The following is a 72,089-nucleotide window of genomic DNA, read 5'->3' on the forward strand; positions in this document are numbered from 1 at the left end:
AAAAATTAACACTGTAAAGCCTCCTCTTTTCCCCCAGAGTAGGCTCTAAAATATCGTTTTCTTCTCTCCTTATTTTTTACGTTTTTATTCGTTCTCACACAAAATGTATAGAATATTCGTTATTGTAATGTTTAGTATATATTTTAGTTTGCATAGTACTGGCTGTTGGCTGGTGAGGTGAAGACTTGTATTCTATTTAAAATATTTGTGTTAATGTAAGCTGCTGATATCTTCGACTGTTGATAGAGGGTACGACCGTTTTCGTGTCCACCTTGTGGCAACTTCGGTCTATCAGCCTCTTAACATGATGCCACCTTCGGTGCCTGTTTCCTCTTTTCAGCCCTTTGCGACGAACAGTGTGCCACGTCATGTAGCTATAATTTTTACTGACCACTACCATCGTTATATCAGTTCCAAGATCTGTAATTTTTATATGGTTTTTAATATGATGAGAGCATCTCGCTGCTAAATCTGTTTATCTCTCACTACATAGTGAGTATAGTCCCCTCATAAATTCGTTCGGTATAAAAACCATCTATTCTTGGTGTACCTGTGTGTTTATAATCTCTTTAGGTAATTGTTTTGAACTGTCTGATTAAGACACTCATGGATGGTGTTGAAACCAGGTCATGTTAAATTTCATTGTAACCGGTTGGCTGTATTACACAAATCATGTTCTTGTACGGTTGCTGGGTCACATCTATGTTGAAAATTGTAAGTTTTTGCAATTCTTTGCAAACCGCTTTACTAGCTACGAAAAAAATTAGGAAAAGGTAATTTGTGGTTCGCAGGTATAATCCACCACTTCCTATAAACTTCTTGTCTCAACAATGCGTGAGCGTAAAAAGGGGGACAGGTATGTAGATTTAATTGCGAACAAATCAAGGGTCTGATTTCGATTGAAGTAACGTTGAGGGCCTACAAATCGTGCGTGAAAGAACTGATTGCAAGAGGTCTATGCCACATAATTTATCTGCCGAAATGGGACGTACCTTATTTCGTTTTGGACTCACGGAACATATCAGGTGAGTATAAGGAAGAAAAGTAAGTACGGTGGTATACGCATGAAACCCATAAGAAAATGTTGTAAAAATGTTTCAAAACCTGTTTTGGCAATCGGTCGAAGTAAGAAGTACATTTTGTTGTGAAAATTAAGTTAATTTGAAAAAATAATTGGCTCACTGAGCCACGTTTAGTAATACCTTGAATCCCCTACATACAAAGTCCGTGCTTGAAAGATAAAATGAGATTTTTACTGCTTATACATCGGCATTCACCGGGTTATTATTCCTTTGCTCCTTTTCCGTATGTGAAATACATATGAATAATGGGCGCCACGACACGTTTCGATATGGTACGCAGAGATACAGAGATAGATTTAAAACATTTAAAACCGAGTGAGATTTGCGCTGCTTGTTTAAAAATACGTAGAATTGTACCATCAAAATTCGTAGAACTATGACATTCGGCCTTGACTGCTTTCAAATGTCAGTGGATGAATTTGAAGTCGCAGATATTCATAACGACTGGGGATGCGAGCGACAAGTGATTGACGCGTCGTTGAGCGGCAGTTAAATCTTTTTTTTTTTTTTCGAAAACATTCGTTCACATACACGTGGAATGTATCACCTGCCATTCAGTCTACCAATTCACTGTGTACTGTGCAAGATGACGGGTATCATGACTGCACTTTCTATTTTTAGATATGCAAAACAACGTAGATGTCTGTGACTAGTATTAATTTCATTGTAGATATATGTGACACAGAAAATCTATATTCCTGGCGCTAAATTTATACTTCAAGCGATTGTTCGAGAAACGTATAATGCAGCCCCTGCAATGTACCAACGAATAGCCATTTAACTGCATTTCGGTTTCCGCTTACATACCTATAGCCGCAGGGAAGCCATGGCAGGCCTTTCTCAGCAAGATACGTAAAATATAAAATTTGTATTTATTTACTTTTGGCAAAAGGATGTCGTCTCAATGACTCGAAAGACACTATAATAAAAAATTCCTTAAAGAAATCTAAACAAAACAACAAGACTGGGAGCTCCAAAGCTCGTAATTATAATATTACTAGAAACAGTATTTATAGCAACAGAAATAACAAATATACAATAGTTCCCTTCATTTTACAAAATTAATATAACGAGGAAGAACTGGGAAAGTTGCTGACCGTGGTCTGTAAGTAGAAACTATCCTTGATTTCGACCCCTTCGGTTCCCGAAAAGCAGTGAAAATATGTTTCAAGGTAGCTGGATCTGTTAAACAACACTGTTCCCTCTTCTCTTTACATAGCCATTTTCTTACTTTCGAAGGCTTTAAAAAGGCACCGCCAGTTTAAAAAAAAAAAGGTTCAAATGGCTCTGAGCACTATGGGACTTAACATCTGAGGTCATCAGTCCCCTATAACTTTTTTTTTTTTTTTTTTTGGTCATCAGTCTACTGACTGGCCCGCCACGAATTCCTTTCCTGTGCTAACCTCTTCATCTCAGAGTAGCACTTGCAACCTACGTCCTCAATTATTTGCTTGACGTATTCCAATCTATGTCTTCCTCTACAGTTTCTGCCCTCTACAACTCCCTCTAGTACCATGGAAGTCATTCCCTCATGTCTTAGCAGATGTCCTATTATTCTGTCCCTTCTCCTTATCAGTGTTTTCCACATATTCCTTTCCTCTCCGATTCTGCGTAGAACCTCCTCATTCCTTACCTTATCAGTCCACCTAATTTTCAACATTCGTCTATAGCACCACATCTCAAATGCTTCGATTCTCTTCTGTTCCGGTTTTCCCACAGTCCATGTTTCACTACCATACAGTGCTGTACTCCAGACGTACATCCTCAGAAATTTCCTCCTCAAATTGAGGCCGGTATTTGATATTAGTAAACTTCTCATGGCCAGAAATGCCTTTTTTACCATAGCGAGTCTGCTTTTGATGTCCTCCTTTCTCCGTCCGTCATTGGTTATTTTACTGCCTAGGTAGCAGAATTCCTTAACTTCATTGACTTCGTGACCATCAATCCTGATGTTAAGTTTCTCGCTGTTCTCATTTTTACTACTTCTCATTACCTTCGTCTTTTTCCGATTTACTCTCAAACCATACTGTGTACTCATTAGACTGTTCATTCCGTTCAGCAGATCATTTAATTCTTCTTCACTTTCACTCAGGATAGCAATGTCATCAGCGAATCGTATCATTGATGTCCTTTCACCTTGTATTTTAATTCCACTCCTGAACCTTTCTTTTATTTCCATCATTGCTTCCTCGATGTACAGATTGAAGAGTAGGGGCGAAAGGCTACAGCCTTGTCTTACATCCTTCTTAATACAAGCACTTCGTTCTTGATCGTCCACTCTTATTATTCCCTCTTGGTTGTTGTACATATTGTATATGACCCGTCTCTCCCTATAGCGCCGGCCGCCGTGGTCTAGTGGTTCTAGGCGCGCAGTCCGGAACCGCGGGACTGCTACGGTCGCAGGTTCGAATCCTGCCTCGGGCATGGATGTGTGTGATGTCCTTAGGTTAGTTAGGTTTAATTAGTTCTAAGTTCTAGGGGACTGATGACCACAGCAGTTAAGTCCCATATTGCTCAGAGCCATTTGAACCATCTCGAACAGCTGGCACCATTTTATATTGTCGAGCGCTTTTTCCAGGTCGACAAATCCTATGAACGTGTCTTGATTTTTCTTTAGCCTTGCTTCCATTATTAGCCGTAACGTCAGAATTGCCTCTCTCGTGCCTTTACTTTTCCTAAAGCCAAACTGATCGTCACCTAGCGCATTCTCAATTTTCTTTTACATTCTTCTGTATATTATTCTTGTAAGCAGCTTCGATGCATGAGCTGTTAAGCTGATTGTGCGATAATTCTCGCACTTGTCAGCTCTTGCCGTCTTCGGAACTGTGTGGATGATACTTTTTCGAAAGTCAGATGGTATGTCGTCAGACTCATATATTCTACACACCAACGTGAATAGTCGTTTTGTTGCCACTTCCCCTAATGATTTTAAAAATTCTGATGGAATGTTATCTATCCCTTCTACCTTATTTGACCATAACTCCTCCAAAGCTCTTTTAAATTCCGATTCTAATACTGGATCCCCTATCTCTTCTAAATCGACTCCTGTTTCTTCTTCTATCACATCAGACAAATCTTCACCCTCATAGAGGCTTTCAATGTATTCTTTCCACCTATCTGCTCTCTCCTCTGCATTTAACAGTGGAATTCCCGTTGCACTCTTAATGTTACCACCGTTGCTTTTAATGTCACCAAGGGTTGTTTTGACTTTCCTGTATGCTGAGTCTGTCCTTCCGACAATCATATCTTTTTCGATGTATTCACATTTTTCCTGCAGCCATTTCGTCTTAGCTTCCCTGCACTTCCTATTTATTTCATTCCTCAGCGACTTGTATTTCTGTATTCCTGATTTTCCATGAACATGTTTGTACTTCCTCCTTTCATTAATCAACTGCAGTATCCCTTCTGTTACCCATGGCTTCATCGCAGCTACCTTCTTTGTACCTATGTTTTCCTTCCCAACTTCTGTGATGGCCCTTTTTAGAGATGTCCATTCCTCTTCAACTGTGGTGCCTACTGCGCTATTCCTTATTGCTGTATCTATAGCGTTAGAGTATTTCAAACGTATCTCGTCATTCCTTAGAACTTCCGTTTCCCACTTCTTTGCGTATTGATTCTTCCTGACTAATGTCTTGAACTTTCTGCCTACTCTTCATCACTAATATATTGTGATCTGAGTCTATATCTGCTCCTGGGTACGCCTTACAATCCAGTATCTGATTTCGGAATCTCTGTCTGACCATGATGTAATCTAATTGAAATCTTCCCGTATCTCCCGGCCTTTTGCAAGTATACCTCCTCCTCTTGTGATTCTTGAACAGGGTATTCGCTATTACTAGCTGAAACTTGTTACAGAACTCAATTAGTCTTTCTCCTCTTTCATTCCTTGTACCAAGCCCATATTCTCCTGTAACCTTTTCTTCTACTCCTTCCCCTACAACTGAATTCCAGTCGCCCATGACTATTAGATTTTCGTCCCCCTTTACATACTGCATTACCCTTTCAATGTCCTCATACACTTTCTCTATCTGTTCATCTTCAGCTTGCGACGTCGGCATGTATACCTGAACTATCGTTGTCGGTGTTGGTCTGCTGTCGATTCTGATTAGAACAACCCGGTCACTGACCTGCTCACAGTAACACACCTTCTGCCCTAACTTCCTGTTCATAACGAATCCTACACCTGTTATACCATTTTCTGCTACAGTTGATATTACCCGATACTCATCTGACCAGAAATCCTTGTCTTCCTTCCACTTCACTTCACTGACCCCTACTATATCTAGATTGAGCCTTTGCATTTCCCTTTTCAAATTTTCTAGTTGCCCTACCGCGTTCAAGCTTCTGACAGTCCACGCCCCGACTCGTAGAACATTATCCTTTCGTTGATTATTCAATCTTTTTCTCATGGTAACCTCCCCCTTGGCAGTCCCCTGCCGGAGATCCGAATGGGGGACTGTTCCGGAATCTTTTGCCAATGGAGGGATCATCATGACACTTCAACTACAGGCCACATGCCCTGTGGATACACGTTACGTATCTCTAATGCAGTGGTTTCCATTGCCTTCTGCATCCTCATGTCGTTGATCATTGCTGATTCTTCCGCCTTTAAGGGCAATTTCCCACCCCTAGGACAAGAGAGTGCCCTGAACCTCTATCCGCTCCTCCGCTCTCTTTGACAAGGCCGTTGGCAGAATGAGGCTGACTTCTTATGCCGGAAAACTTCGGCCGCCAATGCTGATTATTTATCAAAATTTAGGCAGTGGCGGGGATCGAACCCGGGACTGAAGACGTTTTGATTATGAATCAAAGACGCTACCCCCCCTTCTTTTTACACCCTATAACAAAAAATCTGATCCACTTCAGGCGTTGGCTCCTAAGTAAAACCACCCCAGAGAGCTGCCTATATATCAGGGGAAATATGGGAAATCAAGGTTAGAGCTATCCTTTGCCACTTTTTTTATACATGATTACATTTAGGGAACGTGTACAAATGAGAATTCTAGTAACTAAGTGTTACAAGCAAGTGTTACAACAACAAAGGTGGCATAAAAGAGTAATGCAGAAATAAAAAAATAAATCTCTGGTGTAATTCCAACTAAAAGGTTCTTCAATAATGTAACTGGTTCCACTTGGAGCCTCGTCATCGTTATCTAATATCTCCAATTGCGCCTTTGAAGGGTATCTGCAACGGAGGCATTCAGCTTCGCTAGTGCCTCAAGGAAAACAGCATCCTTGCAGCAGCTTGTCTCTTCCTTCGCTCATGGCTGACAAGGCAGAACGTTCAGCCGTTTGTGTGATGCGGCACAGAACATTAACCGCAGCTCGGCACTCCCCAGCTGAGTGGGGGGTTAACGAAAACGCTGCGTAAATAATTTGCGAAGAGCGTACGGTATTTCAGTGTGCGTTCGAGGGCATTGTGAGCATTTTGCAGGAACCACCAGTAATCAAGCTGCTCTTTCTCTCCGTCGCTAAAGATGTAGGCGACGGTAAGTCCTTTGAACCATGTAAGCGCATGATATTTTGCAGCCGGAAAGTAAGTTCCATCGGGACAGGGTACGGTCTTAGGGTCAATCATATCAGGTGTGACCCGGAGGTAACAAGCCAATATCTTCTGTGTTAGTCGCCAAACTCCGGACGATGATGCGCAAGTAAAACGATGTTCATCAGTATCCAAAAGGTGACAATCTGGGCAATAAGGGGCGTCTGCCAGTTCAACAGTGTGAAGTCGCTGTAGTGTGGCATATTTTTTGTTGGCGATCTGATACCACTTCGAACGCACCGTGGAAGACAGAAAGTTGTGATGTATCGTTTTCCACACTCTTGGCCAGTGAACCGTAGGGTACTTGTTTTCCACCACGTTATGGGGAACAGCACGCAGAAGGTTGGTATAAAAATCTTTCGCCTTTGGTGGACGCGTGGCGGAGAGGTTCGAGCTGACATAGCTATAATCAAGAATGAAGGTCGACACATGGGAGAGCTGTAGTGCGACGTACGCAACCGACACCGGCGGGACGTTAGAGACTGGCATCAGAACCTGTAGTAAACGACCCGCGAGAGAGGTATATTGACTTTTCCATCGTTTCCTCATGTTGCTCTCGCCCTGACGTTGACAAATCCCAGCCCTCCTTTGTGCACTGGGAGGGTAAAAGTGTCGTATCGTACTTTAAAGGTATGACCTGCGGAAACGTAGTAACTGAAGGCCGCCTGAACCCGGCGACCTATCTGCAGTGGTAGTGGGAGGACTTGTGCCACGTGGTTGAGTTTTGATGCCACGTAGAGGTTCAGGTATTCAACACGTTGTAGCTGATTCAAGTCCCGGAGCAGGTTCTGTCGCACCATTGCGCGTATGATCTGTAATAACCGTCGGTAGTTTGCTGCAGCTGTGTTACGTACATATTTCTTGAACGTGATTCCCAAATATCGCAGATCAGAAACTGGTGGGAGGGGAGCGAGGGCTTCCGGTCCGAGTCCACGCCCAATATCCAACGCCGCCGACTTTTTGATGTTCAGAAGACTGCCTGCGGCCTGTCCGTATCGCTCAATCCAGGTTAGTACGCTTTGAACTTCGTCATTGGAACGAACCAGTAGTAGCAGGTCGTCAGCGTATGTCCAATAGCGAAAGGTGACGTCCCGCAGCGTAATGCCAGATAGGCGGTGGTTAAGGCCCCCTAGGAGTGGCTCGAGTGCGATGGCATAAAGGTAGGTAGAAAGGGGACAACCCTGTCGTAGAGACCTCTTAATGGGTACTGGTCCTACCGTCCTTCCATTGACCTGGGCGTGTGGGCTGGCTACTGTGCAAAGACGCCGTAGGGTGTCGATGAGGCCCCGGGAGAAATCCCATACAGTCCATCACTCGCAGGAGGAAGTTGTGGTGCACTCTATCGAAGGCGCGGTTGAAATCTACGGAGACGATCGCCGCTCTCAGACGGCTGCAGCAGCGATCGCTATTAAGTCCCTGCAGTCACCGGTGGCCATGTGTACGTTTGCTTCTCCCCCCTGCGACGTCTGTTCTGGAGCGAGGATCATCGGCAAAGTCGTCTTAAAACGGCTCGCCATAATCCTGGTGAAAATCTTGTAATCGGCGTTCAGCATTGTAAGCGGCCGATAGTCGTTAATCGATAGCCCTCCACCTGGCTTGTGTACCGGTATGAGAAGGCCTTCTACAAACGCTGGCGGCACAACACAGTCTGGAGACATAAGTTCGCGGAACATTATAACCCAGCGAGGCATCATGATGTCACGGAAAGTCCGGTAGAATTCGATGGGCAATCCATCAGGTCCAGGAGACTTATTGGCCGCACCTTTGTCCACGGCGTCTTCGACTTCTTCGAGTGAGATTTCCTCTGTTAGTGCATTCACGGTAGCCTCGTCGATATTACGTGTTACCTGCTGTAACACTTCAGTAGTGGCCTCGTCATCGACGATTCTTTCCTTGTAAAGATGGCGAAAATGATCCTCCACCGCCTTTACTATGGTTGCTTGGGTCGTACATAAGCGACCGTCGTGTGTCCTGAGTTGTGTGATTAAATGTTGGCGTTGTCGGCCCTTATCCGCCACAACGTGGTGCATAGTGGGTTCCTCTGCAAACGTTCTGTCATGCCGTCGCGAGCGGACGACTGGACCTTCTAGTCGGCGCTTCGTCAATGATAGTATGTGAGCCTTGATTCTGCTTTGGTCATGTTGTCTCTCAGGGGAAGGGGGTAAGGCGTCGAGGTCCCTGAGTGCCGCGTAGTAAAAATCGAGGGTCTGTCGATGCCACGCAGTCACGTCCTTGCCATATTGCATAAGTGTCCTACGGATTGCTGGTATGGCACAGAGGAGCCACCACTCCAGGTTCGAGGTGTATCGAGGGTGGCGGCGTTCACAGTCAGTCCACGTTGCTGCAACTTGCCGACGGCAATCCAGGTCCTGGAGATGAGTTATGTTGAGCTTCCAAAAGCTATTGCTGCGCCAGACTTGTTGGGGGCGTAGGTGTATAGTGCAGATATAGGCACTGTGATCAGAATAGGCTTGAGGCCATAGTTCGGCGTCCACCACACCTTGTGTGAGATCTTATGACACATATATGCGGTCGAGTCGGCTGGCCGAATGACTGGTAAGATGAGTGTGGCCAGAGCGGTTACCGTGGACTTTTTCCCACGTGTCACACAAGTGAAGCTCTTGGATCATCGCACCCAGCTCCGGACAAGGCATGTAATGTGGGATTTGGTCCTTGGGGTGAAGTACGCAATTAAAATCGCCGGCGAAGACGCTGTGGTCGTATCGTCCAAGGAAAAGTGGAGCGACATCTGTGGAGTAGAATCTGGCGCGGTCGTGACGTCTTGTGGTACCCGACGGCGCGTAAACATTAATGAGTCGGGTGTTGAGTGCTGTAAATGCTATTCCTCGCACGGAGGGAAGAAACGTGACGTCGGTAACTTCAATACCTTCACGCATTAATATTGCCACTCCGGTATCTGCAGGGCTACCGGGCGTCACATGTGTGGTGTACCCGTAAAAGTGCGGGGGTGCAGTCGTTTTCACTTCTTGTAGGAAAGCAAAGTCAACCCCCATGGCTGGTATGGTTTCTTTCAAAAGTTGGATCTTGACAGGAGAACTGTACATGTTGATATTCATTGTCGCCAGGCGGTAAGCCTGGCAACGAGTTGTTTGGGCGGGGTTATCCATGGTGAAGGTGGAGAGAAGCGAACATCGGAAGTGATGTCACCCCCCGCCGAACGCGGTCCTCCTTGTGCTGCTTATGCTGCATGATCCGGCGGCGCCTCAGCTGGCCGCGGGTCGGGATCTTGTCTCGACGTCTTCGGCCCACGCAGCGGGCGCGGATATCTGTTCATGGTCCATAGCCTCGGAAAGTTTGATAGTAAGGGACCGGGCGACTTCGCTGCCTGCACTGGTACCTTCCCGCTGCTCACTGTTTCTGTCAATGGGCTGATGGTCGAAAGCTGCATGTTTTTCTGTCTGTTCTGCAAGGTTGGAGTCAGTGGAAACAGCCTCAGCTTCGCGGCTGGCTTCTTGAGTTGTCAGTTCTTCTTCCCCGGCCGAATGCGAACCGCTGTGTTCCGACACGGTCCGACGACGCCGCTTTCGGCGTTTCGGTGATCGCTGTTTCCGTACGTGGCCTTCATTGTCAGAAGACGGCACTGACTCACGCTCCGCCGGAACAAACGCTTCGGTCGGTACAACAAGGGAATCAATTGCCATCTTACTGGCGTCAATGTCTGTCGCGTTCTGTAGCTCCAGAGTCGTACTATTTTCCACCACTGGCCAGGTCGGCGGATCATCCAGGTTTTTGTCCATGGAAAGTGATTCTGGTACCCCTGAAGCGTTCGGCCGTGTCTGTTGTGTGGAGAACGTCGTGAGCGCCGCCGCGTAAGTCACGGGTAGAATAGTCTTTGCCGCTGGTGGTGCAACGTCCTTCGGTGGGAGTTGTGTGATCCGGCACTGGAGGCACTCGGAACGAAGGTAACCTTCCTTACCGCATCCAGAACACGTCTTCGGTTGGCCGTCATAAATAACTATGGCCCGGCATCCACCTATCTGTAGATAGGATGGCACGTGTCGTTTGAGACCTATGCGTACTTGGCGTACTCCATTGAGTACTGGATACGTCCTAAACTGGGTCCATTTTTCAGCCACGTGTTCGTGTACCGTGCCGTAGGGGCGGCCGGCCGCGGTGGTCTCGCGGTTCTAGGCGCGCAGTCCGGAACCATGCGACTGCTACAGTCGCAGGTTCGAATCCTGCCTCGGGCATGGATGTGTGTGATGTCCTTAGGTTAGATAGGTTTAAGTAGTTCTAAGTTCTAGGGGACTGATGACCACAGCAGTTGAGTCCCATAGTGCTCAGAGCCATTTGAACCGTAGGGGCGGAGCGCCGCTACAACTTCTGCCGCCAGGAGTTCAAATGGAAGTTCGAAGATGCGTATAGTCCGCAGTCCCATTGCGGCATGGCCGACCTCGACGTTGCCAACATTGCCATCTGCGTGGCAGAAGCGGAGTTCTTGTTTCATCTCTGGAAGCACCTTGTCACAAGTAGTTTCGTTTATGAGCTTCAGATAGACCGTGCTACTGACAATCGAAAAGTGAATGCCGACAATGTCGGCAGCCGGGATCTTGGCTTCCTCTTTTAAAAAGCGTTCGACTTCGAGCTCCTTTGGTCGGGTAAAGTCGTTCCGAAATGTGAATTTCAAGGTTGATCTTCTGTATTGGTTTGCCATGGTCTTGTAGCGCTACGGCGTCACGTTAGTGTCGACCGAAGAAAGTAAACAAGGCGCGCGGGCCCTCTCTGTCAGCGGAGAGCACGCACCGCACGTCTTCTTCGCTCGTCTGCGAGAACCGCGCTACCCCTAGACCACGGGTACTACAACTAATAGCTACTTGTGCTAAACTACAGATTTTCAAATACCAGTCGAAGACGATTATCCTGGCTAACTCCCATCCCCAGTGAGAATTCAATGAGATGACAAAAATCATGGTATAGCGATACGCACATACACAGACAGCGGTAGTATGGCGTTCGCAAGGTATAAAAGGGCAGTGCATTGCCACGGCTGTCATTTGTACTCAGGTGATGCATGTGAAAAAAATTTCCGATGTGATTATGGGCGCACGACGGGAATTAACAGACTCTGAGAGCGGAAAGGTAGTTGGACCCAGACGCATGGGACTTTCCAATTTGTTAATTGATAGGAAATTCAATATTCCAAGATACACAGTGTCAAGAGTGTGCAGTGGCAGTGGCTGACCGCCTTCACTTAACCACCGAGAACAGTGACGTTTGCGAAGAGTTGTCGGTGCTAACCGACAAGCAAGACAGTGTGAAATATTTGCCGAGATCAATGAAGGACTTACGTCGAACGTATCAAAAAAATGGCTCTGAGCACTATGGGACTTAACATCTGAGGTCATCAGTCCCCTAGAACTTAGAACTACTTCCACCTAACTAACCTAAGGACAACACACACATCAATGCTCGAGGCAGGATTCGAACCTGCGGCCGTAGCGGTCGCTCAGTTCCAGACTGAAGCGCCTAGAACCGCTTGGCCACACCGCCGGCTCGAACGTATCGGTACGGGCAGTGCTACACAATTTGGCTTTAATAGGTAATGGCAGCAGACGACAGACGCGAGTGCCTTTGCTAACAGCACGATATCGTCTGCAGCGCCTCTCCCGGGCTCGTGACCATATCAGTTGGACCCTAGACGACAGAAAAACCGTGGCCTGTCCAGATAAGTCCGAATTTCAGTTGTTAAGAGTTGTTGGTGGGGTTCGAATGTGGCGCACACCTCGCGAAGCCATGGACCCAAGTTGTCAACAAGGCACTCTGCAAGATGATCTGGGCTGTCTTTACATGGAATCGACTGAGTTCTCTGGTTCAACTGAACCAATCATTGACTGGAAATGGTTATGTTCGGCTACTTAGACATCATTTTCAGCCATTCATGGACTTCATGTTCCCAAATAACTATGTCATGTCACTGGGACACGGTTGTTCGCGATTGGTTTGAAGGCCATTCTGGACAGTTCGAGCGAACGATATGGCCAACCAGATCGCAAGACGTAAAGTCCGTGGAACATTTATGGGGCATAATAGAGAGGTCAGTTCGTGCAAAATATCCTGCACCGGCAATCCTTTCGCAATTATGGACGGCTACAGTGGCAGTGTGGCTGCATATATATCCAGGGGACTTCCAACGACTTCATGAGTCCATGCCACGTCGAGTAGCTGCACTACGCCGGGGCAAGGGAGTTCCGATTCGATATTAGGAGGTATTCCCTGATTTTCGTCCCTTCAGGGTCCTTGGGGTCAGCTTCTGTTGCGTATATACAGTCATTCAAGTAAATACCATTTCTGTTTTGGTACATGAAACCTGTTTGAAACTGGCGGGACGGCCGGAGTGGCCGAGCGGTTCTAGGCGTTTGAGTCTGGAACCGCGCGACCACTACGGTCGCAGGTTCGAATCCTGCCTCGGGCATGGATGTGTGTGTCGTCCTTAGGTTAGTTAGGTTTAAGTAGTTCTAAGTTCTAGCTATTAGTTATTATGAGGACCTACTGTACACGTAAGTACACGTACACAGTGGACTGGAATTAGGGAGGATAGGGGTTCAATTTCTGTCCGAGTGTACAGATTAAACTTGTCCGACGTTTCCGTGAATCACTTAAGAGCCGCTACTTTGATGAAGACGAGACCAATTTCACTCCCCTGTCCAAGTTTGCGTCCCGTTTCTAATCAGTATGTCATCGATGGATCATTAAAACCTAATTTCCCGCTTTTCCTTTTAATTTTCAAGTTGTAGCGTGCTGCATATTTTATTGGAGAGTATTTAAGAATGCAAAGACGGCTTAGAGATAATTCCTCTGCCTTGCATGCACTGAGTAGATGCTACCGTTCTCTTTATACAATTTTGTGCTTCCAACCACACGTTTCACAGGCGAGCACATGTACTGCCAACTCCATTCAAGGATTAACCCCACTTACTGTGCGGTTTGTCTACGTTGTTTCTAAAGTTGTCTGAAGTGAGCAGCCCCAAAGTACACTACTGGCCATTAAAATTGCTACAACACGAAGATGACGTGCTGCAGATGCGAAATTTAACTGGCAGGAAGAAGATGCTGTGATATTCAAATGATTAGATTTTCAGAGCATTCATACAAGGTTGGAGCCGGTGGCGACACATACAACGTGCTGACACGAGGAAAGTTTCCAACCGATTTCTCATACACAAACAGCCAATTTACCGGCGTTGCCTGGTGAAACGTTGTTGTGATGCCTCGTGTAAGCTCTGTTTGACTCAATGCCCAGGCGTATCAAGGCCGTTATTACGGTCAGAGGTGGTTGTTCTGGGTACTGATTTCTCAGGATATATGCACCCAAATTGTCTGAAAATGTAATCACATGTCAGTTCTACTGTAATATATTTGGCCAATGAATACCCGTTTATCATCTGCATTTCTTCTTGGTGTAGCAATTTTAATGGCCTGTAGTGTATTATCGTTAATAGTATTGAGGAATAGAAGTATGTGAAGTAAACGCGTCTTATTATATTCTGGTACTTACTGTGAACAATATTTTAGCCATAAAAACAGTAAAATTTATCTTGTGCCTGAGTCCCGAAAAACTGTGCATTCCACGAGAACACGTCATCAACCCTCAGTGCCACATATATTGTGTCGCCTATTTCTGTAATCGTGCCACGATTGTAAGAAAGAAATACGTTAACACAAATAAAACTTTAGATAAGAATTGAACTTAAGTGCCACTCTATGAGCTTTGAATCAAACGTTGCTAGTCTCCAGTACGTTTTTCTTCTGTTTTATTCAGTGTCTGTTTGAATTCGCAACATCTCTTAAACTATGAGGGCGTTCAACAAGTAAGGCAAAACTTTTTTTTCTGGTTTCTTGATGGTTTTTCAGAATTCCAATACACCGTTTTATCCCTCACCCTTTTGGTAACATAACGTATTTTTCAACATTATCTCTGTTCAGTGCGACGGCTTTACCCCACCTTACAGGGAGGGCCTATATGCCCCCATGTTACCACTCTGCTGGGCGACTTCTGAGCCAACGTCTTGCTGCATTAATTACCTCTCCATCATCAACGTACTGCTTCCCCCGGGAGTGCATACGTCATTGTGACAAACAGATGGAATCCTAGCTGTAGGGTCGATGAGATTAACAGTCCAGTGAAATTTGTCTGCTCCTGTCGAGTGCGCAGACATGTGTGAGGCTTTGCGTCATCATGGTGAAGTACAGGGTGGGGCAAATGAAAGTGACCCTGAGAACAGAATTCCAGGGTACAAACAAACACACCCGAGGAAATACTAATCTGACTACAGAAGATGTTGAAAGTGACCACCACCCATCTCTTGGTACTTTTGACCCCGGTCGGCAAGTTGCTGAAGGTGGATCGAAGCTCGACTGCTGGAATTTCTGCAGTCTCATCCGAAATGTTCTGCTGCAGTTCTTGAAGACGAAGCGAGTCGTTGCAATATACCTTAGACTTGAGGACTCCGCACACAAAGTAATCTCACACTGACAGATCAGGTGACCTTGGTGGCTAGCTAGGACCTCGACTAGAGTGACCCCTGACATCAACTCCGTCAGGCGTGAAGATTGTGTAAGTGTGCTCCAAGATTCGGCCTGCTTTTCGGGCATTCGTTATGTTCTGTTGTAAGTAACTGTAGTTCCTCCTCCGTTAACGCTGCCACAAATTGTTTCAAAATGTGAGCGTCTGATTAAAGATGATGGGACCAATAATTTGTCCTGCAGACACTTCACAATTAACTCCAATCTTCTCGTCATGTAGTGGTCTTTAGCGGAAGATATAAGGATTCTCCGCTGCTCAGAACCTGTCATTGTGTGAGTTGACATAACCATTCAGGAAGAACCAGGCTTCATGAGACATGGAGAACAAATGCATGTCCAAGCCATTCACTGTTATCTTAGTGAGCAGCCACTCACGAAACTGGAGGTGCTGAGGAGCACTTGCTGGTTTTAATGCATGAACAACATACACTCGGTAGAGATGCATGTGCAGGTCCAGGTGTAAAATTGGTTCGCATGATCTACGTGATATGTCGGTCTCTGAAGCATTTTCTAGTGAACTGCAGCTACATTTTCTGGTGTGCTGAGAGGATTCAGAATGTCCACCGGGGGCCGAACCGCAGAATAACCCTGGGTTCGGCGTGGTGCGGCGGAGGGGTGAAGTGGACTGCGGTAGTCTTCATGAGGCTTCATGAGACATGGAGAACAAATGATGTCCAAGCCATTCACTGTTATCTTAGTGAGCAGCCACTCACGAAACTGGAGGTGCTGAGGAGCATTTGCTGGTTTTAATGCATGAACAACATACACTCGGTAGAGATGCATGTGCAGGTCCAGGTGTAAAATTGGTTCGCACGATCTACGTGATATGTCGGTCTCTGAAGCATTTTCTAGTGAACTGCAGCTACATTTTCTGGTGTGCTGAGAGGATTCAGAATGTCCACCGGGGGCCGAACCGCAGAATAACCCTGGGTTCGGCGTGGTGCGGCGGAGGGGTGAAGTGGACTGCGGTAGTCTTCATGAGGCTTCATGAGACATGGAGAACAAATGATGTCCAAGCCATTCACTGTTATCTTAGTGAGCAGCCACTCACGAAACTGGAGGTGCTGAGGAGCATTTGCTGGTTTTAATGCATGAACAACATACACTCGGTATAGATGCATGTGCAGGTCCAGGTGTAAAATTGGTTCGCATGATCTATGTGATATGTCGGTCTCTGAAGCATTTTCTAGTGAACTGCAGCTACATTTTCTGGTGTGCTGAGAGGATTCAGAATGTCCACCTGGGGCCGAACCGCAGAATAACCCTGGGTTCGGCGTGGTGCGGCGGAGGGGTGAAGTGGACTGCGGTAGTCTTCATGAGGCTTCATGAGACATGGAGAACAAATGATGTCCAAGCCATTCACTGTTATCTTAGTGAGCAGCCACTCACGAAACTGGAGGTGCTGAGGAGCATTTGCTGGTTTTAATGCATGAACAACATACACTCGGTATAGATGCATGTGCAGGTCCAGGTGTAAAATTGGTTCGCATGATCTACGTGATATGTCGGTCTCTGAAGCATTTTCTAGTGAACTGCAGCTACATTTTCTGGTGTGCTGAGAGGATTCAGAATGTCCACCGGGGGCCGAACCGCAGAATAACCCTGGGTTCGGCGTGGTGCGGCGGAGGGGTGAAGTGGACTGCGGTAGTCTTCATGAGGCTTCATGAGACATGGAGAACAAATGATGTCCAAGCCATTCACTGTTATCTTAGTGAGCAGCCACTCACGAAACTGGAGGTGCTGAGGAGCATTTGCTGGTTTTAATGCATGAACAACATACACTCGGTATAGATGCATGTGCAGGTCCAGGTGTAAAATTGGTTCGCATGATCTACGTGATATGTCGGTCTCTGAAGCATTTTCTAGTGAACTGCAGCTACATTTTCTGGTGTGCTGAGAGGATTCAGAATGTCCACCGGGGGCCGAACCGCAGAATAACCCTGGGTTCGGCGTGGTGCGGCGGAGGGGTGAAGTGGACTGCGGTAGTCTTCATGAGGCTTCATGAGACATGGAGAACAAATGATGTCCAAGCCATTCACTGTTATCTTAGTGAGCAGCCACTCACGAAACTGGAGGTGCTGAGGAGCATTTGATGGTTTTAATGCATGAACAACATACACTCGGTATAGATGCATGTGCAGGTCCAGGTGTAAAATTGGTTCGCATGATCTACGTGATATGTCGGTCTCTGAAGCATTTTCTAGTGAACTGCAGCTACATTTTCTGGTGTGCTGAGAGGATTCAGAATGTCCACCGGGGGCCGAACCGCAGAATAACCCTGGGTTCGGCGTGGTGCGGCGGAGGGGTGAAGTGGACTGCGGTAGTCTTCATGAGGCTTCATGAGACATGGAGAACAAATGATGTCCAAGCCATTCACTGTTATCTTAGTGAGCAGCCACTCACGAAACTGGAGGTGCTGAGGAGCATTTGCTGGTTTTAATGCATGAACAACATACACTCGGTATAGATGCATGTGCAGGTCCAGGTGTAAAATTGGTTCGCATGATCTACGTGATATGTCGGTCTCTGAAGCATTTTCTAGTGAACTGCAGCTACATTTTCTGGTGTGCTGAGAGGATTCAGAATGTCCACCGGGGGCCGAACCGCAGAATAACCCTGGGTTCGGCGTGGTGCGGCGGAGGGGTGAAGTGGACTGCGGTAGTCTTCATGAGGCTTCATGAGACATGGAGAACAAATGATGTCCAAGCCATTCACTGTTATCTTAGTGAGCAGCCACTCACGAAACTGGAGGTGCTGAGGAGCATTTGCTGGTTTTAATGCATGAACAACATACACTCGGTATAGATGCATGTGCAGGTCCAGGTGTAAAATTGGTTCGCATGATCTACGTGATATGTCGGTCTCTGAAGCATTTTCTAGTGAACTGCAGCTACATTTTCTGGTGTGCTGAGAGGATTCAGAATGTCCACCGGGGGCCGAACCGCAGAATAACCCTGGGTTCGGCGTGGTGCGGCGGAGGGGTGAAGTGGACTGCGGTAGTCTTCATGAGGCTTCATGAGACATGGAGAACAAATGATGTCCAAGCCATTCACTGTTATCTTAGTGAGCAGCCACTCACGAAACTGGAGGTGCTGAGGAGCATTTGCTGGTTTTAATGCATGAACAACATACACTCGGTATAGATGCATGTGCAGGTCCAGGTGTAAAATTGGTTCGCATGATCTACGTGATATGTCGGTCTCTGAAGCATTTTCTAGTGAACTGCAGCTACATTTTCTGGTGTGCTGAGAGGATTCAGAATGTCCACCGGGGGCCGAACCGCAGAATAACCCTGGGTTCGGCGTAGTGCGGCGGAGGGGTGAAGTGGACTGCGGTAGTCTTCATGAGGCTTCATGAGACATGGAGAACAAATGATGTCCAAGCCATTCACTGTTATCTTAGTGAGCAGCCACTCACGAAACTGGAGGTGCTGAGGAGCATTTGCTGGTTTTAATGCATGAACAACATACACTCGGTATAGATGCATGTGCAGGTCCAGGTGTAAAATTGGTTCGCATGATCCACGTGATATGTCGGTCTCTGAAGCATTTTCTAGTGAACTGCAGCTACATTTTCTGGTGTGCTGAGAGGATTCAGAATGTCCACCGGGGGCCGAACCGCAGAATAACCCTGGGTTCGGCGTGGTGCGGCGGAGGGGTGAAGTGGACTGCGGTAGTCTTCATGAGGCTTCATGAGACATGGAGAACAAATGATGTCCAAGCCATTCACTGTTATCTTAGTGAGCAGCCACTCACGAAACTGGAGGTGCTGAGGAGCATTTGCTGGTTTTAATGCATGAACAACATACACTCGGTAGAGATGCATGTGCAGGTCCAGGTGTAAAATTGGTTCGCATGATCTACGTGATATGTCGGTCTCTGAAGCATTTTCTAGTGAACTGCAGCTACATTTTCTGGTGTGCTGAGAGGATTCAGAATGTCCACCGGGGGCCGAACCGCAGAATAACCCTGGGTTCGGCGTGGTGCGGCGGAGGGGTGAAGTGGACTGCGGTAGTCTTCATGAGGCTTCATGAGACATGGAGAACAAATGATGTCCAAGCCATTCACTGTTATCTTAGTGAGCAGCCACTCACGAAACTGGAGGTGCTGAGGAGCATTTGCTGGTTTTAATGCATGAACAACATACACTCGGTATAGATGCATGTGCAGGTCCAGGTGTAAAATTGGTTCGCATGATCTACGTGATATGTCGGTCTCTGAAGCATTTTCTAGTGAACTGCAGCTACATTTTCTGGTGTGCTGAGAGGATTCAGAATGTCCACCGGGGCCGAACCGCAGAATAACCCTGGGTTCGGCGTGGTGCGGCGGAGGGGTGAAGTGGACTGCGGTAGTCTTCATGAGGCTTCATGAGACATGGAGAACAAATGATGTCCAAGCCATTCACTGTTATCTTAGTGAGCAGCCACTCATGAAACTGGAGGTGCTGAGGAGCATTTGCTGGTTTTAATGCATGAACAACATACACTCGGTATAGATGCATGTGCAGGTCCAGGTGTAAAATCGGTTCGCATGATCTACGTGATATGTCGGTCTCTGAAGCATTTTCTAGTGAACTGCAGCTACATTTTCTGGTGTGCTGAGAGGATTCAGAATGTCCACCGGGGGCCGAACCGCAGAATAACCCTGGGTTCGGCGTGGTGCGGCGGAGGGGTGAAGTGGACTGCGGTAGTCTTCATGAGGCTTCATGAGACATGGAGAACAAATGATGTCCAAGCCATTCACTGTTATCTTAGTGAGCAGCCACTCACGAAACTGGAGGTGCTGAGGAGCATTTGCTGGTTTTAATGCATGAACAACATACACTCGGTATAGATGCATGTGCAGGTCCAGGTGTAAAATTGGTTCGCATGATCTACGTGATATGTCGGTCTCTGAAGCATTTTCTAGTGAACTGCAGCTACATTTTCTGGTGTGCTGAGAGGATTCAGAATGTCCACCGGGGGCCGAACCGCAGAATAACCCTGGGTTCGGCGTGGTGCGGCGGAGGGGTGAAGTGGACTGCGGTAGTCTTCATGAGGCTTCATGAGACATGGAGAACAAATGATGTCCAAGCCATTCACTGTTATCTTAGTGAGCAGCCACTCACGAAACTGGAGGTGCTGAGTAGCATTTGCTGGTTTTAATGCATGAACAACATACACTCGGTATAGATGCATGTGCAGGTCCAGGTGTAAAATTGGTTCGCATGATCTACGTGATATGTCGGTCTCTGAAGCATTTTCTAGTGAACTGCAGCTACATTTTCTGGTGTGCTGAGAGGATTCAGAATGTCCACCGGGGGCCGAACCGCAGAATAACCCTGGGTTCGGCGTGGTGCGGCGGAGGGGTGAAGTGGACTGCGGTAGTCTTCATGAGGCTTCATGAGACATGGAGAACAAATGATGTCCAAGCCATTCACTGTTATCTTAGTGAGCAGCCACTCACGAAACTGGAGGTGCTGAGGAGCATTTGCTGGTTTTAATGCATGAACAACATACACTCGGTATAGATGCATGTGCAGGTCCAGGTGTAAAATTGGTTCGCATGATCTACGTGATATGTCGGTCTCTGAAGCATTTTCTAGTGAACTGCAGCTACATTTTCTGGTGTGCTGAGAGGATTCAGAATGTCCACCGGGGGCCGAACCGCAGAATAACCCTGGGTTCGGCGTGGTGCGGCGGAGGGGTGAAGTGGACTGCGGTAGTCTTCATGAGGCTTCATGAGACATGGAGAACAAATGATGTCCAAGCCATTCACTGTTATCTTAGTGAGCAGCCACTCACGAAACTGGAGGTGCTGAGGAGCATTTGCTGGTTTTAATGCATGAACAACATACACTCGGTATAGATGCATGTGCAGGTCCAGGTGTAAAATTGGTTCGCATGATCTACGTGATATGTCGGTCTCTGAAGCATTTTCTAGTGAACTGCAGCTACATTTTCTGGTGTGCTGAGAGGATTCAGAATGTCCACCGGGGGCCGAACCGCAGAATAACCCTGGGTTCGGCGTAGTGCGGCGGAGGGGTGAAGTGGACTGCGGTAGTCTTCATGAGGCTTCATGAGACATGGAGAACAAATGATGTCCAAGCCATTCACTGTTATCTTAGTGAGCAGCCACTCACGAAACTGGAGGTGCTGAGGAGCATTTGCTGGTTTTAATGCATGAACAACATACACTCGGTATAGATGCATGTGCAGGTCCAGGTGTAAAATTGGTTCGCATGATCTACGTGATATGTCGGTCTCTGAAGCATTTTCTAGTGAACTGCAGCTACATTTTCTGGTGTGCTGAGAGGATTCAGAATGTCCACCGGGGGCCGAACCGCAGAATAACCCTGGGTTCGGCGTAGTGCGGCGGAGGGGTGAAGTGGACTGCGGTAGTCTTCATGAGGCTTCATGAGACATGGAGAACAAATGATGTCCAAGCCATTCACTGTTATCTTAGTGAGCAGCCACTCACGAAACTGGAGGTGCTGAGGAGCATTTGCTGGTTTTAATGCATGAACAACATACACTCGGTATAGATGCATGTGCAGGTCCATGTGTAAAATCGGTTCGCATGATCTACGTGATATGTCGGTCTCTGAAGCATTTTCTAGTGAACTGCAGCTACATTTTCTGGTGTGCTGAGAGGATTCAGAATGTCCACCGGGGGCCGAACCGCAGAATAACCCTGGGTTCGGCGTGGTGCGGCGGAGGGGTGAAGTGGACTGCGGTAGTCTTCATGAGGCTTCATGAGACATGGAGAACAAATGATGTCCAAGCCATTCACTGTTATCTTAGTGAGCAGCCACTCACGAAACTGGAGGTGCTGAGGAGCATTTGCTGGTTTTAATGCATGAACAACATACACTCGGTATAGATGCATGTGCAGGTCCAGGTGTAAAATCGGTTCGCATGATCTACGTGATATGTCGGTCTCTGAAGCATTTTCTAGTGAACTGCAGCTACATTTTCTGTTGTGCTGAGAGGATTCAGAATGTCCACCGGGCGCCGAACCGCAGAATAACCCTGGGTTCGGCGTGGTGCGGCGGAGGGGTGAAGTGGACTGCGGTAGTCTTCATGAGGCTTCATGAGACATGGAGAACAAATGATGTCCAAGCCATTCACTGTTATCTTAGTGAGCAGCCACTCACGAAACTGGAGGTGCTGAGGAGCATTTGCTGGTTTTAATGCATGAACAACATACACTCGGTATAGATGCATGTGCAGGTCCAGGTGTAAAATTGGTTCGCATGATCTACGTGATATGTCGGTCTCTGAAGCATTTTCTAGTGAACTGCAGCTACATTTTCTGGTGTGCTGAGAGGATTCAGAATGTCCACCGGGGGCCGAACCGCAGAATAACCCTGGGTTCGGCGTGGTGCGGCGGAGGGGTGAAGTGGACTGCGGTAGTCTTCATGAGGCTTCATGAGACATGGAGAACAAATGATGTCCAAGCCATTCACTGTTATCTTAGTGAGCAGCCACTCACGAAACTGGAGGTGCTGAGGAGTATTTGCTGGTTTTAATGCATGAACAACATACACTCGGTATAGATGCATGTGCAGGTCCAGGTGTAAAATTGGTTCGCATGATCTACGTGATATGTCGGTCTCTGAAGCATTTTCTAGTGAATTGCAGCTACATTTTCTGGTGTGCTGAGAGGATTCAGAATGTCCACCGGGGGCCGAACCGCAGAATAACCCTGGGTTCGGCGTGGTGCGGCGGAGGGGTGAAGTGGACTGCGGTAGTCTTCATGAGGCTTCATGAGACATGGAGAACAAATGATGTCCAAGCCATTCACTGTTATCTTAGTGAGCAGCCACTCACGAAACTGGAGGTGCTGAGGAGCATTTGCTGGTTTTAAGGCATGAACAACATACACTCGGTAGAGATGCATGTGCAGGTCCAGGTGTAAAATTGGTTCGCATGATCTACGTGATATGTCGGTCTCTGAAGCATTTTCTAGTGAACTGCAGCTACATTTTCTGGTGTGCTGAGAGGATTCAGAATGTCCACCGGGGGCCGAACCGCAGAATAACCCTGGGTTCGGCGTGGTGCGGCGGAGGGGTGAAGTGGACTGCGGTAGTCTTCATGAGGCTTCATGAGACATGGAGAACAAATGATGTCCAAGCCATTCACTGTTATCTTAGTGAGCAGCCACTCACGAAACTGGAGGTGCTGAGGAGCATTTGCTGGTTTTAATGCATGAACAACATACACTCGGTATAGATGCATGTGCAGGTCCAGGTGTAAAATTGGTTCGCATGATCTACGTTATATGTCGGTCTCTGAAGCATTTTCTAGTGAACTGCAGCTACATTTTCTGGTGTGCTGAGAGGATTCAGAATGTCCACCGGGGGCCGAACCGCAGAATAACCCTGGGTTCGGCGTGGTGCGGCGGAGGGGTGAAGTGGACTGCGGTAGTCTTCATGAGGCTTCATGAGACATGGAGAACAAATGATGTCCAAGCCATTCACTGTTATCTTAGTGAGCAGCCACTCACGAAACTGGAGGTGCTGAGGAGCATTTGCTGGTTTTAATGCATGAACAACATACACTCGGTAGAGATGCATGTGCAGGTCCAGGTGTAAAATTGGTTCGCATGATCTACGTGATATGTCGGTCTCTGAAGCATTTTCTAGTGAACTGCAGCTACATTTTCTGGTGTGCTGAGAGGATTCAGAATGTCCACCGGGGGCCGAACCGCAGAATAACCCTGGGTTCGTCATGGTGCAGCGGAGGGGTGAAGTGGACTGCGGTAGTCTTCATGAGGCTTCATGAGACATGGAGAACAAATGATGTCCAAGCCATTCACTGTTATCTTAGTGAGCAGCCACTCACGAAACTGGAGGTGCTGAGGAGCATTTGCTGGTTTTAATGCATGAACAACATACACTCGGTAGAGATGCATGTGCAGGTCCAGGTGTAAAATTGGTTCGCATGATCTACGTGATATGTCGGTCTCTGAAGCATTTTCTAGTGAACTGCAGCTACATTTTCTGGTGTGCTGAGAGGATTCAGAATGTCCACCGGGGGCCGAACCGCAGAATAACCCTGGGTTCGGCGTGGTGCGGCGGAGGGGTGAAGTGGACTGCGGTAGTCTTCATGAGGCTTCATGAGACATGGAGAACAAATGATGTCCAAGCCATTCACTGTTATCTTAGTGAGCAGCCACTCACGAAACTGGAGGTGCTGAGGAGCATTTGCTGGTTTTAATGCATGAACAACATACACTCGGTATAGATGCATGTGCAGGTCCAGGTGTAAAATTGGTTCGCATGATCTACGTGATATGTCGGTCTCTGAAGCATTTTCTAGTGAACTGCAGCTACATTTTCTGGTGTGCTGAGAGGATTCAGAATGTCCACCGGGGGCCGAACCGCAGAATAACCCTGGGTTCGGCGTGGTGCGGCGGAGGGGTGAAGTGGACTGCGGTAGTCTTCATGAGGCTTCATGAGACATGGAGAACAAATGATGTCCAAGCCATTCACTGTTATCTTAGTGAGCAGCCACTCACGAAACTGGAGGTGCTGAGGAGCATTTGCTGGTTTTAATGCATGAACAACATACACTCGGTATAGATGCATGTGCAGGTCCAGGTGTAAAATTGGTTCGCATGATCTACGTGATATGTCGGTCTCTGAAGCATTTTCTAGTGAACTGCTGCTACATTTTCTGGTGTGCTGAGAGGATTCAGAATGTCCACCGGGGGCCGAACCGCAGAATAACCCTGGGTTCGGCGTGGTGCGGCGGAGGGGTGAAGTGGACTGCGGTAGTCTTCATGAGGCTTCATGAGACATGGAGAACAAATGATGTCCAAGCCATTCACTGTTATCTTAGTGAGCAGCCACTCACGAAACTGGAGGTGCTGAGGAGCATTTGCTGGTTTTAATGCATGAACAACATACACTCGGTATAGATGCATGTGCAGGTCCAGGTGTAAAATTGGTTCGCATGATCTACGTGATATGTCGGTCTCTGAAGCATTTTCTAGTGAACTGCAGCTACATTTTCTGGTGTGCTGAGAGGATTCAGAATGTCCACCGGGGGCCGAACCGCAGAATAACCCTGGGTTCGGCGTGGTGCGGCGGAGGGGTGAAGTGGACTGCGGTAGTCTTCATGAGGCTTCATGAGACATGGAGAACAAATGATGTCCAAGCCATTCACTGTTATCTTAGTGAGCAGCCACTCACGAAACTGGAGGTGCTGAGTAGCATTTGCTGGTTTTAATGCATGAACAACATACACACGGTATAGATGCATGTGCAGGTCCAGGTGTAAAATTGGTTCGCATGATCTACGTGATATGTCGGTCTCTGAAGCATTTTCTAGTGAACTGCAGCTACATTTTCTGGTGTGCTGAGAGGATTCAGAATGTCCACCGGGGGCCGAACCGCAGAATAACCCTGGGTTCGGCGTGGTGCGGCGGAGGGGTGAAGTGGACTGCGGTAGTCTTCATGAGGCTTCATGAGACATGGAGAACAAATGATGTCCAAGCCATTCACTGTTATCTTAGTGAGCAGCCACTCACGAAACTGGAGGTGCTGAGGAGCATTTGCTGGTTTTAATGCATGAACAACATACACTCGGTATAGATGCATGTGCAGGTCCAGGTGTAAAATTGGTTCGCATGATCTACGTGATATGTCGGTCTCTGAAGCATTTTCTAGTGAACTGCAGCTACATTTTCTGGTGTGCTGAGAGGATTCAGAATGTCCACCGGGGCCGAACCGCAGAATAACCCTGGGTTCGGCGTGGTGCGGCGGAGGGGTGAAGTGGACTGCGGTAGTCTTCATGAGGCTTCATGAGACATGGAGAACAAATGATGTCCAAGCCATTCACTGTTATCTTAGTGAGCAGCCACTCACGAAACTGGAGGTGCTGAGGAGCATTTGCTGGTTTTAATGCATGAACAACATACACTCGGTATAGATGCATGTGCAGGTCCAGGTGTAAAATTGGTTCGCATGATCTACGTGATATGTCGGTCTCTGAAGCATTTTCTAGTGAACTGCAGCTACATTTTCTGGTGTGCTGAGAGGATTCAGAATGTCCACCGGGGGCCGAACCGCAGAATAACCCTGGGTTCGGCGTGGTGCGGCGGAGGGGTGAAGTGTACTGCGGTAGTCTTCGTGAGGTTCTGGAGCACTGCGGCTGTGGCGGGGACGGAGCCTCTCCGTGGTTTCTAGGTCCCCGGTTAACATACAATACAATACAATACAATATTAACAACCACAAACCTTCGTTGTACAATATGTCTGCCTCCTATTACTAGAAGCAAACGAAGAAGAGGGGGAGAGAACAACAACCTAGGATCATTGATCTCACTTATTAATTGCGTAGAAGTTATTACATTTAAAGAGTTTACTCCTTGATACTAAGATTAAATTTAATGTTTGCTACAGAACAGGAAAATTTTACTCCGACTATGCGGCAGGTAAAACACATAAGGTTCGTGTACACTTATTTCGTCACGAGGTACACTTCTTTTTAACGATGTCTTTATTACACAATTGTCGGTGGGACGGCATACCTGCCATTGTAGCAGCAGTAACCGATCAAACAACTGCGTCAGACACTTGTTGGCATAGATGGGTGTTGCCGACCCTAGCGCCGTATTCTGTCTCTTTACATATCTATGTATGAAGACGCATGCCTACACTAGTATCCTTGGCGCTTTAGTGTATATGTAATACAAAATTTTCGCTGTTGTAATGTCATTAAAATATCAATCATTACAGCAGACAATCTTCATATGTGTACCCCGTTTGTGTTTCGTTGTTAAAATGCCAAATATTTGGATAACGTTCGCTTGATTCGTGGTGAGGGCAGATTGATCACATCTTAAGATGAAATATTTATAAATGACAGAGCAACAAGCACCTGCGCCATAAAAATTGTGTCACCGGTTTGCAATCCACTTTGCCAACCATGTAATGTTTACTCTTCCAGACAGGTTAAAATTTTCGCAAAAAGAAAATCAATATTCTATAAACTTTGTAGACTAATAGAAAAATCGTTTCAAGTAAAGATTCCATAAAAACACATTCTTTAAATCTGCATCAGTTTTGTGGAGCTGCTTTCACAAAGCTAAACTTAACTCTGCCCGAACAGGCCATGAAGACCCAACGGTACCGACCGGCCGCCGCGTCATCCTCAGGTCACAGGCTTCACTGGAGGCGGTTATTTGAGGGGCATCTGGTCAGCACACCGCTCTCCTGGCCGTTTGTCACTTTCAGAGACCGGAGCCGCAACTTCGCAATCAATTAGCTCCTCAGTTTGCCTCACAAGGGCTGAGTGTACCCTGCTTGCCAACAGCGCTCGGCAGACCGGATGGTCACCCATCCAAGTGCTAGCCCAGCTCGACAGCGCTTAACAACGGAGATCTGACGGGAACCGGTGTTACCACTGCGACAAGGCCGTTGGCAGCTGCTTTCACAGGAATGATGAAATATGCAAGGTTTGCATCGAAGTTGAGAAAAGTGAGAACAATCTTTTTGGATCAAATCGAACTGTATTTCGCGGTACCGCTCCTCAAAAATCCGAGTGTTAGTAGTGCAGTAACTTTCATTAAATATGCTAGGTGTGCATGGTGCTCCACGAATTTTCATTTCGGTTGCTTCTATGACAAATACCATCCAGAATTTTGTTGTAGCGCAGCAAGTGATACAAGGGGCGGGTACTAAGCCGATTCTGTAATATAGTCCGTGACAGATGGAATACACTTTTTGAAGAAAGTTTGCTTTAATAATTGATTTATTAATGAAACTAGTATGTCGAAAATGACTAGTTTTGAATAACTTTGCATGACATGTACTGTTTAATGATATTCTGTATAATGAAATTGAAAAAAAGTACTCATTCAGAATTGGACCTTGACCCGTCTGTGTGATAGCGGCCAGTGTTAGCCGCTGCGCTAATTACACGTATTCGATACAATTCTAAAATTACAGGTATAGCGAGTACGCTTAAAACTTCAAAATCGATTTTCTCGGAAAGTTCGGGTCATCGTATGAGAAACCGCTAGCCATGTACTCAAGAAAAGTTCGCCTGCAACAGAGGTGGACAAATGAGCTAGCGCGGTCGTGGGCCTCGTGCACGCCTACACCGCTTTGCCACTGGTGTTGTCAACCAGCAGGCCTCCACCTATCTGCGAACATCGCTCGTTTGTTGCATACGCTACCATGATGATGCTGTAACTTGAGTGGAATACGTCTGAGTAAAAAGAAGAAGACAAATTCTTTGCTCAAGGCGGGTCCAATTAAAAAACTAATTTTTGTAGTCTTTTTGGGTGTTTCCAAGACGTTGGAAACGCACGTGGTTGGTGACGCACATGATTAGCACTCATCTCAGAGTAAGCCCGTGATGTTGGTAGTGGCTGGACTGGCCCACCGTATGTTCATTTTATTGCATGACGCGTGTTGCCACGTCAACGCTACAATCGTGACTTCCAGTTTCAGAAACAGTGTACATATACGGACGGTAAAGATTACGGTTAGAAGGTATAAGAAAGACTGTTACAACGACGCCTCCCCCTTTCCCCACCCGCACGCTGCTGTGTTCTTAAGCTCTCAAGCACTGTGGGCCAGCCGTAAAGGCTCGCCTCAGAGTTCTCCCACCGTAGCAACTGGCTGTGTCTCTTGGGCGGATATTTGCATGCTGCCAGGAGTTTCAATGGAGATGTTAGTACCGACTGTGGAAGGCTATCAACATCGTTCCTAATTTTAGTGGATCCCAATTAATTCGTATATTGAGGAAAGTGCTCACGCGTACGATTCTGATTAAAACGGATGAATATTAAATAATACGATGTATTCCACTAAAACTTACAGACATATAGCCGACAGCAGCCTCACTGACCAGATAAACTACTGACGTACAGAGATAGTAATCAATGAACACAGTAATTATTCAAAAGAACTTAAAACGATTCCTGGGGTTTAGTAGCAAGAGAGGGCTGAAGTTTCACGTGAGTATCTTAACATACACTGATCACGCAGAATATTATGACCACCTACCTAATAGACGATATGTCCACCTTTGGAACGGCTAATAGCGGCGACGCTTTGTGGAGGGAAGCAATGGAGCCTTGGTAGGTTGCTGTAAGAATCTGGCACTACATCTATACACACAAGTCAACTAATTCCGGTAAACTCCTGAAGGGGGGCCGATAAGCTCTGACGCCACATCCAATCACGTCCCAGGTGTGTTCGATCGGGTTCAGAGCTGGCGAGTTGGAGGAGGGGGGGGGGGGGCAGCACATCAATTGAAACTAACCTCAGTGTTCCTCTAATTGTCCATCACACTCCTAGCCTTGTTAGATAGCGCATTATCTTGTAGAAAAATGTCGCTGCTGTCTGGAAACATTGTCGTCATGAAGGGGTGTACGTGGTCTGCAGCTAAGTTACGATACTCCTTGGCTGTCATGTTGCCTTGCACGAACTCCACTGGACCCATGGATTCCCACTTGAATGATCCCCAAAACATAATGGAGCCGCTGCCAGTTTGTCTCCGTACACCAGAGCAGGTACCAGGGAGCCGTTCCCCTGGATGATGGCGAAGGGTGCACTCTCATCAGCATGATGAAGAAGGTATCGGGATTCATCAGACCATGAAACGCTCTGCCACTGAGTCAATGTTCAGTGCCGATGATCACGTGCCCATTTCAGGTGTAGTTCCCCATGTCGTGGTGTTATCATTGGCACATGCATGGGTCGTCTGCTGCGGGACCCATCGTTTGGAGTGTTCTGTACACTGTGTATTCAGACACACTTGTACTCTGCCCAGCATTAAGGTCTGAAGCTACTTCCGCCACGGTACACCGCCTGTCCTGTTTTACCAGTCTGCCCAGCCTACGACGTCCGACATCTGTGATGAGGAGTGGTGCCCAACCCCACGACTTCTGGCCGTGGTTTCACCATGGTTTCGCCACGTGTTTGAAGACACTCATCACAGCGCGCCTCAAACACCCGATAAGTCATGCAGTTTCCGAAACTCTCGTTTCGAGCCTCCGGCCATCACAATCTGCCCTTGGTCAGACTTAGATGGGTCATGCGCCTTCCCCATTGTGTGAATAGTAGTCATTCATCGCCAGGTGCCTCTGCTATCGCCTGGACGGATTTATATCGATAGTGGGTCGTTAGTTATAATTTTCTGGTTGATCAGCGTCTTACAGAGAGGCCTGAAACCATTAGATAATGATCGAAGTGACGAAAGGGGATAGTTGCCATGATGGCTTACCACACAGCAATGTGTGTCGTCTCAATACAAGAGCGTGACGTATTCACGTTCGTAGATTGTTAATGGCAGCGTCTATACATCAACAACATTGTTACCTTCTGCGCAAGGTAATGAGCAGACAAACGTTATTCAGACTCAAGGCGAAAAATGCCCTGTGGCCGAGCGGTTCTAGGCGCTTCAGTCCGGAACCGCGCTGCTGCTACGGCCGCAGGTTCGAATCCTGCCTCGGGTATGGATGTGTGTGATGTACTTAGGTTAGTTAGGTTTAAGTAGTTCTAAGTCGAGGTGACTGATGACCTCTGATGTTAAGTCCCATAGTGCTTAGAACCTTTTTTTCGAAAAATACCGCGCATGTCCGAGTAGTTTTACTGTATCCGTTGGTCCGAAAAGAAGCGGTACCCTGAAGTTTTAATAGCTTCTAAACGTCCGCACACCGGTGTACTTCCGACCTCAAAAACAGGGCTTGTACCAACTGCTGAGAGGGCTGTGGTGACGGAGTGCGTGCTGGGATTTACAGACGCCACACTGTCTTTTTTTTTCAGAGATATTTCCACTTCTACCTATACTCCAACTGCTGAAACACTGTTGTCCTTGTAGCACTGCAGCTGCCCTAGGAAGAATAAGAATAAGAATAAGAAGGGTCGTTTGAAATTTTGTCTGAATTTAACGGTTGTTACCATCTTCACCAAATAATCAAATCCTCTCAAATTGTCGCATCCGAATTTAGTTCCCGTTTTGCTGTTCCTCAATATGTCAGGAATCTGTTACGGTCTCTCTTCTACCTGACTTTGCAATCGGTGGTAAATCTCCGCTTAGTATTTGGAGAAATTCGAAATAAAATCTATAACTTGACAAACGGGTCCATAATCTCCAGTGATGTTTATTTTTGGTGGTCTTGGGTTTCAAGTGGCTGTGAGCACTATGCGACTTAACTTCTGAGGTCATCTGTTGCCTTGAACGTAGAACTAATTAAACCTAACTAACCTAAGGACATCACACACATCCATGCCCGAGGCAGAATTCGAACGTGCAACCGTAGCGGTAGCTCGGTTCCAGACTGCAGCGCCTAGAACCGCACGGCCACTCGGGCCGGCGGTCTAGGGTTTCTTTCTTTGTTAATGGCCTATCGCGAGCGCACATGTGTGTCTCCCGACGCGTGACGATCCTTAACAGGATTTTGCCGTTAGAAGACGTAGCTCTTAACAGCCAGCGAATCTATTTATGTAGGTAAAAAGACTGTAGCGAAGAGTTAAAAGAAACGCATCCAGGGACTACCATTGGCACGCTGGAACGAAACGGTAGTACAACACGTTGCCATGTCTGGATCGTACGAAGGTGGAATGACCAAATAAAAGTAAGTATAGGGAAATCGATTGTCATATTGAGAGTCTTCGTAAGAATTTCGATGAAATGTAATTCATCTACGGAAGAAGTGTCTTATAAAGCTCTTGTAAGACTTTTTTTGGGTACTGCTTATCAGTTTGATACACAAGGCAGGTTAGTTTTATAGAAGTGTTAATATGCATGTAGTTTGGCAGATGGGGCTGACGCTAGCTAAAATAGCGTACAAACCCAGATTAGCGTGCAGGGTCAGCATTTAAAAATCATTTTCCGTCGACTCTAAAGAACTTGTCGACTCATAGATAGTAAGCGAAGAAGTACTTCGCATTTTACTCTACTGAATTTACAATACCTTAAAACCCTTTTGGGGATGGAAATATGAATAGTTCCTTCCAGTTTCCGCCTAGAAACAGTTCACAACCTGCAGCTTTCCGTAGACCACTTAACTGCTTTTCAGGAAATATTCAGAGAGCGCCTCGTCCTTCCGTGAAAAATAATGTCACGTCTGTGTTGCCCTGCGAAGCACCTGCCAGTTCCGCGCAGCTATTCTGAGACGCTTAATCTTCAGAGTAAATCTGTGCATTCCACGATGAAAAGACTTATTTAATGTCAGAAGCTGAATATCCTTTCACGCTGGATATTTTTACTGCTGCGCTACTTCACACCCGCTCCGGGTGCTCACTTATTCTGTGGTTCGTGTGCTGCTGCAGTCATCGTACAGCTACATTTAGTTTTCATATAGCGTATAATGTAATGTTTGTATGTTATATGTGCTACAGTTTTGTGTGGCTCGATAAAACCCGTTTACTGTATGTGCTCTAATTATTATAATAATCATTTACATACGCTTAATTCACAGCGTTGAAGGGAAAACCACAGGACTGCATAGCTGGCTTTATTATTAGAATTTTTAACCCCGTGTTAAAACACCGTCGAGCGCTAATGAATATCCGACAACAACTTAACAGAGATTAATTAATTAATTAGTTATTGCGGGGAAGCGCATTACAGAAAACACAGCGCTTTATGTGCCTAATCAAACTCGTTTGGACTGTTTCACCGCCATCAATTTTACTCTCCTACTCCTGCCCTCTGTTTCTGTCTCATCTGCATCAGTACTTGACAAGCCTACGTACGAGGAGTGGTGCAGAATACTTGCTGTTCTACGAGGGAGGGGCTTAAAAGTAATGCCTCCGAATTTTTTCTATAAAACTCTTAAGGCTTTTTAAATAATAAATGATTAAGGCGAGGGCGGCCAACGTCGTCTTCAGTGTGGATTAACACAAGGTTCGAAAGTAAAATCTATGAACGCTACAAAAAATCCATACCTTCTCTCGCTGACAGTACGGGTAATGTAACTGATGATGATAAACAGAAGGCCAAAATCCTAAACTTAGCTTTCAAAACCTCGTTTAGGATAGAGGACTGCAGCACCGTTCCCTCTTTCAGTGATCGAACAAAGAAAGGATAGTGTTTAGTGTATCTGGGATTGTAAAACAGTTAAGATCCTTACACGCCAGGACGGCATCAGGCATAGACGGTATCCACATAAGATTTTATGTTGACTATGCTACAAATATAGAACCATTCTTATTCGTCATCTATCGGAGATCGTTGGAACGGCGGGAAGTTCCACGGGACTGGAAGAAGGCCCAGGTCATAGCAATCTATAAGAAGGGTAGAATATCGGATGCACATAATTACTGGCCAATTTCACTGACACCGATTTGTTGTAAAATCATGGAAAATATTTTGTGTTCAGACATAATGACCTTTCTAGATTCTGAGAAGCTCATCTGCAGAAACCGACACGGTTTTAGGAAACAGCGGTCATGCGAAACACAGTTGGCCCTCTTTGTGCATGATATACACCAGGCTCTAGATACCGGCTCCCAGGTTGATGCCATATTTCTCGACTTTCGAAAGGCGTTCGACTCATTTCCGCACTGTCGCTTGCTAGAAAAAGTGCGGGCTTACGGTCTATCCGATGACATATGCGGTTGGATAGGGTTTTCTGACAGGGAGCTGTATATGTCGTCCTGAACGGGGTGACTTCAACAGAAACAAGCGTAACTTCTGGTGTACCCCAGCTCAGCGTAATAGGTCTTCTGCTTTTTACGATTTACATAAACGATCTGGTTGATGGTATTGACAGCGGCCTTAGACTGTTTACCGATGGTCTGTAGTCTACAGGAAAACAGTATCACACGAAAGTTGTGAACAGATACATGAGGATTTGCATAAAATAAGTGCGTGGTGTAATGACTGGCAGTTATCTCTCAATATTAGTAAGTGTAACCTACTGCGTATAACAAGGCGAAAATTGCCATTAATGTACGAGTACAAAATAAACGCTCAGTCTTTGGAAGAGGTAACGTCCGTCAAGTATCTGGGTGTGACTATTCGAAATGATCTCAAATGGAATGATCAGATTACTCATATAACGGGTAAGGCGAACTGTAGATTACGGTATATTGGTAGAATCCTGAAGCGGCGCAGTCCTTCAACAAAGGACATAGGTTACAATACGTTAGTTCGTCCAGTTATGGAATATCGTTCGTCTGCGTTGGACCCTTTCCAGTTGGGTCTGATTCAAGAGATTGAGAAGGTCCAAAGCAGAGCAGCAAGATTTGTGACTAGTACATTTAGCCATCGTGAGAGCGTTACAAATCTCATAGGAAGTTTGAAGTGGGACACACTTGCAGATAGACAGATAGACGGCGCGCTAAACAGAAGGGGCTGCTCACTAAATTACCACCAACTTTCCAATCACGCAATGATCACGATTCAAAGATAAGGGAAATAAGAGCTCGTACTGAGGCGTTCATGCAGACGTTTTTCCCTCGCGAGATCCGTGAGTGGAACGGAGGGGGGGAATATGACTTTGGCCCAAATCGTGCCCTCCGCCACACACCGCTTGGTGGTTAGCGGAGTATATATGTAGATATAGATGTAGAACTCTTACGGGAATCAGCGAAATGCCGGGAGCAATTAAGATAACGGACAAGGGGCAGTGTGTGGATGTCGGTCTGGCGGGTGGTGTGCTAGGTAGTTGCCGTGACCGCTGTGTCCCGGTGGCGCAGTCTCTTCCTAGAAAGCAGGAGACCTAGGTTCGAATCCCGGTCAGGCACAATTTTTTAACTTCCCCCATTAATTCAAATCAAATCCCCCTTGCAGCCAATGTGTGTAACTCCTTTGTGTTCTTTTTAAATAAAACAAACGGTATGAACAGTATACATCTTTATTCCCCATGTCTGCATACTTGCAGTCATCTGCCGCTAGAGAGCTCTGAACTGTAGCGTGTAACAGGGCGATGAATAACGTAACTATGTCGGTGCGTGAGAAACAGCGAGCGGTAATCGAGTTCGGAATTCGAAAGTTCGTCTACACAAGAAGCATCACAGTGCCAGACCACACACGAGCGCTGCGACGTCTGCAACAGTCCATTGCCTTGGGTTCACTGCCATCCGTCATCCTCCGAGCAGTCCAGACTTGGCCACAGTCCAGACTTGGCCACATCTGCTTTTCATCTGTTTCCAAAATTTTATAAAACCTTCGAGGACTTCAGTTTGATAGTGACAAAACGGAGGAAGCAGAATTGAGGCTGTGGCTTCGTCAACAAAGTCAAACATTCTGCAGTGACTGTGTCAACAAACTTGTCTCTCGATGGGAGAAATGTGTTCGTCGCCACCGTGACTGTGTTGAGGAATAAATATGTAAACTTGGAAAAGAATGATGTAGAATGTTAATAACGTTTGTTCCATTTATAAATCTTTAAGAGTTTTCATATGGAATTTTCCCAGGCTATTTTTGAGCACGCCATCGCCGCTGTGGCCGAGCAGTTCTCGGCACTTCAGACACTTCAGTCCGTAACAGCGCTGCTGCTGCGGTCACAGGTTCGAATCCTCCCTCGGGCATGGCTGTGTGTGGTGTCCTTAGGTTAGTTAGATATAAGTAGTTCTAAGTCTAGGGGACTGCTGACCTCAGATGTTAAGTCCCATAGTGCTTCGAACCATTTAAACCATTTAGAAATTCTGCCAACGGAATTTTGTGAGTAAGATTATCCACGACGCGCAACTATTATCTTGTAGCGTCTTGCACTGCAGTTAGTTGAGTATCTCTCTGACACTCTCCACTGTGACTAAACCGTGAGACTGCTCTCAACTGTGGACGGTGAGACACCTTTTACTTGAGTGCCCCTATTTTACTACGCTACGCGCCCGTCTACAGTTGTCGCCTGATATATCTTTCATTTTAGCAGATGACACGCGCTCAGCCGATCGCGTCCTCGAGTTTATTAGCGTCAGTGACATGACGTCGGTCGTTTGAAGCTCTTTTTGGGAAAAACAACCCCCTTCCCCTTCTATAATGGTTTCCTAAGCTTTCGTTCTGTCTTTTAGTTTCCCTTCTTTTTAGTTTCGCTCCCATTGCTGCTGATATCCAATTTTTTTTTTCACCTTTCCCTAAGCCACAGACCGGGCGCTAATGACCGTAGCCGTTTTGCTCCCTAAAACCATTAAAAAAAATTGTACTTCTTTAATGTTCCGTAGACGATGAGGTCTTTATAGAGGGAACATAGGTTCGGATTGGCGAATGATGGGGAAGACACCATCCTGGCACCTAACGTATGAGATTCAGAGTAAGCCTTCCACATACAAGTCCGGTGTGTTACCACTGCGCCGTATCTTTCGTCCTCTTTCGTTTATTCAACATGGCAACTTTCCCAGACTGACCAACAATACTCAATAATTAATCGATCGAAGGTGTTATTGACAACTTCTAACGAGCGTGAATTACACTTCCTCAGTATTCTTGAAATAAAACTGAGTCTTGCATCCGGCTTCTCCCAAATGTTATCCGTGAACTTGTAGACATTTATGTAAAATTGAAGGGGATCACTGCTGTCAGCTGCGGCGGGGCATGAAGCGGGATCCGGCTGACCAGCGAAAATGAGTACCACACCGGGATTCGAATCCGGGATCTCCTGCTTACCAGGCACGTGTGGCAACCAGTGTGCTATCCGGGTCACAGTTTTACCGCAACTGCTCGGACTATCTCTGCACGCTACACGGCCGCTCCACACCCCCACTGAGCGTCACCTGACCGCAGTTCCTGTCCATTACAATCCCGTTCAGTACTCAGAGATTCCCACAGGGCGGTCGGACGTACTTGTTCATCCGGACTGAAGAACAGGAGCGAGTAGTGAACTGGAGTACAATGGACAGGGACTGTGAATAGGTGGCGCTCGGTGGGAGTGTGTATCGGCCTTGTGCCGCGCCGAGGTAGTCTGTGCAGTGCTTCGACCATAAATATAATAGACTGGCCCTGACGTCATTTTCGTGGCTCCAACATCTCTGGGCTATAGTCACGTGAATGTTGGCAAAACATGGCTGTAGTCAGCGTTTTGTCAGGGGAAATGGCATTACATTTCACGTGTGTTTCTATGGTAGTGCAGATGCGTTTATTGAAATCTGCTGAAGTGACTTTTATATGTTTTTCACACTTGAAATAGAGTATCACGTAAATTAAAGTGTTGAAAGTGATGCCTGTAAAGTCAGACTCATATTACATTTTGGAAAGTATCCGTGATAATTCGGTTGCAGAAGTAAGTATAACTGTTTCTCGTTCCTACTCATATGTTCCCTAAGGATGAAAACCGAAGGCAGCTTTGGATACAAGCCCTGGAACAGAAAAACTGTAAGCCATCTGCACATACGAGCCTTTTTGTATATACAAGTGAGATTATAATAAGGTAAGAACGCCTATAGTCGACACATGAAGAGAATTTTTTTCTGCCTTCTAATACTATTAAATAAATGTAGGCTCCAAAATTATTTGGTAAAACTTCAAAGTCTCACCTTTCATCTAAAATATCATTTTTTTAAACTGATAGTTTAAACTTTTGTAAAAATAGTAGGAACTGAACCTTTGAAGTGCACCTAAAATTGATACTCTAAAATGGGCCTGCTCCTAAAAGTCGACAATTTTGGCACCTATAGTTGACACAATTCCCATATCCCATTTTATTTTATAAGTGACTAGAGCTCAAAAAGCGGGGAATCCAATATTTAAAGTTTTGACACGAGCCCACTGTTATTGTTTAAAAGGATTTTAACGACATTTTACTTTAATTAATAATTTATAGTAATTTCGTCCCGCTGCCTACCAGAGGGGCGTTCGATGTATTTGTTAGATTTTATAAATGGTACTGTGAACAAATCCAGGTCAAATGTAATTCTGACATATTTTTTCACAAATAAAAAAGTTATTTTTGTTGGAAGCGTTTGGCAGTCAATTGAGAAATGTTGGTAAAATACGATACAAAAATAGGATGGCAGACCGCTGATTTGAAGTCCCGCCACGTTTTGCCAACAGTCACGTGGTTTATGTTGGAGCCACACCAGCTCTATAGCTTCTGCACAGCAGGGCCAGTCCACTAGTATCTATGGTCGAAGGTGCAGTGGCGATAACGCTGAGTCCCTGATGGCGCAGTGGTTCCCACACCTGCCTAGTAAGTAAGAGATCCCGGTTTCGAATTCTGGTCCGGTACACATTTTCACTCGTAGCCACTGATTCCGCTTAAAGTCCCTCTTCACCTGACGGAAGTGATCCCGCTTCAATTTACATATAATGTTTCATAGCTGCGTGGTGTCTGCTCTTCCGGACAGACACCATTAATCCATATTCTAGATATTTATTTGGGGGTAAAATACAATTCCATTCCTATCGCTAGACTTTCATCATCTTAACTTCAACGTTAATGGGAGAGGTAGCTGTGTTTTCAGTATTTTCTTTAACCGTTGCATTGAAGCTTTCAGTCGTTTCCGTAAATGCCCAAAGAAAGATGGAGATTCGTTGGTGTTGCTTAATGTTCTAGCTGTAGTTGCTCTTTAGATCTATTTGATCGGTATCTGTAATGAGCTGATTTTGACACAATGATTTTCAGCAGTGGTTCACTGTAAGTGAGGCGAATTCACCAAATGCGCCGGATCCAATTCGTACTTACTGTGTCGGATCTGACAGGAGCTCACAAAAAGATCATCTAGCAGCAACGCTTCGGTTTTCAAATAAGGAAGAAGTACTATTCTAGTACAGAGTACGCCAGACTTCACATACCCTGCGGCACTTGCGTCTCTTAATGATTGTATCAATTATTATCAAACTTATGAAGTCATCGCTGTTGGCAAACGATATTCCAGTCTTATGATGTATTGCCTTCTTAATAAAAAAAATTGCGTCCAGTCAGTGATGTAAGAGCAGTGGTAGGTAACCAAATCTAAGCTCTATAATTCTGTGATCACAGCAACACATTATGACACATGGTTTCTGAAACCTGGACTGCACATCTAGCAGTGTTCCTTGAAGGTGGGCCATGTACTGACGGATAATTGAGCTCTCACTGGAATGTGCTTACTCCGTAGCCTTTGACTTGAGGTATCTAAGAATGGATCTGTTGCACTGGACCTTCCATTTTAGGTTCTGTGAGATGCAAGTTCAGTTGCATCTGACAGCTATGTGCCTGCTCCGTAAAAACCTATTATCAACTGGTATGATACCTGTAAAGTAGTAGGCAAACCACCACAGTATCAGCTCATCGAATGTGACACTGAAGCAGCAAAGATTAGTTATACCATTGCAATCATTTTCATCCTTATTTTTCTGGGAAACATGAAATGAAATCATTGACTCGAGCCAGGGTGAGCGGTATGTCATGGTGAAAACAAGAGCTTCCGTTTATTTCACGCACTAAGAATAACGATTGTTACTGTGAAACAGGTGTCATACATTACAGGGTTAAATGTGGAACCCCGGTTGAGTTGGGGAGTAATCACCACTTACAAGATGTCTCTTTTGATACCAATAATCGGAGTGCTTCTTAATGTTTAGTAAACTTAATCAACAACAGCAAGACTCACCTTCGCCATGTGGTTAGCAGTTCTTGAGGTGTGCTCTTATACACACTGCTATTAACAGTATACCTGTCAATTCGCCGTGGAGGGTACACGTATTGTGATACGTTCTGGGAAAGAGACGTTTGTGCTAATACTCCAGTAAGTTAATTCCTCACTTGCTCCCAAAAAGGAATTGGTTATTATGTGAAAGTGTTGTAATGTTGATTTAAGCGATATTTCGAAAAGACATTTTGAACCTTCAGTATCTTCACCCTGTACGGAAAATGTAGGTTATCACACTTCATAAATCAGCATGCCATTATCGCTTCCTCACTCCAATATCTTACCTTGTCCCATCATCAACTTTGTTAAGGTGGAAGATGACGACTATGAGGTACGTGGCCCATAAAATTGTAAGAGGGTGAGGAGAACAGCTGCGCCAACGATCATCGTCAAGGAGATTTAGGAGAAATGATGCTATTTTCGATGTAATTCTGAATATAAATGTCTGTTAACAAACATTGTATTTGGCAAATGCTGGGCTGCTTCCCAAATTCTGCCTCAGCGAATACTGTACACGAACAGTTGAAATACAAGAACTCACTGAACAAATTTTACACGATTTACTGACAGATAGCTCCCTTAGGCTACCTTCACGACTGTTGTGTCAGGAAGGGCATGCGGCCACAAAGCTAGACAAGGAAATAAAATTTGCCAAATCCTGAGTAGTGGACCTTTTGTTAGACAGGATAAAATCCAGGAAAAAGAAAGAACGAAAAAAGGAAATAAAGTGCGGACAACGCATCCAAGAACGTGTTTTTTTTTCCAAAACTGTGACTCCTGACGCATAGCTAGAGGTTTCTATGCAGAAAAACAACAGGAAATGAAATACACATTCACAATTTCCATTTGATAAAATGATACTGGAATCAAGGCAAGAAGAATGTAATGTAGTTAGGGATCAACGACGCACATAACACGTGCATTACTTTGTAATATGAGAGCGTGCTAAAAAGTAATACCTCCAAATTTTGTATTCTGTTCTCAATATAGCTTGTGGTATTACATGTCATGAATATTACTCGGTCAACATTCACGCTTCACTGACGGAAGTTGCAACTCTCTGGCGCTAATGGGCTCCGAACTGTAGTGTGTAACGTGGCAATGTGCAGCGTAACTCACTGTCCGTGAGAAAAAGCGTGCTGTAATCGAGTTCCGAGTTCGAAGAGTACCTCCACACACGTAGAACCGTCTGCTTCAGCATGACAATGCCAGACCACACACAAGTGCTGTAACGTCTGCATCAATCCTACGCCTTGGATTCGCTGTCATCGATCATCCTCCTTACAGTCCCTACTTGGCTCCGTCCGATTTTCATATGTTTCTGAAACATAAACAACACCTTCGAGGACCTCACTTTGATAGTGACGAAGCAGTGCAAGCAGAGGTGGCGTTGTGACTCTAACGAATTCAAACATTCTACAGTGATATTTTCAACAAATTGGTCTCTCGTTCGGAGAAATGCGTTCGTCGCTAGGACGACTATGTTGAGAAATGTGTAAACATAAAGAATATGGATTTAGAGTGTTACTACAGTATGCTTTTTTAAAATACCTTAAGGATTTTCACGTATAAACCTGGGAAGGCATTACTTTTCAATGTACCCTCGTATATGTTATTACGTAAGGAATTCGAGAAAATATGGAAAAATAATGCTACCAATTTTCAGGTTTGACTGTGTGTGTGTGTCTGGTGTGCGGTGTACGTGTCTTAACTTGTGATGTGAGCTGAGGTGACACTTGCGTCAATTTGCGTACGCGCTAGCTTCATCTTTCCTATATTACAAATTATACAGGTAACACTCACGCAGTGTTCATTGCTCATTGCTATTGAACTTCTATATCTAAACACCTGACTATCTACGTCTCCTGCGTCCTCGTCCCCTTGCTCTCCCGCCTTCCTCCTTTACAATACTGCGAACTTTTCTCTCCCATCACCGGAAGCACAAGTGAGAATTCACCGAATATTACAAGAACATGCCCTCATGGCGCGCAGAAATAGAGATGTATAGCGTGAGGCTCGTTTGATGCAGTGAGAACTCCAGATTAGAGGGCTAATAAACGGTTGTGCAAGTCGGAAAAATCTGTCGTTGAACAGATAAAGTTAGTCACTATTCAGCATTATTACGGGGTTTATCATACACTAATGTCCATTAAAATTGCTACACCAAGAAGAAATGCAGATGATAAACGGGTATTCATTGGACAAATATATTATACTATAACTGAGATACGATTACATTTTCACGCAGTTTGCATAGATCCTGAGAAATCAGTACCCAGAGCAACCGCCCCTGGCTGTAGTAACGGCCTTGATACGCCTGGGCATTGAGTCAAACAGAGCTTGGATGGCATGTACAGGTACAGCTGCCCCTGCAGCTTCAACAGTATACCACAGTTCATCAAGAGTAGTGACTGGCATATTGTGACGAGCCAGTTGCTCGGCCACCATTGACAAGACGTTTTCAATTGGTGAAAGATATGGTGAATGTGCTGGCCAGGGCAGTAGTCGAACATATTCTGTATCCAGAAAGGCCCGTACAGGACATGCGGTCGTGCATTATCCTGCTGAAATGTAGGGTTTCGCTGGGACCGAATAAAGGGTAGAGCCACGGGTAGTAACACATTTGAAATGTAAAGTCCACTGTTCAAAGTGCCGTCAATGGGAACAAGAGGTGACCGAGACGTGTAACCAATGGCACCCCATACCACCATTCCGGGTGATACGCCAGTATGGCGATGACGGATACACGCTTCCAGTGTGCGTTCACCACGATGTCGTCAAACACGGATGCGACCCTCAAGATGCTGTAAACAGAACCTGGATTCATCCGAAAAAATGGCGTTCTGCCATTCGTGCACCCAGGTTCGTCGTTGAGTACACCATTGCAGCCGCTCCTGTCTGTGATGCAGCGTCAAGCGTAACCGCAGCCATGGTTTCCGAGATAATAGCCCATGCTGCTGCAAACGTCGTCGAACTGTTCGTGCAGATGGTGGTTGTGTTGCAAACGTCCCCATCTGTTGTCTCAGGGATAGAGACGTGGCTGCACGATCCGTTACAGCCATGCGGATAAGATGCCTGTCATCTCGACTGCTAGTGATACGAGGCCGTTGGGATCCAGGACAGCGTTCCGTATTACCCTCCCGAACCCACCCATTCCTAATTCTGCTAACAGTCATCGGATCTCGACCAATGCGAGCAGCAATGTCGCAATACGATAAACCGCAATCGCGATAGGCTCCAATCCGACCTTTATCAAAGTCGGAAACGTGATGGTACGCATTTCTCCTCCTCACACGAGGCATCACAACAACGGTTCACCAGGCAACGCCGGTCAACTGCTGTTTGTGTATAAGAAATCGGTTGGAAACATTCCTCATGTCATCACGTTGTAGGTGTCGCCACTATCGCCAACCTTGCGTGAATGCTCTGGAAAGCTAATCATTTGCACATCACAGCATCTTCTTCCTGTCGGTTAAATTTCGCGTCTGTAGCATGTCATCTTCATGGCGTAGCAATTTTAATGGCTAGTAGTGTACTTCTGCTTTCTCGTCCCGTTCCTCTCCCGCCTTCCTCCTTTGCAATACTGCGAACTTCTCTCTCCCATCACTGGAAGCAATAGTGCGAAGTCAGCGAATGTTGCAAGAACATGCCCTCATGGGCGCAGAAATCGAGACGTGTAGCGTGAGGCTCGTTTGCTGCTGTGAGAGCTCCAGATTAGAGGGCTAGTAAAAGGCTGCGCAAGCCGGAAAATTCTGTCGTTTAACAGATAAATTAGCCACTATGAAGCATTATTACGGGGTTTATCATATTATAGAGCAGTTTCGACTTATGTGCTGGAGAGATCGAATTTGCTGTTAGCTAAATTACTCTCGTTGCAGACCGTATTAGCCCACTCATATTTTTGTGCAGATGATAAACCAGACTGTAGTGCACAGCGTTATGCTACAAATATTTCAGGATAAACAGTCTGTCTGACACGTGTTACATGCCTGCTCGCACGAAAAATTCCGGTCTCAAGATTTGCCTGTGAAACAACAAATGTTGAGCGATGGTTAATTTTACGAAGCGAGCTGGCTGCTTTCCGCGCTTACTCTGGCAGCGGGCTGCAAAATCATGACAGATTACGGCACACGCTGACAGGCGTCCATCTCTTTTTAGTTTGAGTTTAATGTCCCATGGACGGCAAGGTCGTTAGTCTGGTCGCGTAAAGTCGCCATCAAATTCTGAAATGTTTGCCAATATGCGAAGGCGTATTTCAGTCGGCTCTGTGTGACGACAATAAAAAAAATATCCGCACGGTACATAGATGGAACTGGAGACAATGGAAGTATATTTTACGCTGTTGGTACAAATTTTCTTACATTGTACGTCAAGTGTATACTTACAGCATTCCGTGATCAGGCCACAAGGGGCTCATCGGGACCATCCGACCGCCATGTCATCCTCAGATAAGGATGCGGATAGGAGGGGCGTGTGGTCAGCACACCGCTCTCCCGGTCGTTTTGATGGTATTCTTTGACCAGAGCCGCTATTATTCGATCGGGTAGCTCCTCAGTTTGCATCACGAGGCTGAGTGCACCCCGAAAAATGGCCATAGCGCATGGTGGCTCAGATGGTCACCCATCCAAGTGCCGACCACGCCCGACAGCGTTTAACTTCGGTGATCTCACGGGAACCGGTGCATCCACTGTAGCAAGGCCGTTTCCAAGTGTATACTTAGTCTCCAGATTTGTTTTACTTATAATTTTGTTAATGTAATTGTGTCATGCTTTCCTTTCTCAAGTGGACACACTACAACGCCGTTCTGTGGCATAAATCATTATTTTGAACGGTTTATGACCAACGGAAATTCATTTAAGTCCTCAGATGTTTATATGAACTGAGTTCCTAATTTTGAACGTTTGAGAAATAGGTTACTGAATTCAGATGTGACCGTACTGATCTATTAGATGGTCCACGGAAAGAATGTTCAAAACTGCAACCACTCTAGAAAATATCGTTCATTTTAACTATATCATAAAATACAAACTGGCCAACGGCCTTGTCGCAGTGGTAACACCGGTTCCCGTCAGACTACCAAAGTTAAGCGCTGTCGGGCTGGGCTGTATGGGTGACCATCCGGTCTGCCGAGCGTTCTTGGCAAGCGGGATGCGCTCAGATCTTGTGAGGCAAACTAAGGAGCTACTTGATTGAGAAGTTGCGGCACCGGTATCTTAAACTGACCTACAGCCGGAAAGACGGTGTGCTGACCTCATGCCCCTCTATACCCGCATCCAGTGACGCCTATGGGTGAGGATGACACGGCGGCCGGTCGATACCATTGGGACTTCATGGCCTGTTCGGGAGGAGTTTAAGTTTGTTTTATAAAATATTAATTAGTGTTGAAACCTATATGAAATACATAACGCTGAAGACGAGGCAGTATATCGAAAAGTAAGTGCAGTTTTCACCTGAAATACATCGTTTTCCATCGCTGAGTGACACAATATTCCACGTTACCCTCTTGGTGTGGATTTAGTCTAAGCGTCTGCATGTGAATGTTTTAAAGTCACACAGCACAGGACATCATCAAGAATTAGTCTCTTTGCGGGTGCTCTTTAGGGATCTAAAGATTTTTCTTTTATCTTTGCTCTGCTACATTTGCTTACATATTTCTGATTATACATCAGTTATGCGTATCTATTATTCCGTGCTCTCTCAACGAGATTCAGCCACTTTACTTAATTTTTTTCTCTTCACTTTTTCCTCCAAAGCCTCATTACTTTATCTTGTCTGGAATCTGCAGTTTTGTTTTTCTCTCACTGACCAACAATCTGCTCCATAAAAGATTGTAGGGACTGACATTGCTCTATAAAAACATATCATCGAAGCAAAACTGGCTTTAAGTTTCTCTGTACCGCATAAGGTACAGAATTATTTAATTGTGGATTCGAAACCTTTGAAACTATTCTCTTAAACTATAATCAAGGTAGTTAAAAAGTTAACCTTCTCAATAGATTTGTCTCCTGTCAATAATTTTGGTCTTATCAAGAGCTTCTCTTCGAATTCACACATATATGTTGTATGTACAAATTGTTTTGTTCGTTTAAAGAATTTTTTAAACAAAACCGATACTGAATTAACTTTACTGGCTCTTGTGACGAATTGGAAAAGACAGTGTGAGCGAAGTAAATCGGTTTTGCGTGTAACACTTGCTGCTTCATAGCATTCTGCACCCATGCGTGTTGGGTGATGCGTAGGTAACAAGGCCTCAGCAGATGAATAACAAAGCACCACAGTTTCCACAGAAGAAGGCGTCAGCTGTAGGTTAACGAGCACGAAACTTTTGCCTCAAAGAAGTTAGTGAACCTTAGTGACCAGCAATACGTTTACACAGACCTTAGCCAAGACACCTATCTTCAGTGCATGGATACTATGCAGACGTGATCGATGAAAGGAGTAAGGAATGAATTTACCACCTCCCCTCCTTCATTGGTGGGCGCCAAACTACCTATAAGCAAAACGGTATAGACAGACACATATCAACACAGTATACGTCCGTCAGATAAATCATTTTGTGATTCGAGAGATGGCTTCATGCTAGAAGCGGGCTACAGCCGTTCCACAATTGTTACAAATAAGTCAAAAGACTCGTCAGATGCCACAGATATGAATATGTTCTTGCTCCAACAAATCTTGGCCCATAAGTTTCTACAAAAACACTTGCATAGCATTTCGGGTTGAGCATCTGTACCGTCTGGTGAATTTTAAATGATAGCTGTTTATGTCCGTATCACATCCCTGCTCATCAGACATTAAGCGAAGACTACTTCCAGACAAGTATTGCTTTCTGCATAGGTTTCCCAAGCACGGTTGATGATGTAGCTTTCAAATCTAATGCGAACTCAATATTCGCGTTGCCCACTACTGGTCAGAATAAATCCTTCAATCGTTACGCCAGCAGAACAGCTCGCGTATATGGAGCATCAATACCTAATGTGTACCCATCCGTTACAGCTGTCGGATCTTGTGCTCAAACAATGAGCAGTTCTGCGAGTATTTCCGAAACGCACTATCAGATTTGCTCTAAGAAGTTGTACATGCAACATGATACAGGGTGTTTCAAAAATGACCGGTATATTTGAAACGGCAATAAAAACTAAACGAGCAGCCATAGAAATACACCGTTTGTTGCAATATGCTTGGGATCAACAGTACATTTTCAGGCGGACAAACTTTCGAAATTACAGTAGTTACAATTTTCAACAACAGATGGCGCTGCAAGTGATGTGAAAGATATAGAAGACAACGCAGTCTGTGGGTGCGCCATTCTGTACGTCGTCTTTCTGCTGTAAGCGTGTGCTGTTCACAACGTGCAAGTGTGCTGTGGACAACATGGTTTATTCCTTAGAACAGAGGATTTTTCTGGTGTTGGAATTCCACCGCCTAGAACACAGTGTTGTTGCAACAAGACGAAGTTTTCAACGAAGGTTTAATGTAACCAAAGGACCGAAAAGCGATACAATAAAGGATCTGTTTGAAAAATTTCAACGGACTTGGAACGTGACGGAAGAACGTGCTGGAAAGGTAGGGCGACCGCGTACGGCAACCACAGTGGGCAACGCGCAGCTAGTGCAGCAGGTGATCCAACAGCTGCCTCGGGTTTCCGTTCGCCGTGTTGCAGCTGCGGTCCAAATGACGCCAACGTCCACGTATCGTCTCATGCGCCAGAGTTTACACCTCTATCCATACAAAATTCAAACGCGGCAACCCCTCAGCGCCGCTACCATTGCTCCACGAGAGACATTCGCTAACGATATAGTGCACAGGATTGATGACGGCGATATGCATGTAGGCAGCATTTGTTTTACTGACGAAGCTTATTTTTACCTGGACGGCTTCGTCAATAAACAGAACTGGTGCATATGGGGAACCGAAACGTCCCATGTTCCAGTCCCATCGTCTCTGCATCCTCAAAAAGTACTGGTCTGGGCCGCCATTTCTTCCAAAGGAATCATTGGCCCGTTTTTCAGATCCGAAACGATTACTGCATCACGCTATCTGGACATTCTTCGTGAATTTGTGGCGGTACAAACTGCCTTAGACGACACTGCGAACATCTCGTGGTTTATGCAAGATGGTGCCCGGCCACATTGCACGGCCGACGTCTTTAATTTCCTGAATGAATATTTCGATGATCGTGTGATTGCTTTGGGCTCTCCGAAACATACAGGAGGCCGCGTGGATTGGCCTCCCTATTCGCCAGACACGAACCCCTGTGACTTCTTTCTGTGGGGACACTTGAAAGACCAGGTGTACCGCCAGAATCCAGAAACAATCGAACGGCTGAAGCAGTACATTTCATCTGCATGTGAAGCCATTCCGCCAGACACGTTGTCAAAGGCTTCGGGTAATTTCATTCAGAGACTACGCCATATTATTGCTACGCATGGTGGATATGTGGAAAATATCGTACTATAGAGTTTCCCAGACCACAGCGCCATCTGTTGTTGACAATTGTAACTACTGTAATTTCGAAAGTTTGTCTGCTGAAAATGTACTGTTGTCCCAGGCATATTGCAACAAACGGTGTATTTCTGTCGCTGCTCCTTTAGTTTGTATTGCCGTTTCAAATATACCGGTCATTTTTGAAACACCCTGTATGTTGTGTGTTTACAGCACGCGGGATTTCCAGAACATGTTTCCTTCATGGCCACTCTTACCTTAAATCAGTGACTTCTCCCCCACTATCGCCAGACTTAACTCCCTTTGATTATTTCTCTTGGGGGCACATCAAAGACAGAGCGTAGCAACAGCGTCCGAAAACATAAGATGATATGAAACAAAAATTTGTAATCGTGCTGAATGCTTTCAGATGCCAAGATAGATCAAGGTACTCAAATTGTCGAAAGGCAGACTCGATTGTTCTTTTAACAAGGAGGAAAGCAATTACACATTTATTAATTTAAGCCAACGCAGAAATTGTTATATATTGTAATAATGGTAAGTTTTCAATTTTTAGGAAAAGTTCATTCAAAGTTGGAAGCGTACAAAAAATTGATCCGTCACTAAAACATTATAAAGCACCTTCATAATCCTAATTATCTTCTTTTTCTTTCATTACGCAATGTTAAAAACATCTGCAACAGGCAGAGATACTTTGATAATGTTATTGAAATGAAGCAAAGTACAGAGAAACCTTTTTGGACAAAACTTCAGTTTCTCTGCCTTTTCCAATACTCTAATTCTTTCCCCTGCTCTGATTTGAAATTTTGAAGTTGAGTTAGTTTTCTACATTTCCAAGCAGCTGTCAGTCAATGTAAGGTTCATCATACCATCCACCTTTATCTCTTTGCCTAAAACGCATTTTTTTCTGAAAAGATCGGACACACCGTTTCGAGAGAAAGAAAAGTATATATATTACAGATCTGGAAAACCATATATTTCGGAGCCAAATGTTTTTGCAGCTATCGTTGATATTGTTAAAATAATGTTAAATAATACTTCTGATATAACGACTACTTTGTTTATACTACATCACTGATGTATCGTCCGTTTACCGTCATTTCAGTTTTTTTTCTCTTTCTTTTTTAGAGAATCTGTTACCAGCATTAATTTACGATATGGGCTGCTACTTATTCCTGTTAATAACATCCGAAAAGGCCTTGAAGGCCAACACTACCGACCGGCCGCAGGCCGCAGTGTGGCTTCACTACATGTGATTATGGAGACACATGTGGTCAGCACGCCCCTCTTTTGGCTGTAGTCAGTTTTCGTGATCGGTATTAAGAAACAAATATAAGAGAAAATCACAAAAGGCATCGTTCCATTTTGCTTGCTATGTCAAAGTCTGTTATCGATGAACCGATGATCAATTTTTGACATCTATTTGGGATACTCTAGTTTTGAGACTGGATGACTGTTATCGCCACCAACTTCAGTTTCCTGAAGCAAGGAGACATGGGTGTAGCGTCCGTCTCTGAATCAAATACCAAGCACAAGTTGTTATGAATTTCGCTTTTTGACTTAAAGCGTGTAATATTTCTAATGTTTTGGTAGGGAAATAGCTCGGCATTTTCCTCTTCCCATTTGAAAACATCAGATTGTATCTCAGGTGATGATTTACAAAATGACCGCCGTGATGGTAACATAGCCCCACAGGTGTTCCTTGGTCTCGCATCTCACATTGCTTGATTTTGTATTTCTGTTTATATACCATTTTTTGCTTTAGAACGGTGGTGAATATTTTGTCAACCAGTCAGGACACAGCAATAAACTCGCAGACTTCTATATTCGGTACTTCATCATGTAATTTTCAGTCAGGCAGTGTTTGGTGATGATACTGTAAAGTAATATTTCGGTCAGTTAGCGGCCGGTAGTCAAAATGTATACTCCTGTATGAAGTCTGTTCACTTGCTTTCATCGAGCATAATGTAATGATCCAAGTCAGTCATTACAATTTGTGAACTTTGCGAAACCTCTGGTAGCCGGCGTAGCTTATCGATTTGTTTTCCTAAATCGGTATGAGTACATTTCAAAGAATCTGATATTGTGAACTGAATTTAATGTTAATAAATCTGAAAAGAATAAAAGTAAATTCTGCAGTGATGTATACATAATTTAACAACTATTCGCCATATCCAAGAATAACAGGAGGAAGATTGAAGAAGAACATCCAGGAGAATTAAGGGACACAAAAACAGTTCGTTAGCGATGCAAAGTGTGTGTCTGTATATTGTGGATGACAGTACTACAGTTCGAAGGGGGATCCACAGATCTACACATACGCTTGCGACTGACAGATTATCATCAACAGTGTTGCATACTTTCATTCAAGAAGAAACTGAAAATAAAAGAAAATTATGGGATTCAAATCTGGGTACTGTCGCCAAGTCCGGTAGTCATTAGGTTACGCTAACACCTCTCTTCACATTGTTAACCAAACATTGTCGCTGAAGATAACTTTCGGCATCGGAATCGAACCGACAATATCCGAGTCGAGAGCCACTAAAAATGCATGTGTTTAAGATTCCAGCTACGGAGTCTGGTATAGATTAAAAAATATAAATCTTTCGGAAAATACGATCTTTGCTACTGAATTAACTCGTAGAATGGCCCATGATCTCTTTATTGATATTGTGCTATTCATAGTTTACAGTGGGGTGTTATTGATATTGCGCTGCTTATTGTTTCGGGTGGAGCGTAACGAATGCAGTTCAGAGTGTCGTATAAAATAGTCACGATGTGTACCGGCGATCGGTGTTCATGTCAAGGGTAACAGATTCGTAACCACAGAGTGAGGCAAACCTTGCTTTAATTGCGAAAGAGTCACTACACGCCAAGCACGACATTCTGAATGATTTATATTAATTATAAAGTTAGTAGTAACGCCTATGGCTCTCACTACCTTACAACTGTGACTGGTGAGTACTACTGTAATGCTGTTAAATCAAGAACAGTATTCTGTAAACAGTCACATGATCCGCATTTCTTGTATCGCGACTTACATGAATACCTTAGCTTCATCGTCAAGTCATGTCAACTCAAGGCACAGATAACGCGTTACGACCAGCGGGTAGAACAGATGTAAACTTTATTTATTGATTACACATTGTGTTAATACTTACACTGTTTAATACACAAGCAATAGGAAACCCTTGATAAATGCGGATTTCAGATGCAAAGTGTCAAATTTACAAATATAATATTATTACGTCTCTCATTTCGGCTTTACGTGCCTCCTCAGCCAATTCTTGAAAGTACAACATTGTCCCACAACCAACGGAATATGTAACGTCCCTTTATTCCTCGTTATCGTACAGTTGATGTGTTGAAGCTATGTAATTCTACATTACATAATAGGGAAACAAAAGGAAGTTTTACACAATTAACCGTGCAGTTATTCTTGAATGAACATTAAATTACATCATTCGGGTCAGCGTCCAACTACCACCATGAAAAATGCACTGTGCTCTATGCGACAACCTAATTCACAGAATTACGTGCACCTGCTAAATCTGTTAATCACGATCGACCATTTTCTTCTTACTACAAAAAATTGGGAAGCTTCTTAAAAACTGTCCAGAAATATAGTTGCAGCATAAATACGAGAGGCGTTGAATAAATAATGCAATACATTTTTTTCTCGCCCAGTTTGACTTGAAAGATAGTGAATTTGTGTGGGATCTTGTGGCCTATTCCCGATTCATCCCCTATAGTTCCACGAAGTTTTGATAGGTGGCGATGCTATTCGTAGCCTTCAAAATGGCCTCTGTAACAGAAGTGCGTCCAACCAAAGAGCTGTCATTGAGTTTCTCTTGGCCGAAAGCCACAGCATCGCAGATATTCATAGGCGCTTACAGAATGTCTACGGAGATCTGGCAGCAAACGAAAGCACGGTGAATCGTTGGGCGAGGCGTCCGCCATCATCGCAACAAGGTCGCGTTAACCTGTCTAGTCTCCCGCGTGCTAGCCAGCCGCACACGGCTGTGACTGTTGCAGCGTTGGAACGTGCACCCGAGACGGGGCCACTGAACTTCATCCACCCTACAGACCGGATATCACACCTTCTAACCTTCAGCCGTTGGGACCACTGAAGAATGCACTCCGCAGGAAGTGGTACATGGATGACTGGATGATAGGGGGGTTATTGACGCAGCAAGACACTGACTCCGACATCGACTAGTAGAGTGGTACCATGTGGACACACAGGCCTTCCCAATAACATGGTGTAACGCCGTTGTATTACGCGGAGATTAGGTTAAAAAAAATTTTTACGACGAGTGTGGGGAGTCATATGGTGTACTGGAATCCTGAATAAAACCAATCTGCTCTCAGAAAAAAAAGTGTTGCATTATTTGTTGAACACCCCTCATAAATAAACAGAAAACCAGCCATGGCGATCTAGCAGAACAGTTTCTGTTTACAACCATCATGATACCACTGAAAGCGAATTAGAACGATTACTGAAAGACATACTGGCTAGAGCCCTAGTTAGTTCTAACGTCCTAGAAGAAGATACAGGGTGTTTCAAAGAGATTAGTCCACTTTTACACGACCGTCTCGTCCACATGGTTAAAAATAGAAACTAGGCCTAAATTTTAGCTTACGCCACGTCTACCAAGTTCTTATGTTCAAACGATCCGTCCGATTTTACAATGGTGTATATTTTACGTGCATATACACATAACCTTGAGATACTTTATACAACTGCGTTTAGAATCAAAGCTTTCGTTTACTTTCACAAACGTTGAATATGTCCCCCATCGGATGGCCGACGGACATCCAGACGATTGTCAGACGAATATCATACTATAAAAGGCATGTCTAGGTTTGCTGCATTATCTGCTGTTGCCATTTTGGGCCGTACTTCGAACATGTTTTTAGAAATGGGAGACACATACATGGGGTCTTTCACAAACCCTCGCAAAAAAATTTATATATCAAGTGACTTCGAAGGCTGATTGCCCAGTGTGAATTGCGAACTCCCCTTTAGCTGTAGTAGGTCCACTGCTGTTACTCACGCGGCACGCCGCACCTGTTGAAACGCAGAACCCAAAACTACTTTTGTTGCTGCGTTATCGTCATCTACACTCGGCCTACGTTGTTCAATGGCAAGCTAGCGAGCTAGCTGCACCAACGTGGAGCCCTTCAAAGCAACCGCAAGACAGACTTTTAGTTCCGAGTTAAAATTTACCTCAAGTTTCTATCTTTATTCATGTGGAAGATGGTCTTATAAAATCCGATGAACTTTTAAAAGCGGTCTGCATATTGTGCAAAGTTTTTATTTTCATAGCAACGATTAAGTTGTTACTAAATCTAATATAATAAGAGGAAAGAAGAATAGATGATAGCAGACTGAGGATGTCGGAGTTAAATCGAAAAGGGTTATTTTATTATACAAACTACTGTCAAATAGAAAGAAGACAGATGGAAAAAAGTAAGTAAACTCACTTTGTATGGTCTAACATCCTTCACAACTAACATTAAATATAACAATCACTCCGAACATATTCAGGATCAGAAGGAATTCTCGAAGTTCTCACAAACACACACCTGTCTTATATGTGCTGTAAAATGCCTACAAGGAATTTGAAAATATCTCCGCTAGTGGCAGCTCGTCTGAGAAACGATTCTGCTGAAGGCTGAACGCGTTTAGTTAATTGTGCTCAAATCAGCTAGAGATTTAAAAAAAGTGTACATGGGCAAATCGAAACATCCTAGGAAAAGTGTAATTTTAAGAAGTCACTGTGGAATCAAAGTAATCGTAGAGCAATTCAGAGTGAGTTATTATTAGTCTAGAAACAAGTAAAAGATTGTAGTAAAATGTTACATCTGTCCTCTAAAAGACAACGTGCATAACAGTTCCACTCAGCATTTACATAGTACAAAAAGTAACCCTAAATAATCGTAAATTCGCATAATAATATTGAGTAATGGGATAGCAACTTGAGCCTTGGGCTACATTCACGGATGAATATACGAAATTCCGATAGCGGTCTTGGAACAACTTGATCATAACGACGGTAAAACTGTAAAACTGAGAATTCTACCATCTGACTTACTCTTGTAGGTCGCAGCATAGGAAATGGCCATACAAATAAAATGTCAGACAAAGCCATCGATATACTGCAGGGAACGTCCTCGTAATAAAATGGTTCAAATGGGTCTAAGCATTATAGGGCTTAACATCTGAGGTCATCAGCCCCATAGACCTAGAACTACCTAAACCTAACTAACCTAACGACATCACACACATCCGTGCCCGAGGCAGGATTCGAACCTGCGACCGTAGCAGCAGCGTGGTTCCGGACTGAAGTTCCTAGAACCGCGCAGCCACAGCGGACGGCACTCCTTGTAACACATCTAGCCACAGCACAAGTGTGCTGTTTTGTTTGACTATTTCCTCGGGAACACTGATCAGACTACACCGTGCTGACAATGGACTGGTCATGTAGCCACTCCTCCAAAGTTCAGTGTATAGCTGTGCCTTCAATGTGCAACCAAAGACAGTGCCTTTCGTAACAGACAAAACCCATGTATAGGGTGTCTTTGCACCTTGCCAGTCAGTAATATCTCGCATAAAAACAAATGATTTAATAGTATTTTCCTAACAGACGGCTCTCAACAAGTGTAAGAAGGAGGGAACCTGACAATGGTAAATACACTACTGGCCATTAAAATTGCTACACCACGAAGATGACGTGCTACAGACGCGAAATTTAACCGACAGAAAGAAGATGCTGTGATATGCAAATGATTAGCTTTTCGGAGCATTCACACAAGGTTCGCGCCGGTGGCGACACCTACAACGTGCTGACATGAGAAAAGGTTCCAACCGATTTCTCATACACAAAGAGCAGTTGACCGGCGTTGCCTGGTGAAACGAAACGTTGTCGTGAAGCCCCGTGTAAGGAGGAGGAATGCGTACCATCACGTTTCCGACTTTGATAAAGGTGGGGTTCTAACCTATTGCGATTTAGGATTATCGTATCGCGACATTGCTGCTCGCGTTGGTCGATATCCAATGACTGTTAGCAGAATATGGAATCGGTGGGTTCAGGACGGTAATACGGAACGCCGTGCTGGATCCCAACGGCCTCGTAACAGTAGCGGTCGAGATCTACATCTACATCTACATCTACGTGACTACTCTGCAATTCACATTTAAGTGCTTGGCAGAGGGTTCATCGAACCACAATCATACCATCTCTCTACAATCCCACTCCCTAACAGCGCGCGGAAAAACGAACACCTAAACCTTTCTGTTCGAGCTCTGATTTCTCTTATTTTATTTTGATCATCATTCCTACCTATGAAGATTGGGCTCAACAAAACATTTTCGCATTCGGAAGAGAAAGTTGGTGACTGAAATTTCGTAAAAATATCACGCCGCGACGAAAAACGTTTTTGCTGTAATCACTTCCATCCCAATTCGCGTATCATATCTGCCACACTCTCTCCCCTATTACGTGATAATACAAAACGAGCTTCCCTTTTTTGCACCCTTTCAATGTCCTCCGTCAATCCCACCTGGTAAGGATCCCACACTGCGCAGCAATATTCTAACAGAGGACGAACGAGTGTAGTGTAAGCTGTCTCTTTAGTGGACTTGTTGCATCTTCTAAGTGTCCTGCCAATGAAACGCAACCTTTGGCTCGCCTTCCCCACAATATTATCTAGGTGGTCTTTCCAACTGAAGTTGTTCGTAATTTTAACACCCAGGTACTTAGTTGAATTGACAGCCATGAGAATTATACCATTTATCGAGTAATCGAATTCCAACGGATTTCTTTTGGAACTCATGTGGATCACCTCACTTGTGACATATTTGTCACAACTGATGTAGCTGCATTTTGTCTCCAACATAAAAGAACACGTGGTTTAGCCTCCTGACACGCTCTTATGCGCTGTGGAAGTAATTCAGGTTTAGGGAAACCGTGGAACGGCTACCTGAAGCCTGTACCTCGAAAATACGAATCTAATGCCTTACGCGCTGTGTCAATCTTCTGAATTCTCGGACTCTGTGAAACAGACGAAGTGCTTCCAAATTACAGCCAGGCAGTACCTGTACGTCTCTTTTCCAGAGGGATATTGTAAAAAACCGAACAAACAAATCATTCATTAGTTTGCGAAGTCTTCATGAAAGCAGATGTGCCCATTAAAACAACAGAACATGAGAGCCAGCACGGATATTCAATAAAAACCTCATTAGTTGTAGCTTTATGTGCTTTACGTGTAAGAGAAAGAGCGTTGTATTACGAAGAACTTCTCCCGAAAATGTCCGGATGCGGACGAATATCTGAGAGCTTTGCTACAACGGTATACTGAAAGTTACGCTTTTGAAGTCAGATCCCCATCTGTGATAAAGGGGAAAACTCATGCAGAATCTCATTAGCACGGCGTGGCGTTCTGTCGATATTCGCACCGGCGCGCGTTATGGAGCAAAGCATCGGCTCACAGTGTGTTTCGATGCAGGAGTTCTGGGGGAATAACTAACTACCTGCCTGCCGCTTGGGAGCTCCACTGCCACGAATGGTGCACTCTCACAGCTTGCCGCGGTCTGCTGTTCCCCTTTCAACTCCAGTTCCACTAATCCTAAACGGTGGCTCTTCATTCCGTTTAATTTACAGTATTCCGTTCGGTTTCTTTCGCAGTTAATCTCACAAACTGAGTTCCTGATATTTCTGTGTATCGTAGAAAGACGAGATTTGCTGCAGAAGGTCGAGCGGTTACTGCAACGCTCAAAATATATCACTGAATTTCAGTAATACACTATAATCTCTAGTGCTTAACTCGGATGCAATCTATGCGCGCTTGAATAACAATATATACACGCCGAGTACAAGAATAATGTTTATACTTGACTAGCAGTGAAGGACAGACACGTATCATTTCAGCTGTGAAATAGGATACACATTTCTGACTAATAATACTAGCTCTGCCGGATATAGTCTGTTTATGCTGCTGGCTCAATTGGCAGACTGGTGGGTCTGTGGCGTCGGTAGACTTCAGGCAGCGGCCGCCTGTGGAACCTCTCGACGGCGTGACTTCGCCGACCTCCTCATTTGTGGCTCCACCTGGCTCTGACTGTCTTTACCTCGTGGTGCTATCGTGAGGTACGAACTGTAATCTTGGACTTCACTCTTCGGACGACACCACAAATATGTTCTTGAGTTTCCGCTCGTGCTTCCACACTCTTGAGCAGCTCAGCCATTGGGAGAACTAGGGGAGAAAAACTACTCGAGGAAAATAAGATCCGTCGACTTTTAGGCACGTTGTCTGACATCTATGTCCTTTACAACCACCAGTAATGAGAAAGAGGAGGTAGTTTGTGCCGTATGTAATTTGGCACAAGGACGTGGCTGTTTTGAAAATACTCCTACGCTGTGGTAGCCATGGAATGCCCAGATACCCATCTAAAGGTTCCATAAGAATGATTAAAATATGTTTTTGAAAATTACCACACCGAATGCGAGTGGTACACCTGAATCTACACTCCTGGAAATGGAAAAAAGAACACATTGACACCGGTGTGTCAGACCCACCATACTTGCTCCGGACACTGCGAGAGGGCTGTACAAGCAATGGTCACACGCACGGCACAGCGGACACACCAGGAACCGCGGTGTTGGCCGTCAAATGGCGCTAGCTGAGCAGAATTTGTGCACCGCCATAGTCAGTGTCAGCCAGTTTGCCGTGGCATACGGAGCTCCATCGCAGTCTTTAACACTGGTAGCATGCCGCGACAGCGTGGACGTGAACCGTATGTGCAGTTGACGGACTTTGAGCGAGGGCGTATAGTGGGCATGCGGGAGGCCGGGTGGACGTACCGCCGAATTGCTCAACACGTGGGGCGTGAGGTCTCCACAGTACATCGATGTTGTCGCCAGTGGTCGGCGGAAGGTGCACGTCCCCGTCGACCTGGGACCGGACCGCAGCGACGCACGGATGCACGCCAAGACCGTAGGATCCTACGCAGTGCCGTAGGGGACCGCACCGCCACTTCCCAGCAAATTAGGGATACTGTTGCTTCTGGGGTATCGGCGAGGACCATTCGCAACCGTCTCCATGAAGCTGGGCTACGGTCCCGCACACCGTTAGGCCGTCTTCCGCTCACGCCCCAGCATCGTGCAGCCCGCCTCCAGTGGTGTCGCGACAGGCGTGAATGGAGGGACGAATGGAGACGTGTCGTCTTCAGCGATGAGAGTCGCTTCTGCCTTGGTGCCAATGATGGTCGTATGCGTGTTTGGCGCCGTGCAGGTGAGCGCCACAATCAGGACTGCATACGACCGAGGCACACAGGGCCAACAGCCGGCATCATGGTGTGGGGAGCGATCTCCTACACTGGCCGTACACCTCTGGTGATCGTCGAGGGGACACTGAATAGTGCACGGTACATCCAAACCGTCATCGAACCCATCGTTCTACCATTCCTAGACCGGCAAGGGAACTTGCTGTTCCTACAGGACAATGCACGTCCGCATGTATCCTGTGCCACCCAACGTGATCTAGAAGGTGTAAGTCAACTACCCTGGCCAGCAAGATCTCCGGATCTGTCCCCCATTGAGCATGTTTGGGACTGGATGAAGCGTCGTCTCACGCGGTCTGCACGTCCAGCACGAACGCTGGTCCAACTGAGGCGCCAGGTGGAAATGACATGGCAAGCCGTTCCACAGGACTACATCGAGCATCTCTACGATCGTCTCCATGGGAGAATAGCAGCCTGCATTGCTGCGAAAGGTGGATATACACTGTACTAGTGCCGACATTGTACATGCTCTGTTGCCTGTGTCTATGTGCCTGTGGTTCTGTCAGTGTGATCATGTGATGTATCTGACCCCAGGAATGTGTCAATAAAGTTTCCCCTTCCTGGGACAAAGAATTCACGGTTTTCTTATTTCAATTTCCAGGAGTGTACATACACACTCCGGAAACCACCGTACACTGTACTACCGAGGGTAGCTTCTACCACTAATAGTCATCTCTCCTGTTCCACTGGCAAATAGAACGAGGGAAAAATGACTATCTATATGCCTCCTTGCAAGCCCTAGTTTCTCGCATGTTATCGTCGTAGTCCTTACGCGACGGGACTAGAAACGTTCTGCAGACCCACCATACTTGCTCCGGACACTGCGAGAGGGGTGTACAAGCAATGATCACACGCACGGCACAGCGGACACACCAGGAACAGCGGTTCTATAAATTTGTGCAATAGTGCCTTGCGGAAAAAACATCGCCTTCCCTCCAGGAATTCCCATTTGAGGTCTCGAAGCGTCTCCGTAATACTAGCGTGCTTATCGACTCTGCCGCTGACAAATCTACCAGTCCGCCTCTGAATTACTCGCGTGTCCACCTGTAATCCAACGTAGTTGGTGAGTCATTAGCTGCTAATATTTCTCCTGTCATAGCTGTTAACACAAAACTTTCAAATGAGACTTACTAGACACTGAACGTGCGACCACACACTCAGAGGGTTCCTTCTGACAAGGGAACCTCCCCATCGCACCCCCCTCAGATTTAGTTATAAGTTGGCACAGTGGATAGGCCTTGAAAAACTGAACACAGATCAATCGAGAAAACAGGAAGAAGTAGTGTGGAACTATGAAAAAAATAAACAAAATATACCAACTGAGTAGTCCATGCGCAGGATTGGCAACACAAGGATAATGTGAACTCAGGAGTGCTGTGGTCCTGTGGTTAGCGTGAACAGCTGCGGAACGAGAGGACCTTGGTGCAAGTCTTCCCTCGAGTGAAAAGTTTACTGTCTTTATTTTAGCAAAGTTCTGATCTGCCCGTTCGTTCATTGTCGTCTCTGTTCACTGTATTACGTTTAGTGTCTGTGTTTGGCGACCGCAGCGCAAAACCCTGCGATTAGTAGACGAAAGGACGTGCCTCTCCAATGGGAACCGAAAACATTTGATCGCAAGGTCATAGGTCTACCGATTCCTCCACAGGACAACACGTCTGATATATTCTATACGATACTGGTAACGGCATGTGTGTCACATGACACGAATATACTGTCGACCCACCTAACTTGACACTTGGCGAATGGGTAAAAGGATTCTCCTACCTTGCCCGATTTAGGTTTTCTTGTGGATGTGATAATCGCCGGCCGAAGTGGCCGTGCGGTTGTAGGCGCTGCAGTCTGGAACCGCGAGACCACTACGGTCGCAGGTACGAATCCTGCCTCGTGCATGGATGTGTGTGATGTCCTTAGGTTAGTTAGGTTTAACTAGTTTTAAATTCTAGGGGACTAATGACCACAGCAGTTGAGTACCATAGTGCTCAGAGCCTCTGTGATAATCACTCGCAAACATGTGATGAAAACACGAGTTTGTCACATAAACTGCAACAAATGAATGCAACAGTTTCACAGTCGCACAGTTTTCCCTATGCTCTGTCAAAACATATGTTTTTAACGTTTTCAAATTTTTCCATGTGTAGACCGTCAAATCCTGCATATTTCCTAGGAAATCTGAACATGTACTGGAATTTTGGAGAGGGAAGTTGATTATGTGTGAGTGTCTGAGCTTTGATTAACTGTCTGAAAATAAAAAATTAAACTTTTCGCTTGAGGGAAGACTTGAACCAAGGATCTCTCGTCCCGCAGCTGCTCACGCTAATCACGGGACCACTGCGCTCCTGAGCTCAGGCTATCCTTGTGTTGTCGATCTTACGCATGGACTACTCAGTTGATATATTTTGCTTATTTTTTTTATAGTTCCACACAACTTCTTGATTCATCCGTGTCCAGTTTTTCAAGGCCTATCCAGTGTGCCAACTTATAACTAAATCTGAGGGGGGTGCGATGGGGAGGTTCCCTTGTGGGTTAAAACTTTGATTGTACACGTCTGAGTTTTGGCTATTGAGGAAACGTTCCACTACGAAAATCACCTCGACCGAGGAAAGAGATCACTGGGTGACATGTCTGGAGAATACACAGGGACGGTGTTTGTGAGTGAGGTTGGAGGGGAGGGTTGAAGCGGGATGTGTGACTATGTCCTGTTATGTCCTGTGCAGAATGATCTTGAGCGTCGTTATGGAACTAAACTACCATCTTGAAATGGTTTCCACGATTCTTTGACTTGACAGCTACCAGTAACGTTGTCAGACTACTCGTACATAGGTTGTATGCACTATGGCCTCACATAATGGCAGAAGTATGCCCGAAAACGGTTGGGTCCTTACCTTTTTTGGCGGTGGTGAATCGACATGGTAGGAATGTCTGTTTGGTCCTTCGTTTTGGTGTCATAGCGATGCACTCAGCACGCATTCATAGTGATTGTACGGCTAAAGAATTCGTTTGTATTTGCTCGAAATAGCGTCAACATTTCCGCTGCTGCCACGGTTCAGCTTCCGTTTTCAATTGGTGTTTGCAGTATTGCGAACTTCGTCATGTTAAGATTATTCTACAATATTTTGAACTGATCCGCGATACAGTTTCACTTTCTCGAACATCGCCTCGATTGTGATAGGGTGGTTTTCGAGCACCAGGTCCTCCATTTGCCTTGTATCTCCCGGTTCTGCAGAAATATGGTCTGCAAAAAAAAAAATGGTTCAAATGGCTTTGAGCACTATGGGACTCAACTGCTTAGGTCATCAGTCCCCTAGAACTTAGAACTACTTAAACCTAACTAACCTAAGAACATCACACACATCCATGCCCGAGGATGGTCTGCATCCTCGAAGACGTCTGTGCCTGCTAATTACTTTACATATCCACCAACTGGATATGGATTGTTGCAACGTTTTCCTCTTAGAAGGCGCAAAACAAATTACCGCACAATACTCAACTTTATCAATGAGCTACGCCATTTTGCGTTGGCTAATCTTGGCACATAATACGATACTGTGGGTGAGGGTTTCATTGTGCAACGGGACTCCAGACATCTAAAGAAATTAATTACTTAACGTTATTCTTAGCGGATGATAATTAAATATTTAGGAATGCCGCCAGTATAACTATAATAGAGAATTAAATACACCATCATGCATGCTTTTACTTTATGCAAATGAAGTGTACTACAAATGAACAATTAATCCTTATTTTCTCAACGGAAACTAAAATCGGCAAACAGAGATTCTCGTTCCCATTCTTCAGGGGAAGACTGTGACACGTCTTATAGAATATTTGCTGCACGAGAACGACGAGGAATAATAGTGATACTTGATATCGAGTTTCTGCAAGATTTTTCCGATTATATGCTCTACATCACTGCACGTTTAACGGACTTCAGGGCCAATACCTAAAACAGTGGCCACCAAATGGTCTAACAGGATTCATTCAACGTACTGTCCTGTGTAGCATAACACGGAATAACAGCAAGATCAGTATGACAAGTAGTACTGATGCTACAGCACAACAGTGTAGAAACTTGACTGGATGTGTCGACTTCATGACAACATTTGGCGGTACGGATCATCCTTGCCTCTCCATTCAAAAATATTCCGCCGGCCGGTGTGGCTGTGCGGTTCTAGGCGCTTCAGTCTGGAACTGCGGGACAGCTACGGTCGCAGGTTCGAATCCTGCCTCGTGCATGGATGTGTGTGATGTCCTTAGGTTAGTTAAGTTTAAGTAGTTCTAAGTTCTAGGCGACTGATGACCTCAGATGTTAAGTCCCATAGCGCTCAGAGCAATTTCAATTTCATAAATATGCCCAGACGTGCATCACAGAAAATCGTTGCCCGCGTGTTGCCAACGAAGTTCCCCAATTGCGAAAATACCAACTGGCGAAGAGTGGTCCAGGGTCTGCCTCGGCGTGCCAAGTTGCGGGCAAGCACGCTGAGCGGGCAGCGTTGGTACTCCGTACTGCGCGACAATTCATTTAGCGTTTCGGTGCTGCGTTTTTCGGTCGCCACGCGTTTCTTCAGTCCGGCAGAATCGTGTGTTGTCACCGCTGTTTAACCTACGCTGTTTGTTTGTGGTATGAAACAAGTTCACAAATCCAGTGGCTGTTAGTACAGGAAGAGGCAGGCTAGTGGTCTGAAACTTTTAGGCGGATTAAAACTGTGTGCTGGACCGAGACTCGAACTCGGGACCTTGGCCTTTCGCGGGAAGTGCTCTACCAACTACGCTACCCAAGCACCGCTCACGCCCCCTCCTCACAGCTTTACTTCTGCCAGTACTTCGTCTCCTACCTTCCAAACTTTACAGAACAGGGATTTTCTCTGCCTCGTGATGACTGGGTGTTGTGTGATGGCCTTAGGTTAGTTAGGTTTAAGTAGTTCTAAGCTCTTGGGGATTGATGACCATAGATGTTAAGTCCCATAGTGCTCAGAGCCATGTGTGCCTTTACAGAAGCTCTCCTGCCAGCCTTGCAGAACTAGCACTCCTGAAAGAAAGGATATTGCGGAGACATGGCTTAGTCACAGCATAGGGGATATTTCGAGAATGAGATTTCTCACTTTGCAGAGGAGTGTGGGCAGATATGAAACTTTCTGGCAGATTAAAACTGTTTGCCGGACCGAGACTCGAACTCGGGACCTTTGCATTTCGCGGGCAAGGCAAAGGTCCCGAATTCGAGTCTCGGTCCGGCACACAGTTTTAATCTGCCAAAAAGTTTGATATCAGCGCACACTCCTCTGCAGAGTGAAAATTTCATTTTGGAGTCTAGTGGTCTATCGTCAAAGCCTTTAAAATTGAATAGGACTGACGGAAATGTTACGGCGTAAAGTAAAGTGCCTGTGAGAAGACGTCAGCCAATCACACCGACCCCTCTCCAGGACGACTACGCGACATCAACGGCCCCTATGTGAAGAGGACATAAGCGCCGCGATCGACTGGCGACGCCCCAGTTGAATAGTACCTTCAAGACTATTGACTTGGGCAGAAGCGTCAACTCTAGTTACTACGCGTGTAAACTCTATGTAGCACCGACTTGGAATTTTATTTACTGAAGAAGCTTGTTTATTTCATATGTCGCCCTTCGCTTGCGACAGTTGTGCGTAATTGTCAAAGTTGAGTATTGTAATTTACTTTTTTAAATGAAACTCATTAGTCCGATTTATTTGTATGTTTATCTAGCGTACATAGTAAGCAAGCTTCCTAGACACTATGGCCGGCCGCGGTGGTCTCGCGGTTCTAGGCGCGCAGTCCGGAACCGCGCTGCTGCTACGGTCGCAGGTTCGAATCCTGCCTCGGGCATGGATGAGGATGAGTGTGATGTCCTTAGGTTAGTTAGGTTTAATTAGTTCTAAGTTCTAGGGGACTGATGACCACAGATGTTAAGTCCCATAGTGCTTAGAGCCATTTGAACCATTTGAACGGAAAGTTGATGATGGAAGAGTCAAAAATTACAACGATCGACAGGCAGGAGTCATTGTTTTGTAGACCATGAAACACTTTGTACTAAATTTGCAGGCATGGAGAACGCGGTAAAATTCGTGGTACGGAAAGTAAATTTTACGAAGCCGCACACATTATTTCACTGCCAGTGATAACATTTTTCGGTGGAAATTAATATACTCGTATATTATTACAAAGTACGTTGGTTAATTCATTGTTGTTGTTGATTGCTGTTGTTGAATCTAAGAAGGAAAAAGGAGTGTAGGATCGAAAATTGCATCTGGAATGGTTTGCACACTTGCACACCTTACATTTTAAATGGTGTTGACTGCACATATCCCACAGTGAACCACTGCGAGGTGATAAAGAATTCCTTTCCGATGTTAGGGGGATACGTTTAAAAACAATATCCCAATATAGAAGGGACACTTTCTGACAAACACTCTCCATTCCCCCCAAGCTCACAGACGTTAAAGCAAATTCAAGGTCTGAAGAAATCATTATGGCCTATAAAGAATTACAAGGACAGTTTTCTAAGCGTTTTGAGGAGTCTGCCAGTCTTACATTATTTTTCGAACTACTTTCGAGACCATTTGCCTTTTTAGTTGCAAGCGCCCGTATGCACGTGCAGATGTACGCTATGTGATGAAAAGTATCCGGACACCCCCAAAAACATACGTTATTAATATTAAGTCCATTGTTTTGCCACCTACTGCCAGGTACTGCGTATCAGCGACCTCAGTACGCATTAGACAACGTCAGAGAGCAGAATGGGTCACTCAGCGAAGCTCACGGACTTCGAACATGGTCAGGTGATTGGGTATCACTTGTGTCATACGTCTATAGGCGAGATTTTCACACTCCAAAACATCCCTAGGTCCACTGTTTCCGATGACACAGTGAAGTGGAGACATGAAGGGACACGTACAGCACAAAAGCGTACAGGTCGACGTCGCCTGTTGACTGACACACACAGCCGACAGTTGAAGAGGTTCGTAATGTGTAATAGGCAGACATCTATCCAGACCATCACACAGTAATTCCAAACTGCATCAGGGTCCACTGCAAGTACTATGATAGATAGGCGGGAGGAGAGAAAACTTGGATTTCATGGTCGAGCGGCTGCTCATAAGCCACACATCACGCCGGTAAATGCCAAACGACGCCTCGCTTGGTGTAAGGAGCGTAAACATTGGACGATTGAACAGTGCAAAAACGTTGTGTGGAGTGGCGAATCACGGTACACAACGTAGCGTTCCGATGGCAGGGTGTGTGTATGGTGAATGCACGGTGAACGTCATCTGCCAGCGTGTGTAGTGCCAACAGTAAAATTCGGAGGCGGTGATGTTATGGTGTGGTCATGTTTTTCATGGAAAGGGCATGCACCCCTTGTTGTTTTACTTGGAACTATCACAGCATAGGCCTACATTGATGTTGTAAAGATCTTCTTACTTCCCACAGTTGAAGAGCAATGCGGAGATGGCGATTGCATCTTTCAACACGATCGAGCCCCTGTCATGAATTCATGGCCTCTGGCGGAGTGGTTGCACGACAGTGACATCCCTGTATTGGGCTGGCGTGCACAGAGTCCTCACATGAATCCTACAGAACGCCTTTGGGATATTTTGGAAAGCCGACTTCGTGCCAGGCCTCACCGACTGACATCGATACCGCTCCTAAGTGCAGCACTCGGTGAAGAATGGGCTGCCGTTCCCCAAGAAACCTTGCGGCACCTAATTGAACGTATGCCTGCGTGAGTGGAAGCTGTCATCAAGGCTAAGGGTGGGTCAACACCATACTGAATCCCAGCATTGGAGGACGCCACGAACGTGTACGCCATTTTCGCCCAGATATCCGGATAGTTTTGATCATGCAGTGTAGCTGATTCATCTACAGTTTCAGTCCCATTTAAAACACGAATTCATTGACGTTTGGAGTGCTTCGCTGATTTCCTCAGGAAGAGTTTCCACGTCTCCATAATGAGGTTGAAAGTGTGATAAAATGTTTCGACCATACGCATGTGAAATATAAAAATTACATGGCAACCTGAGTGCGAAAGTCTGTGAGACTGTCTGTGTCAGTCCTTATGCCAACGGTTTGTAAGAGCTAAAAATTACCTTATGTCTTTCTACGCCTAAAATAATTAAATAATCCTGAAAATTTGTTTTTTTGTGATATATGTTTCTAGAAATATGAAATACGAAATCAAGTCCTATGAAGTGTGACTGCTTTTCCGTTTAAATGCAGTACTTTCAGAATATTCCCATCCTCCCCCTCCAACCGCTGCTCATGCTCAGAGGGCATGGTGTAGCGGTGGGGGGAATGTGCAGCCAGGCAGGAAAGCTATGACACATGAGTAAGTGCACTGCTCATGTGCCGAATTGTTGGCCTTCCCTAATATAGCAGAACAAGATACCAACTGCATTATTCCCGCCGGCCGCGGTGGTCTCGCGGTTCTAGGCGCGCAGTCCGGAACAGTGCGACTGCTACGGTCGCAGGTTCGAATCCTGCCTCGGGCATGGATGTGTGTGATGTCCTTAGGTTAGTTAGGTTTAAGTAGTTCTAAGTTCTAGGGGACTAATGACCACAGCAGTTGAGTCCCATAGTGCTCAGAGCCATTTGAACCATTTGCATTATTCCCCCACCTTAACCAAGACACAAGCACCTGGAAAAATCGTAGATCATAATCGCCAGCTAAATGTCTAATATTTCATTTCCATTGTCATTTCTGATGAGATGTAGTTCTTTGGCAGTAGACATGTGACACTTAAACATAATAATGGCCTGATACTGGTAATGCATCGTAGACAGCTCCCGACCAGACTTTTGGCTTGACCTATCCCACTGTATCAACTCTATCATCATAGATTCAGGCATTACGAGACTTTTAAACAATGTTAATGCGGTCTAAACTCCTGTCTTCCTGGAGGAGAGGGGCTATCTTATCAGCTTTTACTCCGTTGAGAATGGTACTGCATGTGTCTTGTTTCATGAAATCTCAAAAAGAAAAGACAAGTAAAAGAGAGCCTACTGAATTAACGAAGTTTTAACAGGCTTGGACGAACAGATATGTTCAGATATCGGCAATCGATGATGCCAGAAATTAAGGTTTGTACACATTCCGAATGATTTAACAAAACAAGTAGACGTAAAAATATCGGAAACGGATAAATATCTGGCCCCGAGAAGCATCTACGGTATCGGGAAAAGTGTACTTCATTGTATTGTCTTTCACGTGAGGTCTTCACCACACATTTTAGGAACATATTAACTGCAGAACGGAGAGGAATGCGGAGCGCTATGATAAAATGAAAGCGAACTTCGCCACAGCATTGTTTTGTGTTGTAAGTTAATTTTGACTTTTCATGCATGCTGCAAGAATATTTGGTAAAGATACCATTTTCTGAGGTAAGAACAATTTTTTTTCTATATGCGAATATATCAGATACTCTTAAATTGCGTGAGGTGATATCAGAACAGGAGAAGTGTGTGAAGGATACTGAAAAACGAAAGACGGAGGTAGTTTAATATCGTGTGTGTCTCAGATATAATAAGGAGGGAGACAATAACAGTGAGTTCACTAAAGCAATCTTTGCAGTATTTGGCTAAAGAAATTGAGTAATATTCCGAAAACATAATGTGAATAACATTCTTCACGACCCGAGTACACAATTTTTTCCATTACTCTGCTTCTAGAGAAATGTTACATTCACATACTATATCTATTCTGGCTGTTTCCAGAAATTTACGCTGTGTGAGAGTAATAGGGCAAATCTCTATTTTGATTTTTGTATCACGTTGTCTCATCGATCTACCTATCCCTCTTACACATACATAACGTTTATTTGTACCTGCAGATGTTAAATGAAAAAAAACCTTCACTACTGGGAAATATACAGTCAAACTAAGAAAATAACGTCCCCCCTACCATCTACTGTTTACCTAGCTGTTCTGTGCACCACTTACAGCACAAACGTCTATGAGTTACATAATATTTATCTTTTTTAGTACAAAATATAAATTGTTTGCGCTTTCATTTACATCCGTAACATTTCTCCAGCACTTCATGAAGGAAAAGAAATTACTTCTTCATGACCAATTGGGTTGTCTTTTGATTTAGTTCAAAACCTTCAAGATCATTTTTCCTGCAGCATTTCATTTTTTATGTCACATGGCACCTAATGTAATGCAAGTCCTTTGCTGCTTAAATTGCTGTTTTCAATCCGCAGTGACCTATTATTTTTAAGGCCACTGCAAAATGAAGACTTAGAGATAAATCCGGTTTCTGTTATCCAAATAACAGAAGGATTTAGCTTCATTTCGTGCAGCCTCAGTGTCTCCAGTACAATACGTGAGCAGAAGCTCGACGTGGATGAAATCAAATGCTGTTATCTGATCTCTGTGGGTACGTTGGCTTCGGCTGTTCGCTTTCACTGAGAGTCCAAAGGTAATAATGTTTGCGTTAACTATATCACTTTTGTGTGTCCCCAAATATTTTTACGGTTGTCTTTCTTTTCTGCTATCTGTATACAGATCAGTTTTCAGCCTTTGACCGCCACATGATGCACCTGTATGCAAAAGCTATCGGAATATTGGATTGTGGAATATTTCGTTTATATCACAAGTCAAGCCAAGTAAAAAAAAATAACTAATAATGAAATAACGAATTTCAGGAAGTGTGAAAGTGAAATTTTTCCATATTTCAACAAGAGTTAGGTACTCTGACTTACTGGGAAGTAAATACATAGGAAATCTGTTATTAGATTTTCAGTGTATTGATTTCCTAAAGAGCCGGCCGATGTGGCCGAGCGGTTCTAGGCACTTCTGTCCGGAACCGCGCGACCGCTACGGTTGCAGGTTCGAATCCTGCCTCGGGCATGGATGTGTGTGATGTCCTTAGGTTAGTTAGGTTTAAGTAGTTCTGACTTATAGGGAACTGATGACCTCAGATGTTAAGTCCCATAGTGCTCAGAGCCATTAGAACCATTAGCCATTAGATTTCCTAAATGCGTATTTACGATCATCTCATCGTAGGTGGAGATTTCAACTGTGTTCTCGAGCGCACAGACCAATACCCCCATTTCACCACATGTCCGGAACTTCGCTTCCTCGTCCGCCGCCTTCGTCTCCTTGACACTTGGCGAGTGGTACACGGCGACTGCCCGGGGTATACACACATTACGAGCCACTCCGCCAGCCGACTTGACAGAATATACATCTCTAACGCTCTAAAATCAGTTCTCCTCGACGCGGAACGTTGGCCGTCTGCCTTCTCGGATCATGACATCTACATCTGTACCATGAACCTACGTCGACAATCTATATGGCGCGGTGCAGGACCTTGGAAACTCAATGTACCACTACTGCGGGACCCTGAATGTCGACAACAGGTCACCGACAAATGGCACACCTGTGTTCAACGAATTACGCGTTACGAGACCACACCTTAGTGGTGGTTGCTGTGCGCCAAACCGGCCATCCGACGTACATTGACACACTATGGCAGAGCCAAAGCCAGGTGGAATCACCATACAACTGATTTCTACTATAGCGCTCTACGTGAACTCATGGATCAACCTCCATCCCCGGATCGTCTAAAAGAAGCTCAACGCATTAAGGCAAAAATTTTAACCTTGACCAGATGCCGTCTAGAGGGAGCTATTGTACGAGCACGCTGCCAAGATAGGATTAACGGTGAAGAACCTTCTATGCATCATATTATTCAAAATGTTCGTCGACGCGGACAGGCTTTAATGACAACTTTAGACTTACCTCATGGACGCCGGCTGACTTCGCAAGCTACCATTGCGGATGCATTCACAACGCACTATAGACTTTTATATCAAGAGGTACCTGCCGGTGCAGAGGCCATTGCTGAGGTTGACACTTGGTACTCTAAACGCAGCAGCTGCAACCCTCCTGACTTCTGAAGTGACCAACGACGACGTCCAAGGCGCTGTGGCTAAAGGGTCTCTGAATCGATCTCCAGGCCCGGATGGTTTACCTCTCGAATTTTACAGAACCTTCCTAGATTTGATGATGTCACGATGGAGGGACATGTACTGGGAACTTTTGTCCGGCGCGGCGAACCCGCCACCAATGTTCATGGAAGGCTTACTTGTACCAGTCCCGAAACCCGCAGGAGGAACACGACTCGACAGTTATCGGCCGATCACGTTACTCAATTCCGACTTCAAGATTTTCACACGCCTTCTAGCAGTGCGACTCAAACATGTCTTACGAGACATTGTTTCCCACGAACAAACATCTTTAGGCGGCGATCGTAATATACAGACAGCCCTCAGTGAATATAGAGATGTGATCGCTGTGGCAACACACTCGAGACTGCCAGGCGCTTTAATCTCCATCGACTTCAAACAAGCGTTTGACCGCGTCAATCATGCATTCCTGAACGCAGTGATGAACCGAATGGCAATTCCGCCGACGTTCACGCAAGTGATTATGCGGCTCCTTCGTGGAGCAACGTCCAGACTTCTCGTCAACGGCAGACTTACAGAACCTATACGGATTGAACGCTCAGTATGGCAGGGTTGCCCCTTGTCGACGGTGCTTTATGCCATTGCGATGGAACCACTCATTTGCGGATTACGGCGACGTTTGACAGGTATTCCACTCCGGGATCATATGTTCCGCTGCCGAGCTTACGCGGACGACTTGGCCCTCGTCGTACGTTCAGCGGCCGACGTACGAGCTGTGATGCAGTGGATTACCCGTTACAGTGAAGGGGCAGGGAGCGCTATGAACGTGGCAAAATCATGCGTCATGAAGATCGGCCGCGGCCTTCCCGCAGACAGCGTCGTCCCATTTCAACTGGTGGACACTCTTCGCTGTCTCGGGTTGGTGTACACGCGAGACATTAGCTGCACCTCGGCGGTCAATTATCGGGCGCTGCTGCAGCGCATCCGGGCCAACGTACAAAATCACATTCTACGCCCGCTGAATATGTGCCAGAGAGTCACCTTCGTCAATACCCATCTGACAGCCCGGATACCCCGTATAGCGCAGATTCTGCCCATCACTGCGACAATGGCGGCCAGATTACAGGCGGCTTTCGGCTATTTCATTTGTTCTGGAGACATATTCAAAGTCCAGTATGAAGCTCTCACCTTACCGAAGTGGGAGGGTGGCCTCGATCTGGTTAATGTGAGAGCCAGGACTACGGCACTTTACACCAATTCTATGCTCCGGTTTTGGAAAAGCTAAAATTATAGTTTTACTGGAATGTTGACCACCGAGCTCGCACCTGTTTCGAGACGCCCACCGACGTCTTTGGCACACATCCCACCTCCGATCTCACATACCGGCCGTTTCTTTTTGGAGTACAGCTACATATGCACCGAGCTCCCCAGGACCCGTGACATCTACTGCCTTCTCCGAAAGTCTCCACCACGCAACCCCGTCGAAACACGTCACCCCCAGGTTTCATGGCCTACAGTTTGGAAAACGATCCACCAACCATATCACACCACTGACACCACCTCTATGTGGTACCTTCTCGTCAACGGCAAGTATACTACAAGACAGACACTTCATCGTATCGCACTGGTGGACTCGCCCCTGTGCCTCAAATGCAATGTCGAAGATACAGATTTACATCGTTTTGAGTGTGGGC

The 72,089-nt window shown here is 45.4% G+C and overlaps 1 pseudogene; it reads right to left on the reverse strand.

The window, feature by feature from the left end:
- Positions 1 to 27,460: 27,460 nt before the first annotated feature.
- Positions 27,461 to 27,578, reverse strand: LOC126299843 (5S ribosomal RNA; annotated as a pseudogene).
- Between the last annotated feature and the right edge of the window lie 44,511 nt (positions 27,579 to 72,089).

The sequence above is a fragment of the Schistocerca gregaria genome, chromosome X, assembly GCF_023897955.1.
Source record: "Schistocerca gregaria isolate iqSchGreg1 chromosome X, iqSchGreg1.2, whole genome shotgun sequence".
In the NCBI taxonomy this organism is placed as follows: domain Eukaryota; kingdom Metazoa; phylum Arthropoda; class Insecta; order Orthoptera; family Acrididae; genus Schistocerca; species Schistocerca gregaria.